A 55,325-nucleotide genomic window follows, 5' to 3' on the forward strand; every position below is an offset into this window, starting at 1 on the left:
ATCTTTTTCATTAAGTTTTTCATGCTTAAAACATTATCTCATTTCACTTTCAGTTGAGGGAAGTCTTTCTCTAAGGATGATAAGAAAGTCTTTTGTGTTGTGACAATGGTAATTTTTATGTCAGGCTGGGTTTTTTTCTCCCATAATCCTGAAGGAAAAAGTCGTAACTTTGTTGCCACAATTTTGCCACCTCGGGTTAAACTTTGAAAACCACGACTTAACTATTTTACAGTTGACATTGATTACTTAAGTATTACATTTATGGTTCTTTATTTTTTTTTTAATTCATGGTTCTTTAAATCACCGCTAGTGATAGGTCAGAATGCCTGTTCTATGAATTTCCAAATTCTTCTGAAGCACGTGAGATTAGGTATCACTGTAAATTTGTGGTGGGGAGAGCACCCCTTTCAACTCGTTCATCAGTTTGAGAACATTCAAAGAAAAAAAATTATCAAACAATTTCAGAATTATGTTTAATAAACCAGTTTCTAGAAATAGTTTTGCAAAATAAATTCCCACCAGTTGACCTAATCGAGCACGGAATTGCCAGTGCTTTCACGGCAGCTGCCGCACTCGAGCAACTCCAAGGCTTGGCGAGCCACATGGTGGGAGGTAGGTAGAACCGGAGCCCTCCGAGGCTGGGCGCCACGTTGCTTTTCTCTTTTTAAATGGGGAGACATCGCTTCTGGCTATTGTGTAAACGGGTCGAGAATTGCGTTTACTCGTACATCAACTAAGGCACCAGCAGAATTAAAGTGCCTTCTAATACGACCCTTAGCAACATGTGAGTCACGGACAAATATTGAGTTTTAATGCGTGGCTTCTTTCGCCTTGGGGGAAACGCACTTTAGAGAATGGCCAAGTACCTCAGCAATCGCGGTGAACTGCACAGGATCAAAACCACCACGCCATCCCAGCAGTGGCCACCGCCCCCGCCGAACCCCGCCAACCCTTCCTAAGGATCCACCCATGTTCTCTGCTAATCAGTTGTTTAACGCAGCACCGCGCAGCCTTTCCTCACTCCCTTCCCGTTCTCCCCACCCATTCTGCATTCGACCCCAGGTTTCTAAACCCCAGCCGGACCACACAGCGCCGTCTCCCGCCTTCGGGACAGCGCGAACCCGAACCGCAGCGCGGCGGGTATCTCCCCGCGCTCCTGGCAGGCGGGCCGCCAGCCAGCCGCAACTCGCGGCTGTTGATTGACAGGCGGCAGCAGCAATGAGCCTCAGGGGCGGGATGCTGCGTCACTTCCTGGTCTTTCGGGGGAGACGGAGTATATAAATGCAGTGCTCACGCAGCGCTCTCGCTTCCACAGTATGGCCGGCGACATTAGCTAGCGCTCGCTCTACTCTCTCTAACGGGGAAACAGCGGACTACAAGAGACTGAACTGTATCTGCCTCTATTTCCAACAGACTCACGTTCAACTTTCGCTCACAAAAAAAGCCGGGAAAATTTTATTAATCCTTTTTTTTTAAAAAAAAGTTAATATAAAATTATAGCAAAAAAAAAAAAAAAAGGAACCTGAACTTTAGTAACACAGCTGGAACAATCCGCAGCGGCGGCGGCAGCGGCGGGAGAAGAGATTTAATTTAGTTGATTTTCTGTGGTTGTTGGTTGTTCGCTAGTCTCACGGTGATGGAAGCTGCACATTTTTTCGAAGGGACCGAGAAGCTTCTGGAGGTTTGGTTCTCCAGGCAGCAGCCCGACGCAAACCAAGGATCTGGAGATCTTCGCACCATCCCCAGGTGGGTGCTGGGGGCTGTCGTCGCCTCGAAAGCATCAGCCTCGGGCGGGGGGCGGGGGCCGGGTGCCCGCAGCCTTCAGGTGGGGGCACGTCCCCGGGTGGGGCTCGTTTCGGGAGCTCTGGTGGGGCTGCGATGTTGGGGGGGGGAGCGGCCGCGTCCACGCGGGGCACGAGCCGGCTCCTCCCGTCGCCGTTGCAGAGCCGGGCGCTGCCCGGGGGGGAGGGGAGGAGGCCGGCGCGCCGCGTGCTCAGGTAACGTCCCCCGCGCGGCGTGCGGGGCGGCGGGCGGCGCCACTCGGGGTGGTTTGTGGGCCCGCGCCGTCGGGCTCTCCCCTCCGGAGTTGGCGGTCCGGGGCCCCGGTTGGGGACGTCTTGGGGCCGCGCGGGCTGCCTCCCGGCAGGTGTGGCTCAGCAGGCTTAGTCAGGCGCTAATTTGGGCGTGCCCGTCTCAGGGAGCGAGGAGGGAGGGAGTGAGTCCGAAGCCGGGCTGGTTCTCCCCTCGTGCTGCGGGAGGAGGGGGCTCCCCCGCTCTCGGACCGAGGGTCTGGCGCGCAGGCCTCCCTCCCTCCCGCGGTCCGCGCTGGCAGCATGTGGCGCCCGGGCGGAGGGGATTGGGCGGGAGCAGTGTCGCAGTGGCTGGGCCCCACCGCCGCCCTAACGTGCTCTGCACCAAATCCTTTTGCTGGGCGGCCCCGGGAGACGGCCGCGGAGCCCACTGAGGCTTGCCCCGGAGACTCTTGACCTTGGGTGTGTAACCTGTTAACCGCGTCGGCGGGTTCCGGGCGAGGTGCGGGGTGCTGGAAGGTTTGACTGCATTTACGGGCTAGAGGCCCGTCTGAGCCAGGACATAATACCTTTAGTGCCTAAGCCTGCAAAGGAATCTGGGGCCCCGGCCTCCCACCCCGGGCGGTCACGCGAGAAAGCTTGGCTGATCGCACAGAAGAGATATTCTGGTGGTTTGGAGAAAGCCGAGCGCAGATAAAAGCGCAGCCGGTTGCGAAGCTGCTGGGCCTTTCGTCGCGGCGCTCACACCGCTATCCGCCGCTTGCCTTGCCGCGCACAAGTGCGGCGAGTGTGGCAGTGTCGCGGAGGAACCGGCGCGGCTGCCTGGTTGCGGCGACGACCAATGAGCTCCTGGGCCCGAGCAAGAGCCTGGCCCCAGGGTGTGGGCCAATGGGCGTTTCAGGAATGTAGGCTGCGCTTGCCGCCGTCCCTGACAAAAAGCAACTGGAGAAGGGGATCCAGGCGGACACGTGCTGCCGGGACTTTTAAGGCAGTCTATCTTGAGGGATTCTCCTGCTGGAAAGCGTCCTGTTTGCTAAAATGTGACAGGGCTCATTTTTCAGGCTTTGTGCGTCGCATAAAATGTCTAACGTAGCCCTTTACTACGTGCCAGGCTGAGCTTTAAACACTTAATATTATAGGAAGCAGTTACTTACAAAAACGGGGAAGCTTAGTATTTCCTCCATTTCACAAAGGGGAGAATTCGCTGGTGGTGGTGGTTTGCGTCTGATTAAACAATTGTGATTAGATAATCCTGTCAGTGAAGAAGACTTAATAGTGTGTAAGTCTTATAAGGTGTATAACAAACTATTTCGCTCTGGCTCTTCAAATGTTTGGAAGCTTTAAATTTGTAAGCTCGCATTCTTAATAAAGAGGGTTTTTCCTTCCTCCAAGTGCTTGGGCAAAAATGCCAGAATTTAAGCTTCGGCTTTTCTGGTTAAATTCGGAGTCAAGGAGCATGGAGAAAGGCTTATAAAGGGTAGCTTGTTTTCTTTAAAGGTTTGAGAACCACTTTTCCTTTGTACTTTCGGCAGCTGAAATTGTTCTGCTTCCTCAATGTGGCTTTTAAAATGACGGCAAAAGTTAAACCTTAAAGGGCAGAGTATTGTTTTGTTTGTGAATTTAGTGCCACAACGTCTTACAGACATTAAATAATTCGTTAAGTCAGATTTGAGAGTTTACATCACATTTCAGCTGTTGGAGATAGAGCAAGTAAGAACTGAAAAATCTGTTGCATTTAGCTGAAGTCCATTGGCATCCTTGGTAGGAACTTTTATCTGTGACCTGTCAAGCAAGGATGTACAGGTTAGGTTATTTACAAGGAGGTAAAAAGTAACGTGAAAAATAGTAGATGCTAGGTAAATCATCTAAAATTAAGGGCCTGGCCAGAGGGATCATTGGCCTCTAGTCTCTTGAGTTGGGAGTTGCAGGGCCCAGAGGAGGATTATAATCTAGTAAGTAAAGCATAATGAAATGGTTAAGTACATTGCCATATAATATCCAAGTTTTAATTCAGGCACCATTTAATAATTAGCTGTTTGATGTCTCATCATCTCTAAAAGGAAGATAATAATGGCGTACCTCTCTTTGTTTGGTCTTCTGTAAGGATTAAGTGGGTGGATATACGTACAATACTTGTGAAACTGACACATGGTAACCACTCTATAAGTATTACTATCATCTTTGGGGGAAGTTGTTTGGTTTGCCTTTAAAGGCCATCTGCCCCCCCCCCCCCCCTTTTTTTTTTTTTTTTTTTAAAGATTTTATTTATGAGAGAGAAAGCATGGGTGCGCAAGGCAGCAGGGGTGGGGGGGTTGTTCAGGAGAGAGTGAAGTGGACTCCTGGCTGAGCAAGGAGCCTGGCATGGGGCTCAATCCCAGGACCCCGAGATCCTGACCAAAGCTGAAGGCCGACGTTTAACCGACTGAGCCACCCAAGCGCCCCTCCTTTTCTCCTTTTTTTAAGCAAACAGGCTGTTAATTGTTAATACAAGTATGTTGCTATGAACAAGTATGTTCATAATAGTATGAACACTAATATGTCATTCAGTATACCATATTTTGTGAGCAGTATGTATGCGTTTCTGTTACACACCTAGGAGTAGAATTATTGAGTCATAAGCTGTGCATATATATATCCAGCATGAGGGTGCTAGTTGCTCCATATCTTCATCCAACACTTGGTATTATCTTTAATTTTAGCTATTGTGGATGTACAATAGTTTATACTTCCCATCGGACTAATAGAGTTGAGCATCTTTTCATATCTTTATTTGCCATTTGGGTATCTTTTGTGAAATGCTGCCTGGTTTTTTTTGTTGTTGTTTTGTTTTTTTGTTTTTTTAATGCCTTTGCAGTTTGTAGGAGTTCTTAATACATTGTGGATTAATTCTAATATGTGTATTACAGATATCTTTCACCCTCAGTGGCTTCCCCTTTCACTCTGTTAGTGATATCTTTAGAAACAGGAGTGCATAGGTTTGGTTTTGTTTGGGGGGGGGTTAAGATTTTACTTAGGTGTTTGAGAGAGAGCATGAGCAGTGGTGAGGGGCAGTGAGGGAGAAACGGACTCAGCACTGAGCAGAGAGCCTGAAATGGACCTTGATTCTGGGACCCGGGGATAGTTACCCAAGCTGAAGGCAGAGGCTTAACCAACTGAGCACCCCAGAATTGCATAGTTTTAATGTAATCCAACTTAGCAGTATTTTCCCTTTAATGGTTAGGAGGGTTTTTATGGTTTTTTGTTGTTGTTGTTTCAGGTTTTTTTGTTTTGTTTTTTAATATTTTTAAGTAACCTATATAGGCAGCATAGGGCTTGAACTTGATCAAGAGTCTCCTGCTCTGCCAACTGAGCCAGCCAGCTGCCTCTGGTTAGCAGTTTTGCATCCTATTTAAGATATCTTTGCTCATTTTAGATTAATGAACATGTTCTTCTTTCCTCCTAAATTTCATTTTGCTTTTCATATTTAGCTCTGCACTCCATCTGGAATTTTATTTTTAATGCAGTATGAGGGAATACAGTGCACTTGAAGCAAAATTGGCTCATCTTTCCAAGCTTTAACTCCTAAGTCGATATGGAACTTCTCTGTTGAACGTTTCCTGCTCTCCTGTAGGCCATTTAGTGGAATTTACCTTACTTGTAATCTGAACAAATTACAGAACATTGAGAATCTTTTTTACTAACTTCTCAAGGGAGACAAAGTGCACATTATATAGTTGTTTTTGTTGTTTCGAGAGAGTACGAGAAGGGACAGAGGGAGAATTTTTTTTTTTTTTAAGGTTTAATTTATTTGGGTAAGAGGGAGAGGGAAGGCAGGACCACCCTCCCCCCCCAAGTACAGAGCACAATGCAGGGCTCAGTCCCCAGCACCATGAGACCAGGACCTGAACTGAAGTCAAATGCTTAACCCACTGAGCCACCCAGGGGCCTTGGGGAGAGAGAATATGAAGCAGGCTCCATGCTAAGCAGGCCGGATCTTAACAACCCTAAAATCAGACCTGAGCTGAAATCGAGAGTCAGTCACTTAACCAACCAAGCCACCCAGACGCCCCTTCTTGTTCTTGGGTTGTGAGATAAGCCCACATCGGGCTCTAAAAAATAAATTTTAAAAATGGAAAATCTTCTGTGGCTCAGGTTGAAGAATAATGGTTAACAATATGTTGAAGAAAAAGCTACAGTCCAGTGTATCCATATGAATAAAGGAATAGATGATATAATGTTCCAAAATTATTTCACACATTACTTGAATTTGAATGTGAAAGGAAGGGTGATATATTAGGTTTAACCTGCGGTTTTTCAGATTTCAAGAGGACGTGAACAGAAATCTGATCATATATTAAAAGGTCTTAGGGTTGTCGGACCAAACAAAAGCCTTTTATGTTATAGGAAATGGCAGCTATGGGGAGGAAGTCTGTTAGAAAATAAATTTTCCTGAGAAGAAAGATTTTTGCTTTTAAATTTATAACTCTGAGGGACTATTCATAGTAATGAGGTGCATTCATATGGGAAATTGTAGTGGAGGTGAAGAGAATAAATAATTAACTGTGGGAAGGTTAGAGGTGTATTATTTGCACACTTTGAAACCATAAAAACTGGAATCTATAGTGTTCGTGTTGGAGAAGACATTTAGGATTAGTGGGATGTTTTGGCTGTTTTTCTTCAAGTTTTGTGAGCTAAAATTTAATTTTTAGTGAAGGATTGGGGGCAGTTGGAAAGATTGTAATTTACACTTCAACATTAACTTTCCCAGAACTCTGCCTTGCTTAACCACATCATTGCACGGTATCAGTGATTTTACATTGAAGAAATTTACAACCCATTGCCAAGAAACCTTTTAGTGTAAATGGGGTTTTTTTTTGTAAATGTTGGTGTTTTTTTTTTTAAGATTTTATTTATTTATTTGACAGAGATCACAAGTAGGCAGGGAGGAAGGGAAGCAGGCTCCCTGCTGAGCAGAGAGCCAGATATGGGGCTCAATCCCAGGACCCTGGGATCATGACCTGAGCCAAAGGCAGAGGCTTTAACCTACTGAGCCACCCAGGTGCCCCTCGTAAATGTTTTGAAGTTAGAAATCTTCATACTGAATTAAGCTTCCTTACATTCTTAACAAAAGTTTCAAAAAAGTTTGAACTGCTATCCCAAAGCACTCATTTTAAAGAAGTATGCATTGAAAGTAATAATCAACTGAATGTAGCAGTGTTTATACTAATATTAAATTTTTAAAACTTGATAGAGAATTTAATATTGGAATTAAAATTAGCAGTGTATTTTCAGTTGATTTCTTTGAACAAAAAGAGAAGGTGTTTTTCTGCGTATCTGAACTGCCCTAATTCAGGGAAAGGTATACTCAGAATTTAACTTCTGATCAGTCTAGGCTTTGCTGAAGAATGATGTCCTATTTTAGGATGCTGTTGACCCAAACAAAGACTAGTATTTTGGGTAAGGTACGAATGTAGTGTGGTAAGGGAAAAGTCTCTAAAACAGACAGATCAAGCTATTAACCTAAGGTCACAGCTCATGGAAACTTCATGTAGTTGTGTGACTTTTGGGTAAATTACTTGGTAACCCTGAAACCAGCAGTTTTTATTCGCATGGAAACCTTTTAAATGCAGATTTCTGGGCACCATTTGCAGCATGTCTGACCTACTGGATCTGACCTACTGACCTACTGGTATGTTCTACCAAGGATCCAACTCATCAGGTGATGAGAGTGATTACTCTGACGGATTTCTTCCACCTGCCAGCAGCATTGTTCCATAGACATTTACTTTGTAAAACTGATTTGAAAGAATCTGAACACTGGAACTCCTGGGTGGCTCAGTAGATCATGATCCTGGAGTTGTGGGATCCCACAAGCAGCCTGCTTCTCCTGCCGGCTGCTCACCCTGCTTGTATGTGCACGCTCAAATAAATAAATAAAATCTTAAAAAAAAAAAAAAAAACTAACATTTTTAACCATTTTTAAGTGAGTAGTATTCTAAGTATAGTCACATTGCTGTGCAACAGGTATCTAGAACTTTTTCATCTTACAAAACTGAAACTATACCCATTAATTGCCCCTTTCCTCTTCCCCGAGTCCTTGGCAACCATCTTCCTTTAGGATTTTGACTGCTTTATTAGGTACTCCATAGGAGTGTGAGTACCTCATAAATGGAATCATACAGTCAGTATTTGACCGTTCATGACTGGCTTATTTCATGTAGCTTATTTCAAGGTTCTCAAGATTCATCCGTGTTGTATGTATATATAACATTTTATTTATCTAGTAATCCTTTGGTAGACATTTAGGTTTCTTCATCTCCTGACAGTTGTGAATGACAACATGGGTGTACAAATACCTCTTCCAGACCTTTGTTTTGAATTCTTTTGGATGTGTACCCAGAAGTGGAATTGCTGGATCGGTCATGGTATATTCTATCTTCAAGGTTTTGAGGAATGTCCATACTATTTTCTGTAATGGCTTTACTATTTGATACTTTCACCAGTGATGCACAGATGTTAAAATTTCTCCATATCTATGCCAAAACTTGTATTTTTAATAGTAGACATCCTACTGGATGTGAGGTGTTATTTCATGGTTTTGATTGGCATTTCTCTTAACTATGTGATTTGAGCATCTTTACATATGCTTGTTGGCTGTTTTTAGAAAACTGTCTATTCAAGTCCTTTGTCAGTTTTTTAATGGGGTTAATTTATTTAGTTACTTATTTTAAGATTTTTAAGTAACCTCTGTAACCAGCGTGGGGCTTGAACTCACAACCCCGTTTTAAGAGTCCCACACTCCCACCTACTTAAATAGCCATGTGCCCTGTTGAGTTATTTGTTTTTGTTCTTGGGGAAGTTCCTTAAATATTCTGGATATTTACCTTTTATCACCTATATGATTTACAAGTATTTTCTCCTTTTAGTACTTTCCTGTGATGTGCAAAAGTTAAGTTTGGTGTAGTATAGTCCCTTTTGTCTGCTTTTGTCCTTTTGGCTGTTCTTTTTTGTGTCCTATCCAAGAAAGTATTGCCAGATCCAGTGTCCTGAAGCTTTCCCTATGTCCTAGGTCGGTCTTAATTTTGGTCTTTATTGTATTATTTTTTGTAGATGGTGTAAGGATACAACCTCATTCTTTTGTGTAGTCATCCAGTTTTCTTACCACTGTTCAGTGGCTCCCTACCCACCCTACTCCCCAATTTTGTACTCAGGGCACCTTTATTTGAAGGTCATTTGTCCATTTTGGGTTTTGTTGAATCACATGACCTAGAAGTCTGTCATCTTAGTGTATCTTTTCCCTTGTAAATGTTCCAGCTTAACTATGTTTTTATTAAATCACAGATTCTTTAAGAAAACTTCAAATACACTATACTGTTAATGTTTTGCTTTCTGGCATGGTGACCTAGTATTATTCAGTCCGTGTACTGTTGGTGGTAAAGAGCATCCTATTTTGGAGAGGGGGATATTTACCATGATTTGGGTGTGGCTATGATCCCGTAAAGCTTTATTTGCAAAAGGAGGCTTATTTTCCTGAAAAAAATGTGATAAAATAATAAGCTGAAATTCTCTGCTGTTTTTGATGTTGGTTTTTCAACTTTATATATATGTATAGCATTGTATTGGCTTTTTCGGTTTTCTCTCACATCTTGCCCCTGGATTTATTCTTTTTTCGAGCCTATTGGTTCTCCTGATGCTGTGTTTTTGGTTGATCATTTAGCTGTGTTTTAAGGTGTTTTAAAACAGCTGCATTCTTTCATACTGTGACTTCGAAAAAATACTAGAGGATTTTTTTTTTTTTGAGATTTTATTTATTTGACAGAGGTCACAAGTAGGCAGAGAGGCAGGCAGAGAGAGAGGAAGAGAAGCAGGCTCCCTGCTGAGCAGAGAGCCCGATATGGGGCTCAATCCCACGACCCTGGGATCATGACCTGAGCCAAAGGCAGAGGCTTTAACCCACTAAGCCACCCAGGCGCCCCAGAGGAAGGGTTTTTTTTTTTTTAAGGTGAGGAAGAGTTTGGTTGCAAAATTTATTAACTATTGGTGAATGAGTGCAGGAGCATTTTGGTTTTCCTCAGGATGGAATAAGCACACTGCTTTCTTTTGGATTTACTAAAAACCTTGGGCAGAGTGCATGGGACAGCTGAGGACTTTGAAAAGTAAATGTTGGCAGGTGAATTTAAGGAAACCATAACTCAAAATACCACTGAAACAACTGTGATTTCCCATTTCTTCGCCCCCCCCCCGCCCCCTCTTTGGTTATCTCTTGGGGTGTCTGAAAAGCTGCCAGAAGCTGGTAACTGCACACTAGTTTCAGACAAAAGTGGTCCCAGGAGAGGTCCTCTTTTTCTGGTCTGCAGAGAAGGAAAGGGGGCTGGCTCCTTTGGGTCAGAGAGAGTAGGGAAAATCCCTTTTTTGTTTTTTTTTATTGCTTTGCTGTGTGTGTGTGTTCTTGCCCACAGCGCAGGCAGCCCTGTAACAGTTGTGGTGGCCAGACAGATACCTAACACTCTGGGTGTAGGAGGGGGAAACTGCTTTTTGACCAGAGGCACTGTGGTCCCAAGAGTGAAGAGCATCATGGATATTCCTACTGCTCTTTTCCCTTTTTGTAAACCAAGTTACAGATAGTCACAGGCAGCCTACTGCAGGTGGACAAACTAAAGCCTTGGGTTTCTAGCCAGAGGAGCCAAGATTATGGGAAGGAGAGAGGTGAAGTAAGTGATCCCATAAAGATTTGTATAAATACCACTGAGCTGCTCCTGTATAGATCTGGTCATAAACAGTATATCAAAAGCTTTTGAAAACTGATAGATCACCTTGCAGTCCCAGTCTGGCCAGTGGGTGACACAAAAGCAGGACAGATCTGAATACCATGGCAAGAGCTTTCATAACTAAGCTGGAACCATAATATAACCCAGAGAAGCTGGATAAAAAACTTGAAGACTGAACGTAAGCATTCCAACTGCCTGCTAAAACTTTTAAAAATCAAAATGCTCCTCAGGATTTAAACAAGATTTAGAATTACATAACATCAAAATGTTCAGGATGCAATCATAAATTGCTCAATTTATGAATGAGAAGTTTTCAGCATCCCTCAAAGGAAAAAGACAACCTCAAGGTGATTGTAGGTAAAGCTTTACAAACAGCTGTCCATAACCATTCTATAAGAAGAGTGAACACTCTTAAAAGGAAAAGACAAAGGCTTAGAGAAATAGAAGATGGAACCGGAAAATAACTACTGATATAAAAAGTTTCCTGGGCAGGCTCTAGTAGATTGGAGATGACAGAAGAGTGAGTGAACTTGAAGATAGATCAGTAGGAATTATCCATTCTGAACATGTTGAACGCAAAAAAAAGATTAGGGGCAGCAAATAGTCCCACAGGTCCCAAACAGTAGAGGAGCATGTAACAATTTTAGATCTAAAAATTTTAAGGCTGTATGGGGCGCCTGACTGGCTCAGTCAGAGCATGTGACTTTTGATCTTGGTTGTGGGTTCAAGCCCCAGAGATTACTTTTAAAAATAACAAAAAACAAAAGCTGTTTTGTTTTTTTTTTAAGATTTTGTTTATTTATTTGACAGAGACAGTGAGAGAGGGTACACAAGCAGGGGAGTAGGAGAGGGAAAGGTAGAAGCAGGCTTCCCGCGAAGCAGGAAGCCCAATGTGGGGCTCGATCCCAGGGTCCTGGGATCATGACCTGAGCCGAAGGCAGATGCTCAACAACTGAGCCACCCAGGTGCCCCCAAAAACAAAAGTTTTAAGGCTGTTCGTTATTTCCCAAATGTCCGTAAGATTTAATCAGAATAATTATTGCCAGATTCAGCAAATACTTACTTGAGGGCCTCTTTTGAACTGGACTAGGCACTGCAGATAAAAACAATAAAACACAAACTCCCTAACTATATGGAATGACTTTTGTGGGATTTGCATGAATACCAAAATAGCCACACAAATGAAATTCTTCGGTAAGCTGAGTATTAAAATCTTTGCATGAAAAGATCGTTGGTGGGAATAGTAAGGTGACTTGAGCTAGATGAAGGGTGCTGAGGACAGGTTGTAGGTAGAGTGAAATCCATTCCAGCAGTACCCAGAACAAAGTGTATGTGTTGTCTCTTTCACTCTTGTTCGGCTTAATTTAGGTGAATAAATTTATGGTGCCCTGTTCTAGGGAGAAAAGAGTTGGTGGAAAAGCCCCATATGACTGAAATACAGGATATGGGGATAGAGGTAGTTACCTGTATATTCATCAGTGTGTGTTTTATGTATATCAGCTGTTCTTCTGATTGTCTTTATATTATAAAATTTGTCTGAGTCAGGTGAAAAGGGGGATGCCAAGAGAATTGAACATTAGATAATAATTTATTCTTTGGGAGTACAAAAAGATCTCTCTGAAGTGAGGGGACCAGGTAGTGTTGAAGGGTAGAGTGACTATACTGAAAACAAAGAATAAAAGCTTATAATGAATGAGGTCCTTAGCTCTTTACCCTCTTTTGCCTACCAGAAATCTTAATGTTCTCTAGGCAAGAGAATGGAATGTTTGGATAATCTGACCTGCCCAGGAAAGAACTTTAAAAAAAAAAAAAAAAAAATCGTGATAAGGAGGGAGTTCCCCATTGCCCTGTATAGAGCCCCACAGTAAACAAGCCCCGTCCATGTTAGACTTTCTGGCTAGCTAAGTCTTAGTACCTTAATCTTGGCCAAGAATCACTCAAAAGAAATGTTGAAACAGTTGGGGGAACATCTGAGGATAAATTAATGCATAGAAAACCAAAGCAAATGAAGAAGCAAAATAGCTTTTAAATCCAGAGGAAAAGTTCAAGAAAGAAAAAGTTACAGAGCATTACTAAAAGTCTTAATATACTATTAACACTGCTATATGAGTGAAAGTTAAGAGAATAAAATCCCAAGAGTTCTCATAGTGGGAAGGTTTTCTTTTACTGCTTGCTTTTTTTTTTTTTTTTTTTTTTTTTAAGATTTTATTTATTTATTCGATAGAGATCACAAGTAGGCAGGGGGGCAGGAAGCAGTCTTTCCTGGTGAAGCAGAGAGCCCGATGCAGGGCTGGGCTAGATGCAGGGCTCGGTCCCAGGACCTTGGGATCATGACCTGAGCCGAAGACCAAGGCTTTAACCCCCTGCGCCACCCAGGCGCCCCTTTGCTTTCTTCTTTTATTGTAGATGTGAGATAAAGGATCCTAACTAAACTTTCTGTGGTAATCATTTCACAAAAGTGTAAGTCAAACCATTGTGCTGTGTACCTTAAGCTTAGAGTGATGTATGTCAGTTATAAAACGGGTTGAAGGAGTCTGCATGAATAGTGAATATAACTGAGGAGGTAGCGTTTCCAGTGGGTGGAAGAGAATATTTGCAAGAATGCTGAATTCTAGTGAGAAGTTATTAGGTAAGATCTGAATTAGATAAGCTCTAAAGAGAGACCCCGTAATTTTATTACTTACCTATGTATCCAGTGCTTAAATTCTTTCCATCAGGTAGGTAAATTTTGTATGCATTATGTAATTTAATCTTTATCAGTCATGTGAAGTAGGTTTTAATTGCCGGCCAGGTATAAAGAAAGCAAGCCTAGAGACCATTAATTGCAAGAAATGTCACAGAGTTGGCCACCTGAGTGGCTCCGTCGGTTAAAGCGGCTGCCTTTGGCTCAGGTCATGATCACAGGGTCCTGGGATCGAGCCCCCCTCACCAGGCTCCCTGCTCAGCAGGGAACCTGCTTCTCCCTTTCCCTTTCTTGCTCCTCTGGCTTTGCTCTCCGTCTCACTCACTGTCAAATAAATAGCATCTTAAAAAAAAAAAAAAAGAAGAAATGTCACAAAGCAGAAAAGCAGTAGTTTCTTTTAGAGCCCCATTATTCCTTTTTTTTTTTCCATTAAAGATACCATTTGTGGAATTGAAATACAGTGGGTTCTGAAATGTTCATACATTAGTGAACTTTGAGTCTTAGAAATAGGAAAGGCCAAGCTATTGCATGACCACCTACAATAAGAGGATTAAAATAACAGTTTGTGTTGCTCAGAACTGCGTCTTAATTGTAACTTTTTTTCTTCCTAAACAACAAATTGTATAATTTAAAAAACTTGAAACAGGGCGCCTGGGTGGCTCAGTCATTAAGCATCTGCCTTCAGCTCAGGTCATGTTCTGGGGTCCCGGGATCAAACCCCCCATCGGGCTCCCTACTTGGCAGGAAGCCTGCTTCTCCTCCCACTCCCCCTGCTTGTGTTCCCTCTCTAGCTGTGTCTCTATCAGGTAAATAAATAAAATCTTTAAAAAATTTTTGAAACAAACTGCCAATGTATGGCCCACTCTATTGTGTATTTTTTTTTTCTTTTAAAGATTTTATTTATTTCTTTGAGAGAGAATGAGATAGGCTGAGAAGGGGGAGGGTCAGAGGAAGAAGCCAACTCTGGCAGAGCAAGGAGCCCATTGTGGGACTAGATCCTGGGACTCCAGGATCATACCTGACCTGAAGGCAGTCGCCCAACCAACTGAGCCACCCAGGTACCCCAAATGTGTATCTTTTTCTTTAACATAAACCGTTGGCACCTTTTTAAAAGAGAGCTAATTATTAGCTCTATTAAAAATTGCTTGGCAGGGGCTTTTGGGTGATTCAGTCAGTTAAGTGTGTGACTCTTGATTTTTGGCTCAGGTAATGATCTCAGGGTTGTGAGATCAAGCCCTGTGTTGGGCTCCACACTCAGTGGGGAGTCTGCTTGAAATCATTCTCACTGTTTCTCCCCCCTCTCCTCCCACTTTCCATCTCTTAAAAGTAAAAATAAATTTAAATCTTTTTTTAGATTTTATTTATTTGACAGCACAAACAGGGGGAGCTGGAGAGGGAAAAGCAGGCTCCCTGCTAAGCAGGGAATGGAGTGTAAGGCTCAATCCCAGGATCCTGGAATTACAACCTGAGCCAAAGGCATATGCTTAACCAACCACCCAGGTGCCCCAAAAATAAAAATAGATTTTAAAAACTCCTTGATAAAGTTTTAGGCAAATAGGCTCTATAATCATAAGCAAGCCTAGGGCACCTGGGTGGCTCAGTTGGTTTAAGTGACTGCCTTCGGCACAGGTCATGATCCTGGAGTCCCAGGATCAGTCCGTCATTGTGCTCCTTCTAGCTCATCAGGGAGTCTGCTTCTCCCTCTGACCTGCCCACCCCCCTTCATGTGCACTCGTGCGGGCACTGTCTCTCAAATAAATAAATAAAATCTTGAAATCATTAGCAAGCCTAACTAATCTAAGTTTTTTCAGGTAGGTCTCAGTACTGTTCAATTTAACCAATTTACCCAACATAGGAATTATGGCCTTCTGTGATTAGTCATATAATTTTCTTTTAGAAAATGATGAAACAGGGCACCTGGGTGGCTCAGTGGTTTAAGCCTCTGACTTGCGCTCAGGTCGTGATCCCAGCGTCCTGGGATCGAGCCCCGCATCGGGCCCTCTGCTCAGCAGGGAGCCTGTTTCCCTTCCTCTCTCTCTGCCTGCTTGTGATCTCTCTCTCTGTCAAATAAATAAATAAAAATCTTAAAAAAAAAAAAAAAGAAAATGATGAAACAGGCACAAAATGTTAGCAGGATTGACTGGTACTATGCTTGTGGGGTTTTGTTTTTGTGGTTTTTTTGTTTTGTTTTGTTTTGTTTGGGTTTTTTGGTTTTTTATTTTTTTATTTTTATTTTTTTTTTTTTTAAGTTTCCTTTATACCCAACATGGAGCTTGAATTCACAGCCCTGAGATAGTGTTGCATGCTCTACTGGCTGAGCCAGCCAGGTGTCCCTGTGCTTGATTTTTAATACAAAAGAATATTTGATAGACAAAAAAGGACTCATTTTGACTTACTTCTTTGCTTGCTTGTTGGTGAAAGATAATGATTGTCCTTGGTTTGTGGGCTTAAATTTCCTCTGTGCTTGGCTTACTCATTTCGTCATTTGTTTTTTCTTAGTAAATTGCAAGTACCTTAAAATTTCCAGTTTTCCAGTTTGCTCTCTGTTAGTTGGTGGATATGTCAATATAGGCAGGCTTTTGAAATAAAATTAAATGTTACCGGAAGCTGGAACAAAAATGTGATAAAAATTTATAAAATGCAGGGTGTAAATTGTGTTAGAACACCAAATTGTAAAAGCTTTACAATTTTTATTCAAGTAGGCAAGTACTGTTATGACTTAATCATCTTTTTTGTTGTTGAATAATAGATCTGAATGGGACATTCTTCTGAAGGATGTGCAATGTTCAATCATAAGTGTGACAAAAACTGACAAGCAGGAAGCTTATGTACTCAGGTAAGTCCTGCCAAAACAGGTGTTAGCGACCTGATTTCAGTCTGAATCATACTTTGCATGGAATAGCAAATTGTTCTTCTGGATCCCAGTACTATAATCATTTTTACCTTACTTTGAGAAATAATAGTATAAAACAAAATGTCTGCAGTGTATAGAAGAAAGCCATTCAACATGTTTATAGGTACAAAGCTAATTTATCCAATAAAAACATTGGGTTTTTTTGTTTGCTTGTTTCATTTTTTTTTTTACTGTGAAAGGGGGTGGGGGCAGAGGGAGAGGGAGAAGCAGACTCCCCACCTCTAATCAGGGAGCCCAACGCAGGGCTCCATCCCAGGACCCTGAGATCATGACCTGAGCTGAAGGCAGACACTTAACCAGTGGAGCCACCCAGGCACCCCAGTAAAAACATTTGTTTCTTATACATATTATAATGGGCCTTGCAGGTACGGTATTTAACATGGTTGCATAAAGTGCCTGGTTAATTACTAAGCTTATGATGTGCCAGGCCCTAGGAATATAATGGTGAGTAAAAACAAATTTCTTTCCTCATGGAGTTTATTATCTAGTAAAAGAAGTAATGAAATGTTTACAGAAATACTTGGGAGAGTCCGTGCTACAAGCTGAAGTAAAGTATGACGTCAGTAAATAATAATGCTAAGATAGGTGAGGTGAGGAGGAAAGTTTAGTAGTAGAAGAGAGTTTGTGTAATGAACTAGTATGTTTTATGCCTAATACAAGGCCTTTCTTTGGGTTCCGGAACCTTAAATTTGGAGTTCTCTATAATAGAGAGGAATACTGTAGTGCCTTTCTTTGCTTCCTTCAGATCTTCACATTTAAAACTAATAGCCAGATTTTACATTGTAAATAATAATAGATTAATTGCATCTCAGTAATACATAAACCTCATTATAACATTGTGACTTTTTCCAAATGCAGTGAGAGTAGCATGTTTGTCTCCAAGAGACGTTTCATTTTGAAGACATGTGGTACCACCCTCTTGCTGAAAGCACTGGTTCCCCTGTTGAAACTTGCTAGGGATTACAGTGGGTTCGATTCAATTCAAGTAAGTAACCAAACACCTAATCTTTTTTTTTTTTTCCCCTCCAGGCAAACATTAGGGCTCTGTGATACACATATGCCTAGTAAATAAATTTGTATATTTACTGCTTAGTTGTAGTGGGTAATCACTGACTCTCCAAACTAAATGTACACATGTTCTCAAATTATTGCTTCCATTCCTATTTAAAATCTCAGAGCTTAAATAACTGCTCCAGAAATAATTAATGTACCTTGTCTCTACAGTTGTTGTGACCATCATGAGTAGATTGGTATTTTTTTAGTTTCCAGAAACTCAACAGATGTGATCTGCATTCGTAATGCTTTCTTAAGATTCTTCTCCACAGCTTAAAGTTGCCCTGTGTAACACTCTATCATAGATGTTGGTCTGGAACCTTGCTCTGATGCAGTGGCCTTCATTTTTTGTTTATTGGCCAGCAAAAGACCACTTACCTTTTAAACATATTAAAGGGAAAATATGTTAAATTTCATTGGAGGAAATACTGATAGATTTGATTTTGGTATACACGTGCAAAAAATTGTTGACTAGGAAAGGTGATAGAATCCTACATATAAAGTTACTTGTCTTTTTCAGAGCTTCTTTTATTCTCGTAAGAATTTCATGAAGCCGTCTCACCAAGGGTACCCACACCGGAATTTCCAGGAAGAAATAGAGTTTCTTAATGCAATTTTCCCAAGTGAGTTTAAATCGAATTGAAACCATTTCCTTAGAAGGTCTGTCCTTTCAGAGATCTTTTTATATATGTGAAAGCATGTGAATGCAAATATGGTGGGTTATTATTAAGATTAAAATGTCAGTAAAGATTATAAATTTTAGAATGTGCATGCACATCAGGTCATTGGTTTTGAAAAGATGATCACTTGCCGGAGGGAGAGATCATCTTTGTCTAGCCACTCGCTCTAATTTATATCTTAGTGGTTTGTTCCCTTCATCCAGAACAATGCATAGTGTCTTCATACACTCACGCTAAGATGCTGGCCCATGTTAAGAAACTCTGGCCTGCCATTCTATTCAGGAATTGAGCTGGCTTAAAAATGATCAACACAGTGAGATCATAGTGTCTCTTCAAACAAATTGGCAAGATTTTCTTCCATTTACTAAGCTTTTATTTATAGACCTTCTCTTTTTGAGCTTCAAGGTCAGGGAACTAAAGGTTATCTAATCTAACACCCTTAACACCCTTATATCCTAGATGTGGTTGAAAACCTAGGATGATTTTACTAACTTCGCACAAAACCACTGACGGGCAGGATTTAAGATTTCCGTCCCCTCCTCCCTTACAGGCATGGAAAAGAAAGTCCGATTTTTATCCTATTCTTACCCACTAATAAGATATTATACAAGGCTGTGTCAGTGATGAGTATAATTTAGTAAAAATATCTCCCAGTTAATTCATTGTGTTGAGTGAGGCTTTGGAACAAAAACATGGAAAGAATGTATTACATAAAATTATTTGTACTTACTTGGGAATGTAGATAAATGGGTGATCAAATTCCATTTCCTTAATGGAGTTTTAGGGGAGAGTGAGCCATAGTTTTCTCAGCACTCAGACTAACGCACTAGCTGAAGTATGTCTCTGAATGACAGTAAAATAAATAGTCTAGTGAACTGTTTTTTTTAAGGGATGACAGAGGGCATCCTGCCTACTTGTGAACTCACTTCCCTTCACTGATAACATTTCTGATAGGAGGCAAACACTATCACCCTAACCAGTGGAAGGGTGGGGGCAAAGCTATTCTACTAAATGGAGCTGTTAAATTACTTTTCATTCTTTCCCTCAACAGATGGAGCAGCATATTGTATGGGACGTATGAATTCTGACTGTTGGTATGTTGGACACAGTTTTATGGATTTTTTTTTCTTTGTCTGTATAGAATTTATCTTAAATTGCCATTTGTCCTTTTTAGAAACCACTTTTTACTTTTGTATAGGTACTTGTATACTTTGGATTTCCCAGAGACTCGGGTAATCAGTCAGCCAGATCAAACCCTGGAAATTCTGATGAGTGAGCTTGACCCAGCAGTTATGGACCAGTTCTACATGAAAGATGGTGTTACTGCAAAGGATGTCACTCGTGTAAGCTGTTTCAGGAATAATTCTGGATCCTTCCTGGGGACTAAATATTTTAACTCATTCTCTTTTTTCAAATTTCAAATTTTCAAATTCACTCTTTCCTTTCCCAGGAGAGTGGAATTCGTGACCTGATACCAGGTTCTGTCATTGATGCCACACTTTTCAATCCTTGTGGGTATTCGATGAATGGAATGAAATCGGATGTAAGTGATATTTTTCTTAATAATTATTAAATATTCAAGAGTATCCATTCTATTATTAACAATAAAACTGTTTCTTTAAGGGAACTTATTGGACTATTCACATCACTCCAGAACCAGAATTTTCTTATGTTAGCTTTGAAACAAACTTAAGTCAGACCTCCTATGATGACCTGATCAGGAAAGTTGTGGAAGTCTTCAAGCCAGGAAAATTTGTGACCACCCTGTTTGTAAATCAGGTAATTTGTTTTATTATTGACAATAAAATCTTTCAGGAAATAAGGATAGTCATGTTACCAAATGTATTTTAAGATGGCATATATAAGATATCTAGAAGTACTCCTATTAAGGTTACTGGTAGAGGAGATGCTTTGTATCTTTGATTAGACTTGGTCCTTACTTTATATCTAGCCCAGTTGATGGGTTCCTTCTGTCTTGTTTTTCCTGTAGATAGATGGACAGGTCGGGGGATAACATAAGATATCTCACTCCATCCACTCATGAGACAGCTGAAATACTCAAATGCCACAGTTTTTCTTCAGACCGTAGTCTTAAATACTTACTAAGTGACTGTTTTGTTTGAAAATATTTGTTCAGATTGGAAACACTAATGCTTTATTTAATTTTTTCCCCAGAGTTCTAAATGTCGCACAGTGCTTTCTTCACCCCAGAAGATTGACGGCTTTAAACGTCTTGATTGCCAGAGCGCTATGTTCAATGATTACAATTTTGTTTTTACCAGTTTTGCTAAGAAGCAGCAACAACAGCAGAGTTGATTAATAAAAATGAAGAAAAAACGCAAAAAGAGAACACACATAGAAGGAGGTGGTGGCTGCTTTTTAGATATTGATATCGGGGGCCATGCTTTCCATAACCACCACCTTGTAGCTGCAGAAAGCCCTAGATGTAATGATAGTGTAATCATTTTGAATTGTATGCATTATTATATCAAGGAGTTAGATATCTTGCATGAATGCTCTCTTCTGTGTTTAGGTATCCTATGCCACTCTTGCTGTGAAATTGAAGTGCATGTAGAAAAAAACTTTTACTATATGAAACTTTACCACACTTGTGAAAACAATTCAATTTGGTTTACGCACAGTGTAATATTTCTCCAGGTATCATCCAAAATTCCCCACAGACAAGGCTTTCGTCCTCATTAGGTGTTGGCCTCAGCCTAATCGTCTGGGACTGTTCTATTAAACTGCTGCCAGGATTTTACGTCCAGTTACCTCCACTTTCTAGAACATACTCTCTACTAATATTACTGAAACCAGTTTCTATTTCATACAGATGTTTTTTGCAACAGCGATTAAAGTTTATCTTCCACGAGTCAAGTCCTCTTAAGAAAATGATTGCAGTTTTCCATTTTGTGTCTTACTATTTTGACATTATTGCTTCCTGTACCTGTACTTCCTTTAATTAATTGATTTTGTTCTCATCATGGTGTCTTGCCTCCCAAACACCCCTCCCCCCCCAATAAAGCAATACACTGTTACACTGTGGGTTTATACTAATCTTATACCCGGGAGGGGGAAGGGAGAGTGGACCCTGGGCTTAATTTTCTTTTTAAAGTCAAGCGAGTTTGGCCTCCTTTTATATTGACATGGGCTCTTCTGGGAGATAGTGACAAAAATAAACCTGTTGTTGATGAGCAAGGAAGACACATACGCTTATATTAGGGTATACTGGCAGAACTGTTCCAGAAACTATGCCATTCTCTGTTCCCGTTAAATGAGATTAGCTTCTCATGAATACCATGCGTTTAGTAACTTGCTAGTAAGTACTTGTATAATTTTACCACTTAAGTTTATTAGCAAGGAAATTAAGAATAAAGGTTGTATTTACAGGATTTAATAAGTCAGCTCAGATGATTCCCCTTAACTTTTACTTTAGTAGATATCTCCAGTCATCTTCATTCATAATACACCATAAACTTTGGTTGAAAATGGAGTCTGTCCTTGTCCTCTTGTGACTTAAAAGTTCTTGGACTTTGTAATGCATTATGATAGTGTTCTGACTTGAACTGTTTCTCTTCCTGGTGTTGCTTTCACCATGATTTCATAGCATCAGGTGAAACTTCCCAGAATGTTATTCAGACATACACAATGAAGCAGAATGCTGTCCGTAAGACAAAATTCCAAACTGGTCAATGGGAAATGACTAGAAATACAGGCTTTGAGGAGTTGGCATCTTTTAGCTATATTTGCAGTACAAGATTTGAGCAGCTGAGAAAACAGCAAAGTTGACTAAATTTTTTATATTCTTGTCCTCACAAAAAATTTTTTTGATTCTTTCTGGATTGATGCAGTGATGTTTTTGTTCCTTCTGTATTTATAAATGAAACACTTTTTTTAGTGTTTCTAAACATAAAATCTACTTGGTTTGAAATCAAGTGGTTGGAACACAAATTTTGACTTTTATTTTAAGCATGTTAATTCGAAGTTTCATTGAAGAAACTTTCAGTCAGTGGATCAGTTTGATTCTGTAATTAGCACACGGTACCTGATGTTTTGGTACTGTTTTGAGGACCAATGCTCAAAGTGGATTTTGTTCTTGAACAGTGTCCCAGTAGATTTGATGACATTTGTTGGCTTGAGGTCTGATTTTTTTTTTTCCTCCTAATAGATTTCTATCTAATGTTGAAAAACTGCACAAATTTGTATGGAATAAAGCCTAGAAAAATTAAAACTATAGATTAAATAGTAATTGAAATTAATCCTAGTGTGTATGATAGAAGAGGGGAAATTTGGGTGCCATTATTTCTCTCTTCATGGTGTTGGACTTAAATCAGTTGAAATGTATTTCTGTACCACAATTTAAGCTTCAATAAAAGTTTGCTTAATTCCTTGTCCAGTGACATTCAAAAAGTTTTCTGTTGTCTAGTATTTGGTCATGTATACTATTTAAAAAATACATCTTGTTTTTGTGATTTGAGGAAATTTATATTTGATGGTTATTTTCTAACATTTGGGAGAGTAATCATGAAGACAGAAGATCTTTAAGCTCCTGGGAGAATAATTTATACTCAGATTTAAGCATTTTTGTTAGGGGTTTCATAACTGAAGCTTAAAAGAAATAGCTGGGTTCTATATGTATACTGGATATCAAAGAGTAGGAAGGGTAAGTAAGACTAAGAAAGTGTGTTTGTGAGTTGGGAGTTAAACCAAAAGTTTGGAGGTAAAGTGTTCAACCTTTATTGAGGAATAGATGTGTACTGGTGACAGCGGGGAGGAAAAAGTTGTAAACACACTTTATTTCATTCACCGGTATTTCTGTTAACTAGAACAGAATTAAAACCTTGATGATTTTTTGCCATGTTAGGTACATATTTATTTGGCAAAATTTTGGTTAAGTTTCATGGTCTACAATAATCTGAAAGTCGGAGTCTTCAAAAATGTATACTCAGATCTTTCCCAGGAAAAGCAGATGAGAGAAAATTTTCTATGATGTTGAGTGAAAAAGGATGGGTCCTAGAAAAGTAAAATGTTGTCACATAGCATAATACTGTCAACACCAGGTTCTTTTACAGGAACAGTTAAGTGACAAGATTCAGACATCTGAGTCGCAGATGCGGTATTACACTATGAAAGGTAAAGGATCTTACTTTCATTGTCCTGGCCAAATAACTCCCAATTCCTGACTCCCCACCTTCAGACTAGAGGTTTTCTCCCCCCCACTCCTTTTTTCTTGTTAAAATGGAAAACTGTTCTTTGGAGTCTATCCCTTGTACTGTGAGAGATTTTGTAACTGAGCTCTGCAGGGATTAGCTAGTACCTGAGAAAATAGATGAGATTTGTAATTAAACATTTCATTTGGAGAGTATTTAAAATAGTACATTGAATCTTCATATCCTACCTTAAACTGTCCTCAGTCATGCTCTGTTAGATCCATCTATCTACTGTACATCCTTTTTAGGGAAGATTTACAAAGTTGAATATGCAAATCTTAACTACAGTTCCAGAAAGTGGATACATTTCTTAGTGCACAGCCATATTGGGACAAAAGTCTAATTCGACAACTCAGTCTACTTGCACCCCTAGCTAACTACTTTTCCAATTTTTTTCACCATAGCATGGGGTCCCACTGGGGACCCTGCCCCACTTAAACTTTACATTAATTGAATCAAGGTATATACTCAAAGAGCTTTTCATTGGATATGAGGTTTTTGAGAGGTTAAACCCTGTATTCCTTTTGCCAAGTAGGAGCCGTTGTATATGAATGTACTATAGTGTGTTTATCCATTCTGTTAAACATTTTGTTGGTTTCCAATTTGGGGGAAACATGAATAAAGCTGCTATGAACATTTGCATACAAGTGTTTTTGTGGCTTCTGGATGTGTAGTGGTACCTTATGTTAATCTGTTTCTGTGAGTAATGAATATGTTCTCATATCTTTATCCACCGTTAGTAGACTTCAAAAATGTTTCGTACATTTAAATTAGGTTGGCTGTTTTGCACACAAGTTCCTTATTTAGTGTTCTGCAAATGTTTTATAGTCCTCTCTCTTCATTTTCCTAATAGCGACTTGATGAGAAGTTCTTAATCTCAAGTCTTGATTTACCAACATTTTTAATGGATCTTTTCCTGTCAATAAATCTACCTAGCCTCACATTGTGGTAGTGGTGGTATTGTTTTCTTGTGAAAGCCTCAATTTTTGGCTTTCACATCTGTCCCCCATCTCCGGTTTCTGTGTGTGCGGTGAGGTAGGGAATGAAATTTGTTTTCACCCATGTGATTGTGCGGTTACTCTGGCACCATTTGTACTGTTTCCATTGAATTACTTTTGGTGCCTTTTAAATTCATTTGACCGGATCTTGACTGCTTTGACTATTTCATGATTACCTGTATTTCTGTGTAAATGTTAAAACAAGCCTGTCGGGGTTTTTTGGGGTTGGTTTGTTTTGGCAAGCTCTACACCTGAGGTGGGGCTTAAACTCACAACCAAGATCATGAGTCCCATCTTCTACCAACTGGACTAGTCAGGTACCCTTCAGTTTCCATTATTAAAGAGCCTGGGTGGCACAGTCTCTTGAGCATCTGACTCTTGATTTTGGCTCTGGTCATAATCTTGGGGCTGTGGGATCAAGCCTGTGTCAGGCCCCAGGCTGATAACAAAGTCTGCTGGAGTTTCTCCCTGGTGCTCTGCCTCTCTCTCCCAATCTTTTAAAAATAAAGAACCTGATTATATCATTGGGATTGCATAGAATCCATTATAATTTTCTCAAATGTTTTGTGTGCTGTTCTGTATGATTTGATGAACTAGGGAATTTTAGGTTCACTGATGGTAGTGTCAATTGAATTTTCTTTACAATTGCTAACTTGTAAGTAATAATTTTTAAAGTCTTTTTATAGGACCTTGCCGAGCTCTTTAGAATACATTGGTTAGGACCTCTAAAACCTATTGAATATAGGTGGTCAGAGCAGACCAGCTAAGGTGAGGTTGAGACACCTAGGGAGCAGAATTCACAGAGGTATTCTTCAACGTAGCCCAAGTAGGCATTTAAGGGTACATCGTGGGTGGTTGGGTGATGGACATTGGGGAGGGTATGTGCTGTGGTGAGTGCTATGAAATGTGTAAACCTGACGATTCACAAACCTGTACCCCTGGGGCAAATAATACATTATATGTTAATAAAAATAATTTTAAAAAGGGTACATCCTTTTTGTCAACGAGGGTTTGGCTTGCATGTGTCTTACCCTGGTCTCCTATTAAAGTCACCTGCTTGTTTCAGTTTTAGGAAGGAAACCCTGCATATTCCATCAGGAATGTTTGCTGTTGGTTTCTATGTATAGATACTTTTTTACAAAGTTTCCTGTTAATAGTTTGCTCATCTTCTCAGGAACGGGTGATGTATTTTATCAGACCTCCTCTCCCCCTTTTGGCACACATGAAATGATCCTGTCTTTTAAAAAATCTGTCAATATTCCTGTTCTTGGGGGAGTTTAGTAATAAAATTCTCTGACTGAAGCAGGCTCCCAAACACTTTGCCCAAGGTTTCACAAGTAGAAATAAGCATTCAGATTCACTTCCTCCCATCCCCTGCCCGTTTTTAAAGTAGGCTCCACACCCAATGTGGGACTCAAACTCAACCTAGAAGTCAAGTCACTCTACTGACTGAGCCAGCCAGGCACACCTTCCAACTTATTAATCACCGTGTGGTCTCAGCTAAGTCTTTTTAATAAAATGTACTTTTCACGGTTGCCCTAAAAGTTGGGAATTCATTCAGTTATTTTACAGTCTTTATTTACAACTCAGTTCCCCACCCTTAATAGCACATTTGCCTATTTAGTGGTCCTCTTTAGCATTTGGTAGTAAGAAGTTGAGGTAACCCCTGGAAGTTAAAGCATTCATTAACCTCTTGATGTCCTTGACCCCGGTTCTCTGAAGTCGTTTTCCTGGTACCTCCTCAACTGTCTGACCAGACTGATCATTTTGCAGGGACTCAAAGCCTTCAAAATGAGGTGAAATAATGAAATCTTAACAATGGCAAGGCTTTCTGAAAAACACTAAATGATGGTAGTCTGAATAATAGTTCTTAAGGAGAATAATCTGACAGTCTATTTTCAGTTTGGTTTTTTTTTTAAGACTTTATTTATTTGACAGAGATCACAAGTAGGCAGAGAGGCAGGCAGAGACAGAGGGGGAGAAGCAGGCTCCCTGCTGAGCAGAGAGCCCAATGCGGGGCTCGATCCCAGGACCCTGAGATCATGACCTGAGCCGAAGGCAGAGGCTTAACCCACTGAGCCACCCAGGCGCCCCTCTATTTTCAGTTTTGAGAAAATTTTTCAAAATGTGTTTATAGTCCTACAAAATTGCATGTAAAAACAACCTGGATGTCAAAAGTTAAAGAGTGCTGGATTGTTCATTTGGACATGTCTATGTAACTGCGTTAAATTTTTTTAAGGGGCACCTGGGTGGCTCAGTTAAGCATCTGTCTTGGTTTTGGCTCAGGAAGTGATCTCCAGGTCCTGAGATAGATGGGCTCACCAGGGAGTCGCTTGGGATTCTCTCCCTCTGCCCCTCCCACCACCTCATTCTTGAAATAAATCTTTAAATAAAAATATGTTCACTGTACAAGTAAAACTGATGTTCAGCCAAAAATTTAGAGTATGAATTAAAAGCTGGCCATAATGCTAAATGCTGAGAATATACAAATGAATGAACCATCATCCTCCCCCTACCCCCTTGAGGGTCTCATTCTTACAGAGGAAGTAGATGTATGATTATAGAACAGAGTCTGCCTCTTCCCTGGGAAGGTTGGGAAAGATTTAGTAGAAATCTTATCTTTTTCCCAGTTGTGGGAATTACCAAAAAGCAAGGACGGATCTTTCAGAGAGAGAAGATGAATTGGTCTAGAAATCGCAGTAATCTGCCTGGAGAAGCTGAATGGGCAGAGGAGGAGAGGTAGTTGAGATGGCGGTGAATGCTGTGGTCATCAACCCAGATTTCCTACCCCCCTCACCCCCGCAATCAATCCCCTGCTCCCAGGACCAACACATTAATTTCCCTTACTTCCCAGGAGTATTGGCTACTGACAGCTCACACCTGAGCCCCCTCAAACACCTCTATGATGAACATATTTGAAGAAGCAATGTGGGTGGGGAAATTAAAGATAATTCTCGAAGGAGCTTCAAAATGGATTGCAGAAGGTGAGTCTAGATTTCCGGAGATAAGTTAGCCTCTGCAGGAGATGAGGTAAATGGGACAGCTAACGTGGTGAAGTCACAATAACGGAAAATGGTAGGAGAGGTGGAGTTTTCTGGCCTGGTTCTATTGACAAGGGAAAGGAAGAGGATTGGGCTAGAAGAGCGTTAAGTTTGCTTTTGGATATGTTGAGTAATGAGCCAAAATGTGGATAAAGAATTTATCCCAAATCCCCAAATAAAAAAAATTACCCAAATTTGCTATCAGTACTTTCATAAAGAATGTCTACCCTCTTCTCCCAAATTTTTAACATTTGTGGTTTAAAAATTGCATCACACAGGCAAAAACTGCCTGTATGGGCCTGGTTAGATAATACATTGAAACACATTGAAGCTATCAAAACTCATGAATATTGGCATGTCTGGGTAGTAAATATGAATAACAACAAAAAGCATTCCTGCTGTTGGTCACCAATTCCCTTGAGCCTCCAACCGTAGTCTGCACTGTGCAGGGATCGTGTGAATGAGAGTCTCCCACCGAGCAGTGCAGCACTCTGAAGGCCTGCGGAAATGAGTATGCTGGACTTCAGCCCTGATGCAGAGATGGAATGGAGGCCAAGGTTACAGTAAGACTAGGTGCAAAGACTGAGGCCACTGGCATTCACACTTTCAAAAACACAAGGCTGGACTGATGCAGGAATTGGCGTTTTTCTAGAGGCATCAGAGGTAAAGAGTCATCTAGAACAGTGTTTCAGATTTTTTACCTAAAGGACTAGATTTCCAAATTCTCACAGCCTGAAGACTGTACACTGTAAAAAGCCAAATGCAATGAAAATGGATTTTTAAAAGATACAGTGTTACTGAAAAAGTTATTGGGATGCTGGGGTGGCTCACTCAGTTAAGCATCTGCCTTTGGTTCGGGTCATGGTCCCAGGGTTCTGGGATTGAGTCCCACATCAGGATCTTTGCTCAGCGGGGAGTCTGCTGCTCTCCCCGCTTGTGTTCTCTCTCTCTTTCTCTCTCTCTAACAAATAAACAAAATCTTTAAAAAATTCGCCTGACAATCACTCTGCCGTGTAGTTCTAAAAACTCGAAATGCTTGCCCTCAGTTTCTGTATGGGGTCATAAGCTGGTAACAGTTTGGGGCTGATAAGCAGTCAGCAAACATTTGGTAGCACTGATCTAGCTAGAGCTTTAAGTACTTCTGAACGTGAAAACTAGAGTGGGACGGGGAAACCTAACAAGGGTCACCATGCTGCCCTGATAAGGAAGAATTCAAATGGTCTTTGGGGACAAGGGCCACCCCCACGACACAACTCATTCATTAGGTTCATTCAATAAAACATTTGAATGTTGGTATTGCCTGTCCTGAGAAAATGAGCTCTACACTAAAGGCAGAATAATTCTGGGTAAGTTTTAGAATTTATTAGACATTTGTAAAACAATATTAAAATACATATAAAATACAATGCTCACTTCCTAGAAGAACAAAAAGGTCTTATAGCCAAAAAGTAGTTCATCCCATGTCAAATAATCATTATCATTGTTAATATAGTGGGAGGCAAGATTTGTTCAAGGACAATTGTACAACTTGAAGCAATTGCTTCACAAGTCAACCTTTTTTTTTTTTTTTTAAAGATTTTATTTATTTATTTGACAGACAGAGATCACAAGTAGGCAGAGCGGCAGGCAGAGAGAGAGGAAGGGAAGCAGGCTCCCTGCTGAGCAGAGAGCCAGATGTGGGGCTCGATCCCAGGACCCTGGGGTCATGACCTGAGCCGAAGGCAGAGGCTTAACCCACTGAGCCACCCAGGCGCCCCACAAGTCAACCTTTCTTGCACCTGATCAAAAAACCCTAACTGTTCTACACCCTGGAAGGAAATTTGATCCAGTTCTTCACAAATTCTTACAAATTACCAAGTCTTAACATTGTTTTTTTTTAAGTAGGCTCCCCCGGGGCACCTGGGTGGCTCAGTCATTAACCGTCTGCCTTCGGTCATGATCCCAGGACCCTGGGATCGAGCCCCACATCGGGCTCCCTGCTTGGTGGGAAGCCTGCTTTCCCTCTCCCACTCCCCCTGCTTGTGTTCCCTCTCTCACTGTGTCTCTCTCTGTCAAACAAATAAAATCTTTAAAAAAAAAAGTAGGCTCCCACCTAGTGTGGGACTTGAACTCAGGATCCTTTACCAACTGAGCCAGTCAGGTGTCCCTTAACATTGATTCTCCTTTTAAAAATGCTACATTTTGGGTTCCTGGGTGGCTCAGTGGGTTAAGCCTCTGTCTTCGGCTCAGGTCATGATCTCAGGGTCCTGGGATCGAGCCCCGCATCGGGCTCTCTGCTCAGCGGAGAGCCTGCTGCCCCCCGCTCTCTGCCTGCCTCTCTGCCTACTTGAGATTTCTGTGTGTGTGTGTGTGAAATAAATAATTAAAATATTTAAAAATAAATAAATAAAAATAAAAACGGCTACATTTTGAGGCCCTTGGTTGGCTCAGTTTACTGACTGACTTTGATTTCTACTCAAGCCATAACCTCAGGGTCATGAGATCGAGACTTCATGGGGCACTGCTCAAAGTCGGCCCGAAATACTCTCCCTCTGCTTCCACCCCTCCACCTGCTCCCGCATGTGCTCTCTCTAAAATAAATAAAATCTTTTAAAAAATGCTACATTGTCACTAAATATGTGATGTACTAATCATTGGTCATAATTAAAAAGCTATCAAGTTTCATCAGTAATCAAAAGGAAAGCTTTAATTCCATTCAAAAGAATGAGCCAGACACTGGGACTGGAGGCCTGTTAAGTACAGTACTGGAGGCAATCGGTGAAGAGAATTTTGCTTCCCGAAGCTTGTTGTCAAGATTCATTAAATGACTACTAAATGTGGGGTCCCTGGGTGGCTCAGTGGGTTAAAGCCTCTGCCTTGGGCTCAGGTCATGATCTCAGGGTCCTGGGATCGAGCCCCGCATAGGGCTCTCTGCTTGGCAGGGAGCCTGCTTCCTCCTCTCTCTCTGCCTGCCTCTCTGCCTACTTGTGATCTCTGTCTGTCAAATAAATAAAATCTTAAAAAATAATAATAAAAACTATTAAAAATTATTTTTTAAAAAATCACTACTAAATGTTTTTTAGGAAAGCATGTGAATTATCTTGGTGGTATTTCTAAATTGTTTTTTAGCTATGTGGTAAAGTCTGAAGGTTCTGCTAGGTCTTGTCTGCTCAAAACATCTTCCCCTCTGGCTGCCCTGGGGCCACCAACAGTTGTCACTATCAGTATAAAACTCTTAAGTCAGCATCTTCACATATGGCTCCCACGGAAATCAGTCCATAAATATTTACTGAACAGAAGCCTAAGACACAGAGGGAATGAAGAATACAAAACCCTCTGCTCAGAACCTTCCAGTACTTCCCCATTTCAAGCTAAAGTTATTACAGTGATTTATAGGGACTTTTAAGATCGTCCCCTTCCTCCTCTTTTTTTTTTTGTTTTTTTTTTTTTGTTTTTTTGAGAGTCAGTTAAGTGTCTGCCTTTGGCTCAGGCCATGATACTGGGGTTCTGGGATCAAGCCCCTATTGGGCTCCATTCTCAGTGGGGAGTCTGCTTCTCCCTCAGCCTCTCCCCTCCCCCACTTATACCCACTCTCTCTCAAATAAAATCTTTTTTACTTTTTTTAAAGATTTTATTTATTTATTTATTTATTTATTTGACAGAGAGAGCACAAGTAGGCAGAGAGGCAGGCAGAGAGAGGGGGAAGCTGAGCAGAGAGCCCGATGTGGGGCTCCATCCCAGGACCCTGAGATCATGACCTGAGCTGAAGGCAGAGGCTTAACCCACTGAGCCACCCAGGCGGCCCATAAAATCTTTTTTAAAAAGAGATTTATTCATTCTAGAGAGAGTGGGGGAGGGGCAGAGGGAGAGAGAAACTCAGGCAGGCTCTGCGCTGCGTGGAAGGTGGAGTCAGACACGGGGCTCCATCTCATCACCCCAGATCAGATCTGAGCCGAAACGGAGAGTCAGGAGAGAACACAGGCAGCAACCTCTGTGACCCTCGGGGGCAGCAACTTCTTGTTCGACACGTCTCCAGAGGCAAGGAAAACAAAGGCAAAAATGAACTATTGGGACTTCATCAAGATAAAAAGCTTTTGCACAGCAACGGAAACAGCAAAACCAAAAGACAATCCACAGGATGGGAGAGGATATTTGCAAATGTCTTATCAGATAAAGGGCCGGTATCGAAAATCTATAAAGAACTTGCAAATTCAACATCCAAAAGACAAATGATACAGTCAAGAAAATGGGCAGAAGACACGAACAGACATTTCTGCAGAGAAGACATCCAGATGGCCAACAGACACGTGAAAAAGTGCTCAGCATCACTCGGCATCAGGGAAATACAAGTCAAAACCACAGTGAGATGCCACCTCGCACCAGTCAGAATGGCTAAAATTAACCAGCCAGGAAACGACAGATGTAAGGATGTGGAGAAAGGGGAACCCTCCTACACTGTTGGTGGGAATGCAAGCTGGTACGGCCACTCCGGAAAAGAGTACAGAGGTTCCTCAAGAAGTTGAAAATAGAGATGCCTGGGTGACTCAGTCAGTTAAGCATCTGCCTTTGGCTCAGGTCATGATCCCAGGGTCCTGGTGTCCCATCCCGCATCAGGCTCCTTGCTCAGCAGGGAGCCTGCTTGTCCCTCTGCCTGCCCTTCCCCCTGCTTGTGCAAGCATGCACGTGCTCGCTTGCTCTCTCCGACAAATAAATAAAATCTTAAAAAGAAGTTGAAAATAAAGCTATCCTACATTCCAGCAACGGCACTAACAGGGATTTACCCCAAAGATACAAGTGTAGTGATCCGAAGGGGCACCTGCACCCCAATGTTTATAGCAGCAATGTCCACAATAGCCAAACTGTGGAAAGACCCCACATGTCGATCGACAGATGAATGGATAAAGATGTGGGGTGTGTGTGTGTGTGTGTGTGTGTACACACACAGTGGAATACTACTACTCAGCCATTTAAAAAAAAAATGAAATCTTGCCATTTGCAATGACAGGGATGGAGCTAGAGGGTATTATGCTAAGCAACATGAGTCAATCAGAGAAAGACAGTTATCGTATGACTTCATTCATGTGGAATTTAAGAAACAAAAAGAGGATCATAGGGGCAGGGAGGGAAAAATAAAAAAAAGATGAAATCAGTGAGGGAGACAAACCATAAGAGACTCTTAATCTCGGGAAACAAACAGGGTTGCTGGAGAGGAGTTTGGGGGGATGGGGTAACTGGGTGATGGACATTAAGGAGAGCACGTGATGTAATGAGCACTGGGTATTATATAAGACTGATGAATCACTGACCTCTACCACTGAAACCAATAATACATAATATGTTAGTTAATGGAATTTAAATTAAAAATATATTTATATATATATACACACACAAAAAAAGAAACCAAGAGTCAGACACTCAGCTGACTACGCTACCCAGGCCTTCCCCTTTCCTCCTCTCTGCCATCATCTACTTTCCCCTTGCTCACCCCTGTCCAGGAACATTGACTCCTCAATTTTTCTAGAACATACCAGGCATGATTCTGTCTCTGAAACTTTGCACCAACTGTGCCCTGGAATGCTCTTTCTTTAGGTACTTCCATAGGTCACTCCCTCACCAACCAAAGTTTTCGTTTAAATAGCTCAATGTTAAATTTTGTAAAAATAGGGAACACCCTATTTTTCTATTTCATTTTAGTTTTAAATAATCTCTACCCCTGACATGAGGCTTAAACTCATGATCCCGAGATCAAGAGTCGAATCCTCTACTGACTGAGTCAGCCAGGTGCCCCTGAACATCCTATTTTATTTTATTTTTATTTTCTAAAAGATTTATTTGTTGTTTGACAGAGAGAGAGAGAGCACAAGCAGGGGGATAGGGGCCAAGGGAGAGAAAAAGCAGGGTCCCCACTTAGCAGAGAGCCTGAAGTGGGGCTCGATCCCAGAACCCTGGGATCATGGCCTGAGCTGAAAGTAGATGCTTAACTGACTAAGCCACCATGGTGCCCCCCCGAAAAACCTATTTTAAATTACAACCTGACCCCAAAGCAATCTTAATGTTCCTTAATCTTTTTTTTTTTTTTAAGATTTTATTTTTAAGTAATCTCTACACCCAACACGGGGCTTGAATTTACAACCCCAAGATCAAGAGTCATATACTCTACCAACTGAGCCAGGCAGGCACCCCTGTTCCTTAATCTTTATTAATTTTTTCCATTAGATGCTAAGTAATTTATCACATTTATTGTCCAGATGCTTCCACTAGAATGTAAGCTTTGAGGGCAGAGTAATATGTCTGTTTTTTTATTTCCAGAGCATGGAGGCCAGCTTCCAAGATGGCCCCTGACTGTTCTCACACTGATAGAGCTGACTTAAGCAGCCAATGGAATGGTATAGAAATTATCAAGTGTGACCTCAAAAGAAAGGTTTTACTTTTTTTTTTTTTAAGATTTTATTTGTCTGACAGACAGAGATCACAAGTAGGGAGAGGCAAGCAGAGATTGGGGGGCAAACAGTTTCCCTACTAAGCAGGGAGCCCCATGTGTGGCTCAATCCCAGGATCCTGAGATCACGATCTAAGCCAAAGGCAGAGGCTTAACCCACTGAGCCACCCAGGCACCCCAAAAGAAAGGTTTTAAACGGCATCTTGGAAAGAAATCCTCTAGGCCCGTAAAGTCTTCGGATGACTGCTCTTGGCCAACATCTCTTCCGCAAGTTCATGACACCTTAACCCAGAACCAGTTAAGGGGCTCCCAAATTTCAAATTTATTTAAACTGCGAGAAAAAGTTTACTGTTTTAAACTGCTAAATTTGGGGGTAGTTACCTCGTAAGAAATAGCTAATGTACGAAGGATCTAGAACAAATACCTGGTGGGGCACCTGGGTGGCTCAGTGGGTTAAAGCCTCTGCCTTCGGCTCAGGTCATGATCTCAGGGTTCTGGGATCGAGCCCCACATAGGGCTCTCTGCTCAGCGGGGAGCCTGCTTCCCCCTCTCTCTGTGCCTGCCTCTCTGCCTACTTGTGATCTCTATCAAATAAATAAATAAAATCTTAAAAATAAAGAAAAAAAAATGCCTGGCACATAGTAGCCATTTAATAAATATTTGAGGAAGGAACAAAACTGCCAGAAATAACCTGACTTTCATCAGTATTAGGATTATTGCCGTTTAGCAGAAAACAGTGTAATTGGACACTTAATTTTTTTTAAAGATTCTACTTTTAAGTAATCTCTACACCCAAGGTGGGGCTCCAGAGATCAAGCGCTATGCTCCACCCACTAAGCCAGCCAGAAGCCCCTCTGATTCTACGCTTGAAATGAGTGAATTGTATGACACGTGAGTTATAACTCAAAGCTGTGTTTTTTAAAAAGCCCGGAGTGTTGGAGAGAATGTGTAGCAACTGGAACTCCCATACACGGATGGTGGGTAAAACACTTTGAAAAAGTTTGTCCGTTAATTAAAAAGTTCAGAATATACCTACCATAGGAATCAGCTACTCCATTCTTCCTTTTTTTTTTAAAATATTTTATTCATTTTTTTGACAGATAGAGATCACAAGTAGGCAGAGAGGCAGGCAGAGTGGCAGGTAGGGGGGGCAGTGGGACACAGGCTCCCTGCTGAGCAGAGAGCCTGATGTGGGCTCGATCCCAGGACCCTGGGATGATGACCTGAGCCGAAGGCAGAGGCTTTAACCCACTGAGCCACCCAGGTGCCCCTGCTCCATTCTTCTGTATTTCAACAAGAAAAGAGAAAGCATATGTTCATATAAAGACTCATACTTGAGTCTTCGTGGGAAGCATGTGACTCTTGATCTGGGGGGGCTGTGAGTTCAAGCCCCACATAGAGCTAACTCAAAAAAAAAAAAAAAAAAGACTTATACATGAATATTTACAAAATCTGGAAACAACCTGTAAGGGCCTATTCAGCCAGAGCGGCCCACCCCGGTTCAACTGCCATTTTGTTGTAAAGCTTAAATTGACCCCGCCCCCACCACCACCAAGGGGAACTTACTCAAAAGCAAGTCCGGGAAACCAGTCCCAGGTAACAAAGTCCAAGTACAAGGGTGGTCAGGCCAGGTGGAGGCATTCAATCAGTGGGGGCGCACACTGTCTCCTAGCTACCAAGGAGTATGGGCCCCTGCCCTTTGGGAGCCTTGTGGCGCCAGTCCTAACCAAGGTGTGATAGGCTGGTTCAAATGTCTACTAGGGTAAATTGTAATTCAATTGGTCACCTAACATCACTGTGGAGTTTCCTGTGTGTGTTACAATCTAACTGGCCACCTGTGTATGGCCAGGCCCAACCACATGGCCTTTGCTCTATAAAAGTTAGTCTTGAAAGAAGGAAGGGGTCGTCCTCTCTGGAGGGGCGGCCCCGACCGGTCTGTTTGACGGTAGGTATGATTCCTGATGCTTGGCGCGAAATAAAGCTTTGCTTGACCTTCACTTTGTATCAGTCTCGCTCCTTTAATCACGGACCCATTATTGGGGTACCCAATTTTGGGGGGACCCAACAAACCCAAATGCTCATCAATAGGTAAATGAATGAATCAATTGGGGCGTATTCATACAACAGAATACTACTGAGCAATAACATGGAATAAACTGATTTGAAGGGTGTGGTTGGGAGGTTGGTGAAGCTATAGAGGGTAGCATGAGAATCTTGCAGTGAAAAAACTCTTGTATCTTTAGTGTGGTGGTGGATACATGAACCTACGTGTAATCAAGCTGTGTAGAACTAAAAACACTCAAAGGAGAGTAAGATGTATGCATTATGTCTATATCCTTGCTGTGATACTATAAGGGAGTTTTTTGGGGTGTTTTTTTCCATTTATTTTTTATTTTTCTTAATTAAGTTCTAGACCTAATGTGAGGCTTGAACTCACTTTTTTTTTTTAAGATTTTATTTATTTATTTGACAGAGAAAGATCACAAGTAGGCAGACAGGCAGGCAGAGAGGGGGAAGCAGGCTCCCTGCTGAGCAGAGAGCCCATGCGGGGCTTGATCCTATTGGGTCCATGGTCAAAAGAGCGAGACTGATAAAAAGTGAAGGTCAAGTAAAGTTTTATTTCTCGCAAAGCATAGAGAATCAAACTGACGAGCCAGAGCCGTCTCTTACAAAGAGGCGAAGACTCCCGGCCTTACCGACTAACTTCTAAAGGGCAAGGGCCATGTGGTTGGGCCTGGCCACACACAGGTGGCCAATGAGATTGCAACACACAGAGAAAGCTGCACAGTCATGCTAGCTCACACACGGGTGGCCAACTGAATTACAATTCACCCCATAGTAGCTATTTGAACTAGCCAATCACCTTGGTCAGAATTGGCACCCGAAAGGCACCCAAAGGGCGGGGCCCATATCCTTGGTAGCTAGGGAGACAGTATACGCCCCCACCCATTGGATACCTCCACCTGGCCTGACCCACCCTTGTATTTGGGCTTTGTTGCCTGGGACTGGTTTCCCGGACTTGTTTTTAAGTAAGTCCCCGGGGGGGGGGGGGGGGGGGGGGACAGTTTAAGTTTTACTGCATAAACAACAAAATCACTGTTAAACCGGATGGCAATGCTCTGGCTAAATAGGCCCTTACAGTCCCAGGACCCTGGGATCATGACCTGAGCCGAAGGCAGAGGCTTTAACCCACTGAGCCACCCAGGCGCCCCTTGAACTCACTTTTTGACCCTAAGAGCCAGAGTCACATCCTTTACCAACTTAGCCAGCCAGGCTCCCCGGTTACACTATAATTTTACAAGATGTTACCACTGGAGGAAACAATGTAAAAGGCACATAATATCTTTCTGTAAAATTTCTTAAAACCACATGTGGACCTATAATCACAAATTTTAATTAAAAAAAATTGGTACATATAACAGGTGCTCTCTAAACTATGCTGAGTGTAAGAAGCAGGAAAAAAGAGTACATGTTATCTTATTCCGTTTGTATAAACTTCTAGAAAATGCAAACCATTCTAGAGAGAAAGCAGATCAATGGTTGCGCAGGGAGGGGAGAGGGTCTGGAAGGGCAGGAAGTAAGGATAATAAAAGAGCAGGAGGAAATTCTTAAGAGGTGATGCATTTGTTCCTTATCTTGACTGTGGTGGCAGCCGTACCCATACCAAAATTTATCAGATTGAACCCTTGGAGTATGGGCAATTTATTGTATGTCAACTATACCACAGCAAAGATGTTAAAACCGTGAAAGTTATATCTGCAACAAAACTACATTTTCTAGGGGCACCTGGGTGGCTCAGTGGGTTAAGCCTCTGCCTTCGGCTCAGATCATGCATGATGTAAGGGTCCTGGGATCGAGCCCCGCATGGGGTTCTCTGCTCAGCCCGGTGCCTGCTTCCCCCTCTCTCTCTGCCTGCCTCTCTGCCTACTTGTGATCTCTGTCTGTCAAATAAAAAAATAAAAATGTTTAAAAAAATCCTCAAAATTTGTGGAAATCTTAAGGCAACGGCCTTTAAAAAAACAAACAAACCATATTTTCTAATCACTATTTCATCAAATTTGCCATCCTACTTCTGTGAAAGATCAAGGGGTTTCATGATCCAAATTTTGGTGAAGACTGAATGGATCCGTTCAGATGCAGACATAAAGTCCGGTATAAGCGGTCCTGTCAGGGTTAGTTCTACGAGAAAGCACAAAATCCCTGAAGCCTATGGGCGGAGGCTGGCCACCCGCGGATCCTGTTTGAACAGTGTGTCTATTGTATGAAGTGAAACTGCCTTAGGCGGTTTGTGAAAGCTTTTATCTAGAGAATTTTGATAACTGAGGAGTTTTTCCCACATCAGCCAAAGGCCAAAACATTTCAATTCTCTTATTTTCACCAACACCAACATTTTTTTTGGAGGGGGAAGGGTTCCCCCTAGGTTGCATGTGTGCACATACAGGCATATTTTTTCTTTGAACCCCTGAGGAATCTTCTCGCTGTCGGTTGTGAGGACAAACAGCTCCGTGGAAAGACAAGGAAGGCCATGTGACATAATGGGTAGGAACACTGGCTTTTGAGTTAGCCTGCCCACGTTCACAGTCCAGGTCGGCTACTCAGAAGCGGTGGGACCTTGGGGAAATAAAGTCACTTCAACAGGTGATCACGTCTCTTCCTGCACAATAGAGGCAGCAGCGCCTCCTTCATGGGTAGTTGTAAGATAAACTGGGCTCCTATGTGAGGACTTAGGTGTGTGCATCTGACCCACAGTCCGCGCTCACGAAATGTTAGCGAGCTGACATCAGCAGAGCACAGGGGGCCTGGGTGGCTCAGTCATTAAGAGGCTGCCTTCGGCTCAGGTCGTGATCCTAGAGTCCTGGGATCAGCCCCCATTAGGTTGCCTGTTCAGCGGGAAGTCTGCTTCTCCCTCTCCCACTCCCCCTGCTTGTGTTCCCTCTCTCACTGTGTGTCTCTCTCTCAAATAAATAAGTAAAATATTTTTTTAAAATATTAGCAGGAGCACCTGGGAGGCTCAGTGGGTTAAGCCTCTGCCTTCAGCCCAGGTCATGATCTCAGGATCCTGGGATGGAGCCCCGCATCGGGCTCTCTGCTCAGCAGGAGGCCTGCTTCCCCCGCCCCCCACCTGCCTGCCTCTCTGCCTACTTGTGATCTCTCTCTGTCAAATAAATAAATAAAATCTTTAAAAAAAAACCCAAAACCTAATGGGATACAGACCCAATATGCTAAGCCGCCTGAGTGGTCCAAAAAATAAGTCACCATCAAGGGCAGTAACAGCCAATGAGTGTTTCACAGAAACAGATGAACCTGACCTAAGCCTTGAAGAAAGGGTCCAATGTTTAACACGCATAAGGCAAAGCTAATATTTCACGTGGAATGCCACCTAAAAACTCAGTTTCAATATTATTTTGTAGACAGATGATTCAAATGGCATGTGTTGAGTATCTGCTATCTGCAAAGCACATGCAAAGGTCGAATGGGAGATAGACGTGAAGAGGGGTTAACCCCTGCCCTGGATGAGGGTACAATAGAGTGGACAATACCAACACGCAAACACCTGCCCAACCACTCACAGAATGATGGGAAATCCGAAAGCTGGAACCCTGAGCCTGGAACAAACATTTCCTGACCACCACACGGTTGTGTCATCTAGCTCCAGAACACAGCAAAACCCTTTAATGCCAAATCTGGGCAGGATGTTGTCATCGTGGAGAGGCTCAGGTGAATACCACAGCGTCTGGCGTTGGGCTACGGAAGTCCACTGACTGGCCTGGCTGTAGGGTGATACTATGTATGATCCAGCGCCGTCCTTATCGTTATTCTTAAAATAACTGGTTTTTTTGTGGGGTTTTTTTGTCAGTTCCTTGTCTCAGCCACAAGAACTTCTGGTTCCTGAAAAAGCGTGAAGCAAGCTATGTAGGAGGGATCTTAGTATTATTCAACCCAATTTTCTCATTTTATAAATGAGGCAGCTGACATCTGCTAAACCATTTAAGGGCCATGAGGCTTTTTCTTTCATTCATTTTCTTGATGATAAAGGCACTTATATTTAAGTTTTATACTGTAATTTGTCATTTTTGGACATTTCTTCAACTTCCTATCTCATGACTTTCTCCAGAAGGTGACCTCTGTGACAGCAAGTTAGCACCAGTATGATGAAGCTCTCTGAGCGGCTTCTCTGCCCATCCCCTCATCCCCACATGAGATGTGGGGAACTTCTGTTCCATGCCAGTCAAGAAGGAGCTTTAGTTGTTTCTCCCAGAGAACATCAATGCTGTCAAACAATCATACGCATGAATTTTGAAATTAGTTTTTGTTATAGTTTATCTTTTTTTTCCAACTTTTCACTTTATTTTTATTTTTTTAAGATTTTATTTTAAAGTAATGTCTGTACCCAATGTGGGGCTCAAACTCACAGCCCAATCGTAAGAGTTGCTCACTCCTGGTGCCTGGGTGCCTCAGTTGGTTAAGCCTCTGACTCCTAAATTTGGTTCAGGTCATGATCTCGGGTAGTGATTTCACAGTCATGTGACTGCCCCTGCATACCCATCAGGCTCTGCACTGGCGGGGGCGGGGGGTGCGATCTGCTTGGGATTCTCTCTCTTGATCTCCCTTTGCCCCTCCCCCCACTCACATGCACTATCTCTTTCTCTCTCTCTAAAAAAATTGAATAAATAACTCTAAAAAAAAAAAAGTTTCAAGCTCTACTGACTGAACCGGCCAGAAACCCCTCCAAGCTTCAACTTTATTTTATTATTATTATTTTTAAAGTTTTTATTTATTTATTTGACAGAGACACAGTGAGAGAGGGAACACAAGTAGGGGGAGTGGAAGAGGGAGAAGCAGGCTTCCCGCTGAGCAGGGAGCCCCATGCAGGGCTCGATCCCAGGACTATGGGATCATGACCTGAGCCAAAGGCAGATGCTTAACAACTGAGCCAACCAGGTCCCCCCAAACTTCAACTTTAAATGACACCCAGTTGGATTAGGTTACATACTTCTGAATAGAAATATATGTGATTTTCATCTTAGGAAAGTTAGAAAAACTAAGGTCAGTTTGCTTCCCCAAGGTAATCCTTTTTTGCCCTTATGTACTGAATTTTTACCTACAAACTGGCATTTTGTAATGATTGCTCCATTTCATCAAGTGTATATCAATATCCTACAGTGTATGCAGTTTTAATGCTTAACGCCAAAAGACATGCTAATAAGTGACACGTGGTCTCTTACTCTCCAGTTGTTTATCAGCTTCTGGACAGTGTTCCGTGGACAAGTTCATAAAAGATAAATAGATGCTGTTAATTTAGCATAATGTGAGGGGGTGCCAACTCTTGATCTCGGGGTTGAATTCAAGGCCCACACTGGGTGTAGAGATTACATAAAAAATATAAAATAAAATAAAAAAAAGTGAACATAGGGGCACCTGGGTGGCTCAGTGGGTTAAAGCCTCTGCCTTCGGCTCAGGTCATGATCCCAGGGTCCTGGGATCAAGCCCCGAGTCGGGCTCTCTGCTCTTCAGGGAGCCTGCTTCCTCCTCTCTCTCTCTCTGCCTCCCTCTCTGCCTACTTGTGATCTCTGTCTGTCAAATAAATAAATAAAATCTTAAAAAAAAAAAAGTTAACATAATGTGAGTAAACTATTTTTTCTTCTTCCTAAAGCTGTATGTAAAGTTATCAAGAGGGCCCCTGGGTGGCTCAGTCAGTTAAACGTCTGACTTCCCCACAGGTCATGATCCCAGGGTCCTGGGATTGAGTTCCACGTCAGGTTCCCTGTTCCTTGGGGAGTCTGCTTCTCCCTCTGCCTCTGCCTCTCTCTCTGTCTCTAATGAATAAATAAATAAAATCTTAAAAAAAAAACCAAAAACGAAGTTATCAAGAGGCTTCTGAAAAGCTACTGATGATCTTCATTTGTGCTCCCAACCTACCAGAGTGACTTCCACATAGAAAATGACGTGAGGCATGCAGAAAAATGAAACTGGACCACTTCCTTACACCACACACGAAAATAGACTCAAAATGGATGAAGGGCCTCAATGTGAGACAGGAATCCATCAAAATCCTTGAGGAGAACACCGGCAGCAACCTCTTCGACCTCAGCCACAGCAACTTCTTCCTAGGAACCTCGCCAAAGGCAAGGGAAGCAAGGGCAAAAATGAACTATTGGGACTTCATCAAGATCAAAAGCTTTTGCACAGCAAAGGAAACAGTCAACAAAACCAAAAGATAACTGACAGAATGGGAGAAGATATTTGCAAACGACATATCAGATAAAGGACTAGTATCCAAAACCTATAAAGAGCTTATCAGACTCAATACCCAGAGAACAAATAATCCAGTCAAGAAATGTGCAGAGGACATAAATAGACATTTCAGCAAAGAAGACATCCAGATGGCCAACAGACACATGAAAAAGTGCTCCACATCACTCGGCATCAGGGAAATACAAATCAAAACCACAATGAGATCCCACCTCACACCAGTCAGAATGGCTAAAATTAACAAGTCAGGAAATGACAGATGCTGGTGAGGATTTAGAGAAAGAAGAACCCTCCTACACTGTTGGTGGGAATGCAAGCTGGTGCAACCACTATGGAAAACAGCATGGAGGTTCCTCAAAAAGTTGAAAATAGAGCTACCCTATGATGCAGCAATTGCACGACTGGGTATTACCCTAAAGATACAAACACAGTGATCCGAAGGGGCATGTGCACCTGAATGTTTATAGCAGCAATGTCCACAATAGCCAAACTATGGAAAGAACCTAGATGTCTATCAACAGATGAATGGATAAAGAAGATGTGGTATATATACACAATGGAATACCATGCAGCCATCAAAAGAAATGAAATCTTGCCATTTGCAATGACGTGGATGGAACTAGAGGGTATCATGCTTAGCGAAATAAGTCAATCAGAGAAAGACAACTATCATATGATCTCCCTGATATGAGGAAGTGGAGATGGCAACGTGGGGGGTTTGGGGGGTAGGAGAAGAGTAAATGAAACAAGATGGGATCGGGAGGGAGACAAACCATAAAAGACTCTTTTATTTTATTTTTTTTAAGATTTTATTTATTCATTTTGTCAGAGAGAAGGAGAGAGAGAGCACACAAGTAGGCAGAGAGAGAAGCAGGCTCCCCGCCGAGCAAGAAGCCCTATGCGGGTGTGGGAGGTCATGGTAAGGCTTGAGACGAGGACCAAACCAGGCCCTGACTTGTGCCTCTTTTAAAGGCTGAATAGCTGAACAAAAGGCTTAGGTCCATAAAGTCGAGTAGCCCTGAGAAAGGGTCTGTGCTATGTGCTGTGCGCGCACCTACGTGACTTCCCACACGTTTGCTAGTCAGATAGAAACGATTCGGTCGGGTCATAAGTTCGTGACTGGTCCTTGCTGCCCTAGTACAGCCCATAAATTACTTTCAGGTTTGCTGTATCAATACAGGACAATTGTACTGGCATCAGCCATTTGGCGTCATGAGGTCTGCTTATAGTCAATGGTGAAACTTATTATGGGAACTCGTGGTTGTTGTTGTTGTTGTTGTTGTTGTTTAAGATTTTATTTATTTATTTGACAGACAGAGATTACAAGTAGGCAGAGAGGCAGGCAGAGAGAGGAGGAAGCAGGCTCCCTGCTGAGCAGAGAGCCCGATGTGGGGCTCGATTCCAGGACCCTGGGATCATGACCTGAGCCGAAGACAGAGGCTTTAACCCACTGAGCCACCCAGGCGCCCCCAAGAACTCATGGTTGTTTAACTAGACACAGGTGTATTGCATCTCCTATGATAATAGCACTATATATATGGCCTTAATGCTTTGAATAAACTTAGCACTGTTGGACATCCTCCTCAGTGCTCCTCCTGCCCCCATCTCTCTGCTTCTCTAGTTCTTTTCTTTATCCTCTTACCCTCACGTTTCTGGTCGATTTGTGGTGCTGGCTGCGACATGTGGGATTTGACCCAGGAGGCTGGGATCATGACCCGAGCCGAAGGCAGCAGCTCAACCCACTGAGCCACCCAGGCGTCCCCCATAAAGGACTCCTAATCTCACAAAACAAACTGAGGGTTGCCAGGGTAGGGGGGAAGGAAAGGGGGGTGGGGTTATGGACATTGGGGAGGGTATGTACTATGGTGAGTGCTGTGAAGTGTGTAAACCTGGCGATTCACAGACCTGTACCCCTGGGGCTAATAATACATTATATGCTTATAAAAAAATTTTAAAAATAATTAAAAAAAAAGAAAATGACGTGAGGATTCATTATAGGAGTTCTGTAGAATTGAAGTAAATGCCTACCTCCTTAAAAATAACAAATGATTTTTTAAAAGATTTTATTTATTGGGGTGCCTGGGTGGCTCAGTGGGTTAAAGCTTCTGCCTTCTGCTTGGGTCGTGATCCGGGGGTCCTGGGATTGAGCCCCACATCTGGCTCTCTGTTCGGTGGGGAACCTGCTTCCTCCTCTCTCTCTCCCTGCCTCTCTGCCTACTTGTGATCTCTGTATGTCAAATAAATAAATAAAATCTTAAAAAAAAAAAGAATTGGAGGCTTCGAGGTTCCTGGGTGACTCAGTTGGTTAGGCGGCTGCTGCCTTTGGCTCAGGTCTTAATCTCAGGGTCCTGGGATTGAGTCCAGAGTTGAGCTCTGCTCTCAGTAGGGAGTCTGCTTCTCCCTCTCCTTCCTCGCCTGGCCCATACTTGTGCACGTGCTCTCTCTCTCAAATCTTTAAAAAAACAGTTGTAGGCTTAACCAACTGAGCCACCCAGAGGCCCCTATTCATGTGTATTTTAAATGGATGGTAAGATGTACCATTGATGGTAGCAGTAATGTCTAGTGAATAAAGGCCTTTGTTCAGTAAATGAAATACTCAGTGTGCTATTCCAAAACTGCATAGCTGAGAATAAATACTCTCATTTTATTTAGTAATCTAAACTTCAACATGTTTTTAGTCTTTTTTTTTTTTTTTAAAGATTTTCTTTATTTGACAGAGAGCGAGAGAGGGAACACAAGCAGGGGGAGTGGGAGAGTGAGACACAGGCTTCCTGCTGAGCAGGGAGCCAGATGTGGGGCTCGATCCCAGGGCCCTGAGAAAAATATATTTTATTTATTTATTTATTTATTTAGAGCACAAGAAGGGGGAGGGGCAGAGGGAGAAGGAGAGGAAATCCAAAGCAGACTCTGCACTGAGGAAAGAGCCCACGGAGGGCCTGATCTCATGACGCTGAGATCGTGACCTGAGCCGAAATCAAGAGTCAGGTGCCCAACCCACTGAGCCGCCCAGGTGCCCCCCAGAATAACAAATGATTAAAAAAATAAACCAACCAACCCAGGGGTACCTGGGTCGCTTAGTCAGTTTAAGCTTCTGCCTTCAGCTCAGGTCATGAGAGCATGGAGCCCGTTTCAGGCTCTCTGCTCAGCTTCTCCCTCTCCCTCTGTCTCTCACTCTGCTTGTGCTCTCTCACTCGCTCTCTCTGTCAAATAAATAAATAAAATCTCAAAAAATAAAAAGAACACAGAGTGATGAGTTTATAACTAAGTTTAGCTATCTTTCACATATTTGTCCTCTTAAATACGAGAAATAAGTGTGGAATAAACAAGTGCTTAAAATAAGGAATAAGGGTCTGCATGCAAAAAAAAAAAAACTTGTTGCTATAAACTCTCTTGCTCATAGAGATGAGCTTGCCCCACAGCAGGACAGTTTGCTGTCTGATTATTTATGTTGATCTATACAGTGATAACTAACTTCCTGCTTTGTTCACAAAGGATGGCAATGGAAATCCAGTGGGCTTAAATAAATGCCAAGTATTATTATTATTTTTTAAGGATTTTATTTATTTATTTATTTGACAGAGAGAGAGAGAGATCACAAGTAGACAGAGAGGCAGGCAGAGAGACAGGGGGAAGCAGGCTCCCCTCTGGGCAGAGAGCCCGATGTGGGGCTCGATCTCAGGACCCCGAGATCACGACCTGAGCCGAAGGCAGCGGCTTAACCCACTGAGCCACCCAGGCGCCCCGCCAAGTATTATTATTAACCTGCTGTCCCCTTTTGCCACTCGGAGCTCCTGCAGCAGTTTTAAATAAGAGGGCACCTGTATTATCCACTGTACCCATGATATGATCTCATAAAATCTATGGTTATTGATACCAGGGGAATTGGGATTCACATGGAGATGTGAATAGAATGTATATTCAAGATGGCAAGCGAAAAGATTTCCTTAGTGCTGAAGCATCCGCTGAGTGTTAACGTCATTTGGAAGACAAAGTAACAGAAGTCAAGAAAGAGAAAATTCTTTTTTTTTTTTTTTTAAAGATTTTGCTTGTTTATTTGACAGACAGAGATCACAAGTAGACAGAGAAGCAGGCAGAGAGAGAGGAAGGAAAGCAGGCTCCCCACTGAGCAGAGAGCCCGATGTGGGGCTTGATCCCAGGACCCTCACCTGAGCCAAAGGCAGAGACTCTAACCCACTGAGCCACCCAGGAGCCTCAACAAAGAGAAAGTTCCTAAAGACCAATCTGACATCCTTCAGTTTCATTCCAGCCTCAGCAAAACCAGAAATGGTTGGCACAATAATGAAACTTCGGAAAACAACACCTAATTTGTAGTTCAGAACTGCTCATTTTAGATACCTGACGTGATCCTTCAACCCTTCATCTATAAGCAAACGCAATTTTATTTTAAGTCCTCTTCTCACCCTGAAAAAAATGCTTCAGTGTACAAGGAGAAAAATAAGGCAGAGAGAGAGAGAGAGGAGGAAAAGAGATAGAGATGAGGGAGGGAGGGGGAGAGAGAATTCTTTGTTGAGCTTAGCATCTCTAAAATGAGCGAAATATGGACATGTTTTATCTTCCATCCATTAGGGCACTAAGGTACTGTTCAGCAAATATCTATTGAGTGAAGACTATATTAATTGTTCTTACAGCTAGATTTTTATCTACCATTGTTCAAGTCAGAAGATGTACAATTTGAAAATGATGCTATCAACAATGATTATTATCTGTCTGAGTGGGTGTTGCTGAAAAGACCGATACTGGCTGACTCTCTAGTTACTGGGTGTGGTATATTTTTTTCTAGTTAAGAATTAAGGTTAGAAGGGCATCGTGTCTGCAACTTATTCTTGAGGGGCTCAGAAAGAAAAAAAAATTGCATATGGAAATATATATAATGTTATAAAGTGAACACTGGGTGTTCTTTGCAACTTTTCTGAAAGTTTGTTTCCACTCAGGTCGTGACCTCAGGGTCAGGAGATCAAGCCCTGCATGGGGTTCCGTGCTGAGTGTGCAGTCCACTAGAGATCCTCTCTCCCTCTGCTCCTCCCTCCACTCCCCCACTCTAAAATAAATAAAATCTTTAAAAAAGATCTTAAGTAAAGCTAAGGTTCATAGAAATTAAATATACTTTTTATTTTTTTGCCCACCCCCCCTACTTTATTTATTTATTTTTTTAAGCAAGCTCTACACACAACATGGGGCTTGAATTCATTACCCTGAGAGCAAGAGTCACACACTCCACCAACTAAGTCAGCCAGGGGGACCATAATGAAATAATTCTTTAAAAAGTGATTCATGGGGCTCCTGGGTGACTTGGTTGGTTGATTGTTGGGGTCTTGATTTCAGCTCAGGTCATGATCTCAGGGTTGTACGATTGAGCCCCATGTAGGGCTCCATGCTGTGCATGAAATCTGCTTGGGATCCCCTCTCCCTCTTCCTCTCCCTGTCACCTTACCCCCTCTCTAATGAAAAATAAATAAATAGCAATAGATTCATTAAAACATCAATTAAAATTGGGGGCACCTGAGTGGGAAAGTCAAATGAGCATCTGACTTGGCTTTAGCTCACGTCAAGATCTTGGGGTCCTGGAATTGAGCCCCACGGCTCTGCACTCAATGGCATCGACTTGGGTTTCTCTCTCCCTCTGCCCCTCCCCACCACACTCTCACTCTCTCTAAAATAAAAATTTTTTAAAAAAATCAATTAAGGGGCGCCTGGGTGGCTCAGTCAGTTAAGCATCTGCCTTTGGCTCAGGTCATGTACCCAGGGTCCTGGGATCAAGTCCTCCATTGGTGGGGGGGGGGGGGGTCCCTGCTCAGCAGGGAGTCTGCTTTTCTCTCTCCATCTGTGTGCTCTCTCTCTCTCTCAAAGAAATAAATAAATAAAACTTAAAAAAAAATTTTAAACAATTAAAATTATGATTCCAAATTATCATGGAAAAATATGTATCTAAAGAAACTTGAAAAATTCTATGGCTTATGTTAATAGCAAAGGTTATAGTCTCATTAGATGAAACATTAGAAAATAATTTTCCATTTTTTTTTCAGGAGCTAAATGGTCATAAATAATTAATACCAAAAAAGTAAAATACCGATGGCATTTCAACGTTTGGCTTTCAAGCAAAGATCTCAGTAGTTCCTCAATTTTAGTCCTTTGTCAATAGCTAAATTAACTACATTACACAGGCTTTATTCCTGACCCAACTGCTTAAGAGCTCTTTGACCTTAACTAAGTCCCTCAACACCCCTAGATCTAGCTTCTTCATTAACATTTGAAGAGTTATGTTAAGTCATCTAAAAAAAAGTCCTTGTAGTACTAATATTCTAATGTAAGTTCCTTTTTACAAATAGGGAAATAGAAATTCCAGTCTTAACTAACTTTCCATAAGTCACGTGAGAAGAATAAAGCCCAATTTAAAAAGAGTCAATTAATTATATCCAGTCTGGTTACGTAAACCAACAAGGAGCCCGTTGTGGAAAACTATCCTAAACTTCCCAAGTACACCAGCTATCAAGGCTCATCTCACTCTCTGAAGGGAGGGGACTGGGGAGTGATACACTCTCTGCTTTGGTCTTGGGAATATTTTCCATCTGCTGGAGGCTAGCAGATCTTCTGGAGACAAGAGGAAAAGCCTTGGTGTCAACGTGTTCTCCAACAGACTTGGGTCAGGAGATGACTGGGCCATGGGATTGTTGCCACAATAGGCTTTGTGTTTTGTTGCCCTTTGTAGCTACCCAAACACTTTCCAGTAAGTGAGAAAACACGTTAGGCTTATTTGAATCCCTGCCCTCTTTATGTGATTTTAATTATGGGGAAGCTGTACAAAAGACTGAGTACTGATCTCTGGCTCATCAGCATGTGGTAAAAGATCTAAGCTTTCTTTGTACAGCTTTACCTGGCAATAAGTCAATATTCTGGTTTGAAGTGTCTACTTTTCTAAAAGAGAAGAGGAGAAAGAAAGGAAAGCTCTGTGCATTAGGTTTTCTACAATACAACAGGCTTTACACAGAAACGTACCAGTTGTTGGAAAGTGGATGCTTATAATTCCGATAATGGCCAACATAAACACAGCATTTATACTGTCAGACTCTGTCCCAAGCAGCTTACGTGTATTGAATCATTTAATCCTCACAACTTTACGAGGTAATGACGAGGTTCTTCCCATTTTGTAGATGGGGAAACTGAGGCATGGGGCAGTTAAATAGCATGCGTAGAACACAGATTTAGTAAGTGGTAGAGTTTTAGGAACACAGGCAATCTAGCTCCTAGGTCCTGCTCTTAACTGCAGAGCAGTTACCTTCATGAGCCTTATTTGTTAGTTCTACGTTGTACTTAGGGTAAGGGTCCTCAAAATTATGGGAGCATCAGAACTATCTGAGGCACTTGTTAAAAGTGCGTATTTGTAGCCCTCACACCCACCCTGCCAACAGCACTTCTGCAAGACTCTGACTGCAGTCGCTGAAGACCTCATTTTCTTTTTTTTTTTTTTTGAAGATTTATTTATTTGACAGAGAGAGAGGGAGAGAGCGAGAGATCACAAGTAGGCAGAGAGGCAGGCAGAGAGAGAGGGGGATGCAGGCTCCCTGCTGAGCAGAGAACCCGATGCGGGGCTCAATCCTAGGGCCCCGAGATCATGACCTGAGCTGAACGCAGAGGCTTAACCCACTGAGCCACCCAGGCGCCCCGACCTCGTATTTTTTTAACAAGCATCCCAAGTGACTCTAACATAGGAGGGCCAGTATCACACTGAGAAATACCGATTTAAGGAAAGATTCTTTTTTTGGCGCTGGGGGTGGGGTGGGATGGGGTGGAGTCAGGCATGGTTAAAAGCTTGTTTAATATCAACGTAACATTTTTTTTTTTCAAAATTAGCATTAATGAAAGAATAAACAGTAAAGTTCTTCCTTATCTACAAAGCTCCCTGGAACATTAAAGATCCTACCACACCCACCTAATACAAAACACTATGAAAAAGCAGAACCAACCATCCGTTAATTCTTAGCTCTTTCCCATCTTGGAGCATGCAAAGCAAGGTCGTCTTTCTTGACAATACTAATCTACATCTATGTATGTATCTATATATGTTTTTTAAAGTTTATTTTTTGTTTTAACTCCCATTTTAATCTTTTTAAAATTTATTTTTTTATTTTTTATTTTTTAAAAGATATTATTTATTTATTTGACAGAGAGATCACAAGTAGGCAGAGAGGCAGGCAGAGTGAGAGAGGGAGGGGGAAGCAGGCTCGCCGCTGAGCAGAGAGCCCAACGTGGGGCTCCATCCCAGGACCCTGGGATCATGACCTGAGCCAAAGGCAGAGGCTTTAACCCACTGAGCCACCCAGGCGCCCCTAAAATTTTTAATTTTTTATAAATTATTAACATATAATGTACTACTTGTTTCAAGGGTACAAGTCTGACTCACATTGAAATCTTTACACCGCCGTCTGTGCAGGGGAAAGGTGGGTAGGCCGCCAACAACACTGGTTTCCCTTAGCCCCAGGAACAAAGGCAGAGTTCAGACGGGGCCTCTGAGGGTAAGACTCCTGACTCAGACTGAACCCCCCCCCAATCACAAAAATCCTACAGATCTGACTGATCCTAATCACAAAAATCATACCGTTTTGGTAACAGGTTCCTAGACAGTCTCCTGACCTGCTTCCAGGGACGCAGTCAGGCTCTCCTGTCTGGAGCAGGACTTTGAGATCCCACTCGAACCCCGGGAGGAGGCCTCTGCTTGGAGGGAAAACCTTTTCCAGCAAATGTGCCTCCACGGGAGGCACTGACGGCTTCAGAAAGTGCTTAAACCTACACCAGCGCGGCTGAGTGTGCCCGAGGAGCAGCTTCTGGAATGGGAACCCTTCTTGCTGGCACCCGGGCTGTGGGATCTGCCCAGGGTCTTCAGCCTGAGGGGCGACATTGCTGGGACCAGGAGAGAAAAGTCTTTCTTATGAGGGAGAATATTTCTCTTTGTAATCTGTTCATCCACACAAGAAACATTTACTCAGTACCCATGGTAAACTCAGAACCGTATTACAGTTGACCCTTGAACGAAACAGGACTTAGGTTGCCAACTCCCACCTTCTACAGCCAAAAATGTGCCTATAACTTTTGACTCCCCCAAAACGTAATGACTAATAGCCCACTGTTGACAGGAAGCCTTATTAATAACATAAACAGTGGATTAAGACATCTCTTGTATGTTATGTGTGTTATATACTGCATACGTAATACATGTTACATATATTACATATATACAACATGTGTTATACATATTAGCTACTATGCTCTTACAATAAGTAAACTACAGAAAATATTACTAAGAACGTCATAAGGATGAGAAAACACAGTACCTGGGGCGCCTGGGTGGCTCAGTGGATTAAGCCGCTGCCTTCGGTTCAGGTCATGATCTCAGAGTCCTGGGATCGAGCCCCACATCGGGCTCTCTGCTCAGCAGGGAGTCTGCTTCCTCCTCTCTCTCTCTGCCTGCCTCTCTGCCTACTTGTGATCTCTCTCTCTGTCAAATAAATAAATAAAATCTTTAAAAAAAAAAAAAAAAAAAGAAAACACAGTACCGTATTTACTGAAAAACACCACAGGCATATAAGTAGATCCATGTAGTTCACTCAGTGTCGTTCAAGGGTCAGCTGTAATTCTAAACTCTGTGTGTTGGGGGGACGCCTGACTGGCTCAGTTGGTAGAGCATGCGACTCTTGATCTGGGGGGTGGTGCGTAGGAGCGTCACACTGGGTGAAGAGTTTACAAAATAAATAAAATCTGTGTGTGTGTGTGAGAGACTCCTTCAAGTACTGGGTCCCTGTCATGAAGGAAAGAGTTCTCTTACTTGTACAGGGTAAATAATATACATTAATTCCTTTAAATAATTAACAAGCATCTTCTGAATGCTTAAGATGTGTCAGTCACTCACTTCTATAAGGAAGAAATAATATAAATGGGGAATGGATTAGAGTCAAGAATGAGTGGTTCCAGGGGTGCCTGGGTGGCTCAGTCGGTTAAGCATCTGCCTTCAGCTCAGGTTAGGATCCTAGGGTCCTGAGACTGAGCCCCACATCGAGCTCCCTGCTCAGCAGAGAGTCTGTTTCTACTTTTCTCTCTCCCTCTGCCTCTCCCCTGCTTATACTATCTCTCTCTCTGAAATAAAAATCCTAAAAAAAAAAAAAAAAAGAATGATTCCAGTCAAAAATGCTGAAGAAGGAGTGCACAGTCTAGAGATAGGTCACTCAACTGAATTATTTACAATGTTATCCTCAAAGCTGTTCGGATTTAGAATGACTTTTAAATTTTAGTTAAATATTTCCTTTGGGGTTCCTGGATGGCTCAGTCAGTTAAACATCTGCCTTCAGCTCCGGTCATGATCCCAGGGTCCTGGGATCGAGTCTCCATTTGGGGGCAGCCTGGTTCTCCCTCTTATCCCTGCCTGTGCTCTCTCACTATCTCTGTCTCTCTCTTCCCAATAAATAAAAAATCTTTTTTTTTTTTAAAGATTTTATTTATTTATTTGACAGAGAGATAGTGAGAAAGCAAACACTATCAAGGGGAGTGAGAGAGGGAGAAGCAGGCTTCCTGCTGAGCAGGAAGCTCTTTGCAGAGCTTGATCCCAGGACCCTGGGATCATGACCTGATCAGAAGGCATGAGAAAAAACATACACATACACTAACAAATGCAAAGCAGAATGTGAACAATATGATTTCAAGTTGTGTTAAAAGATTAAACTGAGGCATATTAAAATGTTTAAGAGTTTATTTGAGCAAAAATTGATTTTTTTAAAAACTTTTATTTAATCTCTACATCCAACATGAAACTCGAACTCATGACTCTGAGATCAGGAGTCACATGCTCCTCCCACTGAGCCAGCCAGACACCTGTGAGCTAAAATTTATTTGAAAAAGCACCAAACCATAAATGGTTACAAGTGCTTTATAAAGGCTGGGAAGAGCCTTGGGAAAGTTGGAAGCAAAGCAAGGTACTCATTGATTGGCTACAGCTTAAAGCCTCATTGGTTCTTTGTGCTTCCTTGTCCTTGGTTCCAACTTTGTAAACTTGAGGCTTTTACAGGCTTAGCTTTTTGGTTTGTTTATTGTGGGTTCATTACAGCCACCTCAATCTGATGGGTTCCTTGTTTAATTAAATTTAACAGTTGCCTACAGAAATTCGTAGGAAATGAAGGAGGGCCTAGCAAACGTTGAGCACTCGGTAAATGTGGTCTTAATGAATCAATGTAAGATTAGAGTCAGCAAGTTAGGACAAGTTCCTTGGAGAGAGAGAAGTAATGGGCATGAACCGAGGAGCGAAGGTCAGCCTGGCAGGGGTAAGGCCGTTAGCAAATGCCCTGTGGCAAAAAGAAAAAAAAAAAAAGGCAGGATGTAGAGTTTCAACAGATTGGTTTGGTTGGAACAAAAGTCTGAGTTGGTGGGTGGAAAGGAAGAGTGTGAAGTTTGATAAGGTTTGGTACATTCTGATACAAACCCAGCTGTCACTGTCGTAACAAATGAAAACATTTGTAACACCCTTAGTATGATAGTCTTGTTCTCAGAACTCTGGCTTCCTTCCTTGAAATGTATTGACAGTAAAACATTAATTCTACAAGACCAGGCTACTTAAATAAGTAATATTTTGTGAACAGACTGAAGGGAAATGCCATCAAGATGATAAAGGAGGGGGCACCAGGGTGGCTCGGTCCCATAAGCATCCGACTCTTGATTTCATCTCAGGTCATGATCTCAGGATGGTGAGATCGATCGAGCTCCATGTTGGGCTCCATGCCCAGCGGGGGGCCTACTTAAGATTCTCTCTCTCCCTCTGTTTGTCCCCTCCCCTCCAGCCCCCCTCTAAAAGAAATTTTTAAAAACGATGATAAAGCAAAATATAATGGTATAGGCAATGTCATGGATAGAAAAAATGTAGAGCTTATCTATTCTAACCCAACCCCTGTCTTACCAGATGAGAGAGGTCAAGGATCCAGGACGCAGAGTGGGGTCCCATCTAAAGCACTGACTAGGGGCGCCTGGGTGGCTCTGTGGGTTAAAGTCTCTGCCTTCGGCTCGGGTCATGATCCCAGGGTCCTGGGATTGAGCCCCACATGGGGCTCTCTGCTCAGAGGGGAGCCTGCTTCCCCCTCTCTCTCTGCCTGCCTCTCTGCCTGCTTGTGATCTCTGTCTGTCAAATAAATAAATAAATAAATAAATAAAATCTTTAAATAAGTAAATAAATAAATAAAGCACTGACTAGCCAGCCTTGGCTGCTGCTTCATTTGCCAACAGTTCCTGGAATCTTTATTTATTTATTTTTTTAAAGATTTTATCTATTTATCCGACAGACAGACAGAGATCACAAGTAGGCTGAGAGGCAGGCAGAGAGACAGGAAGGGAAGCAGGCTCCCCACTGAGCAGAGAGCCTGATCGGGGCTCGATTCCAGGACCCTGAGATCATGACCTGAGCCGAAGGCAGAGGCTTTAACCCACTGAGCCACCCAGACGCCCATGGAATCTTTATTGTTTATAACTCTACCTGAATTGCTTATTATTACTTGAAAATCTATATGAAAAATGTGAAATATAAAATTAGAGAAAGGAAAAGATAAAGACACCATACCTGGAAAATACTGAAATCTAAGGGTGGGAAGTATAGATGTGGATTAGGAAAAATACCTGAGGGAAATGAGAGGACAGATCAAAAGACATTCCAGCTAAAAATCTAATAGTAGTTTTTCAGAGTGATTGTCTGAATAAGGAGGTAAGAATAGGAAGAATAAGAATAGAAGGGGCGCCAGGCTGGTTCAGTGAGAAAGGCATGCAACTCTTTGATCTCAGGGTCGTGAGTTCAAGCGTCCGTCAGGGAGAGAGATGACTTAAATAAAATATTAAAAAAAAAAAAAAAGAGTAAGAATAGTAAAACCAAAATTTCTGGACATTGGTTGCCTGACAATGTGAATGTAAGTGACCACTGGAACGTTCACTGAAAAATAGTTCACGTGGTAAATTTTATTTTTAAAAAAGAATTTTAAAAAGTACATATACATACATATATATATATATAATTTTTTTAATGAGCTCTTTTCATTAATTTAAACTTTTGCTCCGTGTTCTCTGGAGCTCTATCAGCTTTTCATGTTTGAGGAATGCAGATCCACTCAGGTCACCTCTAGTAATGGGAAGTCCCGCTATTTTAAGGACACACGTGACTATAAAGGAGATAAGAATACCATAGGAACCTAAGAATAGCAATAGGATTGGGCTTCAATTGGGAAGGAAAATCAGCAGGGAACTGGACAAACTCCACGCAG

At 42.0% G+C, this 55,325-nt stretch overlaps 1 protein-coding gene and 1 long non-coding RNA gene across 3 annotated transcripts; one reads left to right on the forward strand and one right to left on the reverse strand.

Annotated features, from left to right (window-relative positions):
- Positions 1 to 1,297: 1,297 nt before the first annotated feature.
- Positions 1,298 to 21,147, forward strand: AMD1 (adenosylmethionine decarboxylase 1). 2 transcript variants are annotated; one of them, XM_032858320.1, is made up of 9 exons: positions 1,298 to 1,746; positions 16,210 to 16,296; positions 17,233 to 17,359; positions 17,948 to 18,050; positions 19,159 to 19,201; positions 19,306 to 19,450; positions 19,558 to 19,650; positions 19,731 to 19,886; positions 20,283 to 21,147. In XM_032858320.1, the coding sequence occupies exons 1-9, from the start codon at positions 1,637 to 1,639 to the stop codon at positions 20,421 to 20,423; spliced, it is 1,005 nt and encodes a 334-aa protein (XP_032714211.1). In that variant the 5' UTR covers positions 1,298 to 1,636; the 3' UTR covers positions 20,424 to 21,147. The 2 variants fall into 2 exon arrangements, with proteins under 2 accessions (XP_032714211.1, XP_032714212.1); XM_032858321.1 differs by lacking the exon at positions 1,298 to 1,746 and adding an exon at positions 2,068 to 2,146.
- On the reverse strand, positions 12,485 to 25,644 carry LOC116868175. The gene is made up of 3 exons (XR_004382761.1): positions 25,634 to 25,644; positions 13,462 to 13,475; positions 12,485 to 12,552 (listed from the first exon to the last, which is right to left on the reverse strand). It is a non-coding gene; the product is annotated as an uncharacterized LOC116868175 (long non-coding RNA).
- Between the last annotated feature and the right edge of the window lie 29,681 nt (positions 25,645 to 55,325).

Source organism: Lontra canadensis, unplaced genomic scaffold (genome assembly GCF_010015895.1).
Source record: "Lontra canadensis isolate GAN:19392208 unplaced genomic scaffold, GSC_riverotter_1.0 scaffold14, whole genome shotgun sequence".
NCBI classification, from domain to species: domain Eukaryota; kingdom Metazoa; phylum Chordata; class Mammalia; order Carnivora; family Mustelidae; genus Lontra; species Lontra canadensis.

Excerpts from the sequence above, each read along its gene's own strand:
- AMD1 (XM_032858320.1), top strand. The coding sequence starts at position 1,637 with ATGGAAGCTGCACATTTTTTCGAAGGGACCGAGAAGCTTCTGGAGGTT. Across the intron at positions 19,651-19,730 it reads TGAATGGAATGAAATCGGAT|GGAACTTATTGGACTATTCA; the intron begins GTAAGTGATATT and ends TGTTTCTTTAAG. Across the intron at positions 19,887-20,282 it reads CCACCCTGTTTGTAAATCAG|AGTTCTAAATGTCGCACAGT; the intron begins GTAATTTGTTTT and ends TTTTTTCCCCAG.